The 72,089-nt window shown below is 31.9% G+C and overlaps 2 protein-coding genes and 1 long non-coding RNA gene across 5 annotated transcripts; 1 reads left to right on the top strand and 2 right to left on the bottom strand.

Annotated features, from left to right (window-relative positions):
- Nucleotides 1-17,063: 17,063 nt before the first annotated feature.
- Nucleotides 17,064-38,481, bottom strand: LOC143076616 (uncharacterized). The gene is made up of 5 exons (XR_012978725.1): nucleotides 38,432-38,481; nucleotides 29,568-29,784; nucleotides 28,359-28,591; nucleotides 27,672-27,888; nucleotides 17,064-18,947 (listed from the first exon to the last, which is right to left on the bottom strand). It is a non-coding gene; the product is annotated as an uncharacterized LOC143076616 (long non-coding RNA).
- Nucleotides 38,482-47,170: 8,689 nt separating this feature from the next.
- Nucleotides 47,171-53,884, bottom strand: LOC143076615 (derlin-2-like). The gene is made up of 6 exons (XM_076252436.1): nucleotides 53,735-53,884; nucleotides 51,890-51,955; nucleotides 51,219-51,386; nucleotides 50,043-50,238; nucleotides 49,040-49,130; nucleotides 47,171-47,495 (listed from the first exon to the last, which is right to left on the bottom strand). Exons 1-6 carry the CDS (start codon nucleotides 53,822-53,824, stop codon nucleotides 47,387-47,389), a joined length of 720 nt encoding a protein of 239 aa, XP_076108551.1. The 5' UTR covers nucleotides 53,825-53,884; the 3' UTR covers nucleotides 47,171-47,386.
- A 146-nt stretch (nucleotides 53,885-54,030) lies between these two features.
- On the top strand, nucleotides 54,031-70,502 carry LOC143076614 (sin3 histone deacetylase corepressor complex component SDS3-like). 3 transcript variants are annotated; one of them, XM_076252434.1, is made up of 9 exons: nucleotides 54,031-54,187; nucleotides 61,072-61,138; nucleotides 62,257-62,404; nucleotides 63,348-63,407; nucleotides 64,439-64,532; nucleotides 65,520-65,630; nucleotides 66,943-67,114; nucleotides 68,312-68,396; nucleotides 70,337-70,502. In XM_076252434.1, the coding sequence occupies exons 1-9, from the start codon at nucleotides 54,088-54,090 to the stop codon at nucleotides 70,430-70,432; spliced, it is 933 nt and encodes a 310-aa protein (XP_076108549.1). In that variant the 5' UTR covers nucleotides 54,031-54,087; the 3' UTR covers nucleotides 70,433-70,502. The 3 variants fall into 3 exon arrangements, with proteins under 3 accessions (XP_076108549.1, XP_076108548.1, XP_076108550.1); XM_076252433.1 differs by having other exon boundaries at nucleotides 54,032-54,187; nucleotides 64,439-64,538; XM_076252435.1 differs by lacking the exon at nucleotides 54,031-54,187 and adding an exon at nucleotides 59,936-59,985 and having other exon boundaries at nucleotides 64,439-64,538.
- The last annotated feature ends 1,587 nt before the right edge of the window (nucleotides 70,503-72,089 follow it).

The following is a 72,089-nucleotide window of genomic DNA, read 5'->3' as shown; positions in this document are numbered from 1 at the left end:
GAGTCAAGTTGTTGTCTCTTTGACAAATTCCCCATTTCAATTCTCAGCTTTAATCAACTGTTTAAACCGTGTTGACGTATTTCAATGTATTTGTAAATCTTGTCTTGCTTATTCAATTTTCTATCAATATTATATATTACAGTTTTTAGACATAAGACAAAAACATAAAAAATGGCGAAATTTCATCCTGTTTCATTCTTTTTCCTGTGTTTTAAACTAAGAAATTGTCTCGGGTGATTTAAGATGGAATAGCGCACATGAATTATCATTGATATGGTTACATTTTATAATTAACTGATTACAAAATTTTGAATTTTTTAAATACTAAGGCTTTTCTACCTCAGGCATAGATTACCTTAGCTTTATTTGACAAAACTTTTAGAAATTTGGGTCCTCAATGCTCTTCAACTTCGTACTTTATTTGACAATTTTTACTTTTTTGGATTCGAGCGTCACTGATGAGTCTTTTTTAGACGAAACGCGCGTCTGGCGTATATACTAAATTTAGTCCTGGTATCTATGATGAGTTTATTCACTACAAGAGACTCGTCTAAACTCATCAGAGCTACCAGGATTACCATTGTTAACACAAGACGCACGTTTAGTCGGAATAAAACTCATCGGTGCTTGTGCTCAAATTAAAACAGATGGATAGCTCAATAAAAACCGTAAGGATTCAAAAACAGGAAAATTTGAAAAGTTTTGCCAAAAGCGCGTAACAAAATCTATATATGTACAAAAGGGGAGGGGGGAACTATCAAATTAATAGAACAATGAAGTCATATATAGTTTTATACCATGCAAAGACAGTTTGTAAACACATAACTATCAACAGACGCTTTTGTTTTAGATTGAATTCAACTATACATTAATAAAATTGAGAATGGAAATGGGGAATGTGTCAAAGAGACAACAACCCGACCAAATAAAAAACAACAGCAGAGGGTCACCAACAGGTCTTCAATGTAGCGAGAAATTCCCGCACCCGGAGGCGTCCTTCAGCTGGCCCCTAAACAAATATATACTAGTCCAGTGATAATGAACGCCATACTAATTTCCAAATTGTACAAAAGAAACTAAAATTAAAATAATACAAGACTAACAAAGGCCAGAGGCTCCTGACTTGGGACAGGCGCAAAAATGCGGCGGGGTTAAACATGTTTGTGAGATTTCAACCCTCCCCCTATACCTCTAACCATTGTAGTAAAGTAAACGCATAACAATACGCACATTAAAATTCAGTTCAAGAGAAATCCGAGTCTGATGTCAGAAGATGTAATCAAAGAAAATAAACAAAATGACAATAATACATAAATAACAACAGACTACTAGCAGTTAACTGACATGCCAGCTCCAGACTTCAATCAAACTGACTGAAAGATTATGATTTCATCATATGAACATCAGGCACAATCCGTCCCGTTAGGGGTTTAGTATCATACCATCATAACATATATGAGAAGAACATAACCCGTGTCATGCCAACAACTGTTTTTAGAATAAATGTGTTTAGTTCCGATGCAAAGACCTTATCAGTGACTCAATATTAACGCCAAAATATGCAATCTTTAATGACTTGACAACAGTATCGTAATTATATCCCTTCTTAATAAGTCTATTCAAAGGTTTTGTAAGTTTCTGAGGTGAATACTGACACCTTTGTGCTTTATAAAGAATATTACCATAAAAAATTGGATGTGAAATACCTGAACGTATTAGAAGTCTGCATGTTGAGCTATATTTACGAATGATGTCTTTATACCGATGATAAAATTTAGTAAATGTTTTGACTAGTTTGTGATATCGAAAACCCTGGTGTAATAATTTTTCAGTAATACATACATTTCTCTCGTTAAAATCTAAAACATTGTTACATACACGAGCGAATCGTACAAGTTGAGATATATAAACACCATAAGATGGTGACAAGGGAACGTCACCATCTAAAAACGGATAATTAACGATAGGAAATGAAAAATCATCCCTTTTATCATAAATTTTAGTATTCAGCTTTCCATTAGTGATATAGATATCAAGATCGAGAAAAGGGCAGTGGTCATTGTTAGTATTAGCTTTATTTAAAGTAAGTTCAACAGGATAAATTTCATTAATATACATACTGAAGTCGTCATTATTGAGAGCCAAAATGTCATCCAAATATCTAAAAGTATTATTAAATTTGTTTATCAGATGTTGTTTCGATTGGTCTTTGCTTATTTTTGTCATAAATTAAACCTGTTCTAATGTAAGACAATTCCAATAAAAATCAACAGCCAGTTTTAATTGAATGCCTATTGTGCAGCTCCTTAGTTAGAAATACATGTTATACCTAGAATATGTTTCTCGTGGCCACATGGTACTTTGAATCTTATTCGTTAAGATGATCATGAAACAAGTTTATTACAGATTTTAGTCGTTCTATGCCATCTCCTTAATAAAACAGTTTTCCGTAATGTATGCGAACATTTATTCTATAACGCATTAATTTTTTTTTTTAAAATGAAGCGCGCCCGATACGTGGATGTGTATAATATTAAATCACAACCGAATATAGAATTATTATATCTGTGAGTTAAATAATAAAAGAGCAATGCATGAGGTTGTTAAATTTGATATATGCCTTTTCATGCTTCGTTGTTCCATATTGTTTTCATAGTGATAAAGATTATAACACAAAGTTGACTGTAGCCCTATTTTTGATTTTTGTTTACCAATTATGTCTGTTTGTTTTGTTCACGCATCGTTGTCATTATAATGGAATTTGATGCGACTGCCATGCACGTGATTGGTTTAGCTAGCTTTAAAACCAGGTTCAATCCACCATTTTCTACATAAGAAAATGCCTGTTCCAAGTTAGAAATATACCAGTTTTATCCATTCGTTTGATGTAATTGAGCTTTCGATTTTGCCATTTGATTTGAGACATTCCGTTTAGAATTTTCCTCGGATTTCTGTATTTTTTGTGATTTTCCTTTTTTAAACAGAAACTTACCTGCAATACATGATAAGAGAACCAAAATTGAGAGAACTTTCACAGTTCCCGTCATCTGTGTCAGGTTATTGTACACCAGAATGTATCACTATGCAGTCTAATTTATACGGACATATGTAGATATGGATATATAACTGTTCTGATTGAGGATGATACATGTATATCCTAAATTAATGGAGCCAGCTTGTATTTAATTTTTGATAGTAATTTTGCATTTATAAATTTTTAAATGACGCGTTGGTTCATAATTTTGCAATACGAAAGAAATATTTAATGTGTAAAAGACAAAACAGTGAAAATGGGATTGATAAATCATTGTTAGTTTAATACATGGGATGTGATAGATTTTGCATCAATTTTGAAAAAGAGAAATATGAAGGAAAAAAAAGAGTATTTGCATGGCATCTCGACTAAAACGAACAGCAGGTAAATAAAGCCAAAAGTAGTATATCGCTGTTCAAGAGTAAAAAACAAATCTTGGTTACAAACTAAAACCGAGGGAAACAATCGAACTATAAGAGGAAAACAAAAGAAAAAAGAAACACTGAAGTTCCAAAAAACACCACCTAAAACGCAAATGCAACATGCATAGAAACGAATTTAGATAACAACTGCTATATTCCTGACTTGGTACAGGACTTTTAAGGGAAAAAAAGGGTTGTGTGGTTAGCCAAATCTCGCTTTTAATTCCGACGTCCACTGGATATGCACAAATGTTTTTAATATCCGTCACACTTTCTTAAAAAAAAAATGGAAAACAACACGTTAAATAATGTATTGCATCCGAAGCGCTTTTCTGGATTTCCTTCATCAGGAACGCTCAAAGCCAAACATTTGAAATTCGAAGATGGTTAAGTACCGAAAATCGTTGAAGAGCTATATCTAAAAAATACCTAATAATAATAAAATACATAGCCAAATTAATCTAAAGCCAAATTTGCCTGAGGGGTTCAAACTTTGCAACAGATAGCTTTGGTAACCAAATCTACATCCCGCATACGTATCCGGTCGACTTTCATAGCACAATCGTTTAAATTTATGTTATTATGACTTTTTACCTATGTTTTATTTATCAAGTTAAATTTCCGAATTTTAGTCAGTTTCGATTATTATCATTATTGCTTTTAAAAGACTTACTTTAGACTGGTGAACATGAATTATTCATTAGTTATAATTTGGTTTGAACAAGCTTTCGTAATCGCGAGTACTATTTTACCTTTGGTTCATGTTAGTTGCTGCTGAAAATTGTGCCGATCTTTTGGCGAACTCTTCTTTTTTTCTATATAGTTATATAGTTGAGCACGCCATAAAGCCAAGTTCACTATTTGCTACATAAAGGAAATGCATGTACTAGATCAGTTGTTTGTCAATTGTTTTTCCATAAGTTAGATGTTTTAGAGCTTTTGATTTTGGCCTTTTATAAGGAACTTTCCGTTTTGAATTTCCTTTTCAGTTTGGTGTTATTTTACCCTTTTCATATGATTCGGAGTTCCTTCAAACACTTGACAAAAACAAGAAGATCTAGAAGCCATATCATTTAATTTCACATTCAGATATATTGACGATGTGCTATCCATTAACAATTCAAATTTTTCTGATTGAGTTCAATCCACTTATCTTCCAGATCTGAAAATTCAACAAGCAACAGACACGGCTTCCTCCGCCTCATTTTTAGACTGGCAAATACAGTTTGGCATTTGGTCAGCTTAGATGCAGAGTATATGATAGACCAAACAATTTTAATTTTGGAATTATCTATTTCCTCCACCTTAGTAGCAATACACCAACTTTACATGCATATAGCATATACATTTCCCGACTCATTCGGTATTCAAGAGCTAACAGCTGCTACCCAGAATGCATAAACGGCAGCAGTTTCTAAGCAAAAAGTTGGTGAACAAGGGTTATGTCAAGGAACATATCTTCCTTTTTCTAAAAAAAAAGTTCTTCAGCAGATACCAAGACCTTATCGATATCAATCCATATCAATTTCACAAATAAAAAATGTTAATCTTGTAGTACAGATTCTATGTTAGGACGTTTTGTATCATCTTGATTACGTGTTTTAGTGTTCTTTTCATTTTTCGTTGTAAATTACTACATTTACTTTTTAATCCATTTTTGATAATCTCCTCTTGGCGTTGCTCGGTACTTCTTGTCATTGTGTTATGGCTCTGTTGACTTTTTTGTATTCTTGTCTTTCATATTTATGCTTTGTCTATATGCAATTTTGTTTTTCTTTGTTGTCATATTTGTAAGTTTTGTAGTGATTACGACTATAACACAATGTTGACTGCTGTACCCTTATTTTTTTACATTTTTACCTATGATATCAGTTTGTTTTTTTAGCAATGACGTTTTCAGTTTAATTTTCGATTTATGAGTTTGAATGTCTTTCTGGTATATAACGTCCCAGTTTTGATGTGATATGTTTAGCTAGTTATCAAACAGATTCAATAAACTCTTTTCTACATACGAAAGGGCCTTTACCAAATACAATTCATGCCATTTATTACGTTTAAGCCCCGGTCACAACAGATCATACGATTTTTTGTCGTGGAAGATCTATTAAATAGTTGTCGTGGCACTGTCGTGCAAAATGTCAAAAAAATGTTTCGAGTGGTCACATCTGCTACAACATGTCCACGACAATTCCACGATGGGAGCACGACAATAGAAAAAATTGTAATTGTACTGTCGTGCAACAGTCTTACGACAGTCGTGAGTTGTTTGGGGCTTTGTTATTAGGTTTTCATGTCATTGGATGCGCGTGTTACTGTCGTGCCACTGTCGTACGACTGTCGCACAACAGTCGTGGGTCACTCGCGCGTTTGACTCCGAACTACTAGTATATTAAGAAGGTCCGATTAATTGGGTTAGTGATGTGAGGGGCCACTCTCAGCAAAAGTTCTTAAAACATGCCGGGCTCCATCCGAATGAATCAAACGAAATCACCGACAGATTCCCGCATCAATGTACTATACTGCCCAAACATCAGGGCAGTTCGCCCCATGGCCTAACTCACCAACGTCGGGCGTTTCGTTGATTCCTATGCTGTTCATGGGCTCGAATCTTCGCTAACAGGACCATATTTTGCTCTTGTTGGATTCTGGCAAAGCGTTTATTTAGTAGAGCCAAGCTTAATCGTTCTGGTAGCGTAATCGTTCTTTAAACGGCAGACTGTATGTGTTTTTCAAACATTCATTCCCACCGAATTTTATTCTTCCAAATATAACGAAAATATGTTGCACGGCGAAAGTACCTCTGTCGTACGACAAACAATCAATGTTGTGCGAGCATCGTACGACATTTGGTATTTGTGCGACTGTATCACGAGGGTCTTGCGACTGTCGTGAGATTGTCTTACGATGATCGTGCGACAGTCGTACGATTATTTTTTTATTAAAATGGTTTATGTTGGTACCCACGACAATGTGTTTATCGCACGACACTACCACGACTGTGGTAAGACACTCTCACGACAGCCACAAGACAGTGACACGACAAAAAATCGAAGAGCAAAATAGGTCCATGTCGTACGGCCATCACAGACGACCCGCGATTCGACAAAATATCATGTCGTGGAGCTGCATAAATGTGTCGTGGGTTCGTTGTGACCATGGCTGGAGCACGCAATTAACATGATTAACGCAATAGCGTTTTATGATGAATTTATTTTTAATTTTTCTAATGCGTTACTTGATTCGTGACGATGACCTTGTGTTGCAAATTGAAATTAAACATAAAAAAATGATACGAAACTATTACATTAGTTAAGATACTTTTTTTATATGAAGAATATATTACTATATAAATTTGCTTGTCAACATACATTTAAAACATATTGTTAAATATACAAATACATACATTTACTGAAATATACACAGTACTACCATAATTTACATAAACACAGCTGAAAATGACATAAAACACTCAGGAAATTAAATCGTAAAGGTAAACAAATCAATTATAACTTCTTATCACAACTAATGCTATACATTGTTTTAATAAATATTGATTACACTAAATTTTACATCACGTTCCTCAGTCTATCCTGACAAAATAGCGTCTGAACTTGAATGGGGGCTGATGAATGCATAGTATATGATGTTTCTTATGTTTCCCTGGGAGTCAACAGTTTTAGTATTTCACCTTGATTGTTATGTTCTTATTGGATGTTTTAACATCATTTAACATCAGTTAACCACAATTGTCTGTTGATCTAATATATTGAAAAAATCTTATGAAGCAAAAATCATGAGACGACATATGTTAATGACCTTAGTGTATATAACAACTTACCACAGCTAAATATTTTACACCAGAATCTAAAATTTGGCTAAAATTGGTGAAAATATGAAAAAAACACCAATAGAAACGGTGTGAAATGCAAGAGGAATATATGTTTGAAGACAACGAATCATGTTGCGTCGAATTTTTATGTTGAATAATGCTTCTTCATAATATAAGTACACAAATGACAAACAGGAAAAAAGATGAACTAGACTTACAGGTATACCCCGTTAATTCCCCTGTTTACACAGCAATGTTTAACATCGTAAATTTCATAAAACTCTTCTTGAAAGGGTAAATAATATTAAAATATTAGCTTCATCTCGCTCTAATTTTTTTTTCGAAAACAAAGGCCTGCAATGCTATATCTTAACTGTAGAACTATCATATTAAATGACTAAAATGTTCCACATTATGAATATGTTCAAGTGTTTTCAAATAATCATGAAATCTGAGAAACTATTTTCATTAAAACATGATATCCTGTAGGGCTTCCATGTTAAATGAGGTTATTTCGTAGAGGGTGACATAATTATCAAATGTATTTTTTAATTATATATTGTAATTTTATTTTAATTTGCCAGTCAGATAAAAGGATTGAATTGGAACTCCATGTTTTCGTTCAAGTGAACAAAATGAGGTGTTTCTCAGGCATTTAATAATGATGAGACAACGGGAGATAAACCATGATTTTCATTGATGATCACAGCACACGAAAATGACATTCATATTACAAAGGAGTAGGCTATGGAGGTTTAAATTTGGCCTTAAAGTATATCTTTGTAATATCATATTTGAAAATAAAACACTGTCATCCTAAATCTGCAAAATTAAATAAACTAGATCTGTATGATGTCTGCTGTACATTTTAACCATTTGACAAGCGTCGGAAGTATGATATTTAACAGGATTATATAAAAATTGCCTGTTTAAATACATTTGCAAGTATTATTCTCTTCTAAAGAGCATTAGGAATTTCCATCTAATTGGTTTATATGGATCAGATACTTAACGTTGTACAAAATGATGGTGTTCCCTCCATGTGATAAATGTTGTTTGAATCAGAACATCCAAAAATTTAGCCTAATAATTAGTTAAAATGATAATATTCTTCATTTTAGTACGCAATGATGTAGTGGAAGATATTAGCAGGCAAAATCGAGGGAATTGTGCAATTGATGATACAAGCATGAAAATTAGCACAAAGCATCATTATTAAATACTTTTTAAGAAAAAACTGCTGGCCATTAAATTTTTCTGGAAAACTTATCTTTTATCTTCTTTAAGAAAAAAAAAAATTATCAAGTTTGGTGGCTACTTTCCTTTACTTCTGACGTATTTACTAGAAATAAATATTTGACATATCCCGGGTTTGCGCATGCGCAAAAATGTAACAATATTCATTCAAAAACATTTGATGACGTCTAATGACGTTTTAGATGTTCGAATGTGTCAGTATTTTGTTTAAGATATTTTTAAAATCATTTTGTCAAAAGATGTTACTGTTATTAGTGAATTTGAATTTCACAGAACTATAAGGCCAATTTGACCCTTCATGAACCTACTACTTTATATTATATCCTCTTTTATTATCCTCCATATATAAACAGATATTAATTTTAACACTTGCATTCATATAATTTTTCATTAATATATTAAAACGAATATCAGATAAAACAATAATAAGAATTTTGAATATTGATTTGAAAGCAATACATAGCAAAACTTAAAACACTTCATAAGTATGTTAATTTTGTTGAATATTATATATTCCTATTCCAATGAATCGATCATCTTTTGATTTTTTGTTAGATAATCATGTTCTTGGTTCAATTAGTTGTCTGTTGATTTTGTTGCATAATCATGTCCTTGGTTCAATTAGTTGTCTCTTGATTTTGTTGCATAATCATGTCCTTGGTTCAATTAGTTGTCTGTTGGTTTTGTTGCATAATATGTTCTTGCTCCAATGAGTTGTCTACTTATTTTGTGACATGTTCATGTTCTTGGTTCAATGACTCGTCTGTTGATTTTGTAGCATTTTCATGTTCTTGTTTCAATGTATCATCCTATTCTTGGTCTAATGAGTCGTTTGTTTTATTTTGTTGCGTTTTCATGTTTTTGGTTCAATAATTCGTCTTTTGATTTTGTTGCGTACTCATGTTCTTGGTACAATGAGTGGTCTCTTGATTTTGTTTGGTATTCTTTTTGTTGGTCTAATGAGTCTCCTGCCGAATTAATAGCATATTCATGTCCTTCGTGCAATGAGTTGTCTACTGATTGTGTGGCATTTCATTTTTTGGGGGCAATGATTCCTCTGTTGAATTTGTGGCATATTTATTTTCTTAATGCAATGCTTCATCATATTCTTGGTCTTATGAGTCGTTTTTGAATTTGTTCCATATTCATGTTCTTGGTTCGATTAGTCGTCTATTGATTTTGTGTCACATTCATGTTCTTGGTACAATGAGTCGCCTGTTGATTTTGTGGCATATTCATGTTCTTTGTCCAATGAGTCGTCTGTTAATTTTGTGACATATTCATGTTCTTGATGCAAAGAGTCGTCCGTTGATTTTGTTGCATATTCATGTTCTTGGTTCAATGAGTCGTCTGCTGATTTTGTGAGATATGCATGTTCTCGGTTCAATGAGTCGTCTGTAAATTTTGTGGCATGTAATTAGTTTTGGTCCAACGAGTCGTCTGTTAATTTTGTTGCATATTCATGTTCTTGATGCAATGAGTGGTCTGTTGATTTTGTTGGGTAAACAATTTGTTTGTTCAATTAGTCGTCTGGTGATTTTGTAGCATATTCATGTTGTTGAACCAATGAGTCGTTTGTTGTAGTTGTTGAAGATCTATCTTCGTGTTACTCTCAATCAATTTCGGAGTTTGTTGAACATTTATAACTATTTCCCAAAAGAATTTTCTGTTGATTATGTTGAACTTTTATCGTCCTGGTCTAGCGAGTTGTCCTCGATGTTGGTTGATAGATGAGACGTGAGAGTCATCTTTAGGATTCGTTCTTTTCATGAAAACTATATCCTTTAAAATCGGTAAACAATGTTATACAGAGACAAAACTATTAATCGGTTAATCTTCATAACAGCGGTGGACTTACTGTTATACATCTTTCGGAAGAGGTACATAAAAAATACCATCAAGAACTTGTTTTTGTCAATTTTTGTTGGTTTTTCTAGTAACGTACTCAGTATTTCATTATGTCCATGAAATAAGGCTAAATGCCATGGCTGGAGACTAGCAAAACTGGTTTCAACACTGGTATCAGCACCATGATCTAATAAGACTTTACACTGTTCTATATTTCCGTTTTCTGTGCATATGTGTAATGGATACTTATAAACATTATAATTGTACGAGACAAATAGTTCAACAGATGTTTCTTTGTCTTCGTAAATGATCGCATATGACACAGCTAAACTTGCAACTTCCCTAATCACTGCTCCTCTTTTCAACAACGACTTCAAAATAAACACATCTGCGCATAAGCAGGCCACGTGAAGAGGTGAAAGCATACACACACTGTTTCTGTGACCAGTTGAAAGACACAACCTGTCTACATGGCTAGTCAAATTTACGAAAAAACAAATATGCCACACCGATAGTTGACACATTTCATTTATTGTTTTAACTTGTGATGAAATCATTCGGGTTACAGCTACGTTTTTCGTTAGACAAGCTAAGTGTAATGAACTAAGTTCTGAATGTGTTGAAATTACTATTTCTTCCAATTGCTTTAATTCTAAGCGTAATATTGCAGGAACGTACAGATTGGCCCTTCGTCTTATCAATAACTATGCAATTTCGTCATTTCCTAAAAGGCAAGCGATATGAAAAGCTGTTAGCTTGAATGAAGAATTTGACGTTATTAACTGCGCAATATTTTCATTGTACCTGAATTTAATATGGAGAGGGAACAGTCTACAAATAATGTCAGTTTTATCTGTTTTTCGTAATAGTGATTGTATAACTGCTTCATTCTCAAGTAAGCTAGCTATATGCAATGGTGTTAAATCCGATTTAGTGCCGAAGAGTTTCTCGTTTTCCTCACCACACAGATGGTGATCGGTTAGGAATTTCATGTGCAAAAAAGTGATATTTGTAGCAATGCTGTTAAAATCGCACTGGATATTTGATAAGACTTTTAATCCAGCGTTATTTTGTCTTAAGCATAGAATATGAACTGCAGCCATTTGTCCCAATTTTTCAAAGTTTTCATTGATAGCAAATTCTTTTAAGCTTTGTGTGTTTCCGGTTAACAAAATAATATGTAGTGAGGATAGACTAGCAAACGATTTTACACAACATTTCATTGCTAATGACCGCAAAAAACACGAGTTTGCATCTTTAAGGCAAGCAACATGCAAAGTTCTAATCTCTGCATTCAAGTTGGAATGCAACAACATTTGGATTTTTTTTAGCGATATTTCTTTTTCATCCAAGAAACACAGTAGATGCAAATACGGTATTTCATAGCTAATGTTCATGTCATCTTTTTCGTTCATTAAACATTGTAAGTTAGTTTCATTGTTATGTAAACAAGCCGCAATTACAGCAGTTATCAAAACTTTATTTTCTTTAGCTTCGGTCATCGCAAAATATTTATCAGAAATACTCCCACGAGTAAAAAACTCTAATTCTACAGCTGATAACATAACTCCTTGAGATGATTTGCAACCGTTAAAGCTTTTCATGTCAATATTACGCAAACAAACGAGATCAACAATTTTCAAATGTATGAAATTACTTAATATACTGGTTGAATTAAACATTTGGAGTACGTTATTCCACTTTTTATTGAAGCATGCATGTAATGCTATACTAAAATTAAAAGGCTTCCCTTTTCCTAAAAGAGCGCAGACGAAGTCACTGTTAATCTTTTCGAACTCCAAAGGTATGAAACATAGCAAAAGATCCCTATCTTCTATTACATGTACATCAGTGACAACAAAATCTGGCATTTTGTCGCCTCTTTCATCAGTATGCACATGGCAGTACAATAACCACACTAAGAAATTGATAGAACACATGCTTCTGAGATTATGCTGTTCAAGCATGTTCACAGTCATTAAACTACGACTAAGAGAATAATTACCAACAAAAAAGGATAATAATAATGGTGTTACCGTCACACACGTCTGCATTTTAGAAGGATGTCGCGATAAACTTTCTAAGAAATAGGGCTTAGAAATTAAACAGCATACTTCAAAATAGGTAATGTTTAAGACATACAGGTTCATGTTCCGTAATAGAAAATAATCCAGTAAATCATCAACATCATCATCATCATCACCTTCTATTTTTTCTATCCAGTTATTAGAATTGCAGATTAAATGAATAACTGGCATTGTAAATATTTTGATTCCCTTTATGTTACCTTCCAAAATTATCTTTAAGTGATCACTGTATCCTCTGAAGCAGAGAAAATGGATTATAGTTACATCAATGCTCTCAGTAAAATCAAAACATTTGAATAATGGAGTTGCTAATATATCTTTGCTGTTTTTTAGCAAAGCAACACACGGGGCATTCACACGGCATCTAGAAACAAGTGGAAAAGTAGCTTGGCTGTTTAAAATCAAAGATGTAATTTCTGAGTTGATTGAAATAATGTCTAGAAGACTAATGTTTGCTGTATCCTTAGCTATTGCATGGTTCTCTAATAAAATATTAATAAGTCCACAATTGTTTGTTAAAGTTGTATACAGAAGAGGCGTTACTTCGGTCAGACAATCATCATCTGGTATGTTATAATTTTTTACAACTTCAATAAAAGTTGAATGAGTTCCAGATACTGCAGATAAAACTGAAGAAGTTACTTTAAATTTATCATTAACGTCAGCAAGACCGTAATATAAAAATGTTTTGACTAGTTTAGTGAAGCCTAAAATCAATGCCACTTGAAATGGAGTTAAATTGAGTTTGATTTGATATTTTGTATTGTCATCATATGCAAAATGATTCTTTTCTATCAACGTGTTACAAAATACAGACACTTCTCTAAAACACACAGGATGCAATGAATTTTTAAGCAACATAGTAAGCATCGAGTTGTTGTTTGACAATACGGATATGTATACTGGAGAAAGTTCCTCGCATTGTAATTCAGGTTTAGAAGAATAATGGTAAATCTTAAATCTGAAAGTACAATCAGCATTTCTATTTAGTAAAACACTAACGATTTCTTCATTATTGCGTAAACAAGCCAAATGAACCGGTACTACATTTTTCATTCTTTCTATGGAAGTTTTTCCAAACAGATTTTTAACACCTTGTCCATAAACAGTACTTGAAAGGTTTATAGATGCATGTGCATCTAGCAGTTTGTGGATTATATTTACATTCTGTTTTGAAACAGAAATTAGAAGAGGCGTTTCGCCGTATGCATTGGTAACATCTATGTTTGTTCCGATTGTAATTAGTTTGTCTAGGAGTTCCATATCCTCCATTCTGCAAGCAAAGTGCATTACACTATCTACGCTATTAACTGCATAGCTAGCTTGTAAGTGACAAAGCATGTCTGTCAATACTGATCTCATAGGTTTGTAAAAATAATTTAAAATGCAATATTTTATCTCTTCGAACTGCTCTAAAATGTCAAAGGTTTTCAGTTCAAATAAAACCGATAAAACATTTTCATGGAAATAGAAACAAGCTAAGAATAATGCATTTTCACCACGCGCAGTTAAAGAATTAACATTTGCATTGTTCTCAATAAGCAGTCTCACAATTTCACCATCGCCATTTGTTATTGCCATATGAAGCGGTGTAAGCATATTGAACAATGTTTGACTTTCTAAATTGATATTTTCACATCTCAGTAAGTATGTGACCACGTCGTTATTGCCGGCACTACATGCAATGTGCAATGCCGTATGGCCGTCGTCGCTTCGTTTTTCATTTACATTTAGACCAAACTCAAATAATAAATGCATACAATCTGCAGTACTCATTTCGGCAGATAGAAACCATCCTTTATATAAAGCACATATTCTGATTGGTGTGTCTTTAAAACAAGAATTGATTAACAATCTCAAAAGAGAGATTTTAGATTCCCCGCAAGCCCAAATGAATTCGTTTTCAATAACACTTTGTTCTAGAGTTGTAACATCTAAAATATCAACTACATCACTAAGGTGACAATTTAAACACACCTGGTGAAATGACGAATTTACATTTATATCCGCGCCACGCTGTAACAATAGTTTTCCAATTTCTAAATGATAATTTTTGAAACTTGTATGCAAGAGCGTCTCGTCGTTAAATATAACTTTATTAATATCAATTCCAGTATTATATTCTAATATTATGTTCATAATGTCATATTGTCCTTTTACGCAGGCACGATGCAAGAAGAAATCACGTTCATGACTACAGACATTCCAATGGGCATGACAGTTCAGAAGATTTCGCATAATATCGATGTTACCAATTTCAAATGCAAAATATAGTGCTGTTTCGCCCGCATAATGACAATAATTTACATCGGCATTGTGTTGCAATAAAAGATCTAACATTTCGACATGCTTTTGTTTGCAGGACATTATTAGCAAACTCTCACCAGTTTGATTTATCACATTCGGATTTGCATCTTTTTTCAATAACATTTCTGCCTCTGCAATATTATTATGAATGCAAGAAAAATAGAGCGGACTATAACCTTCATACGAGGCTAAATTCACGTTTGCATTCTTTTCAAGAAGTAAACACGTAATTTCGTCATACCCTAAAAAGCAGCTTATATAAAGCGGTGTTTTGCGATCAATATTGAAGACATTCGTTCGTGCTTTGTTTTCAAGTAGAATCAACAATATATCGTTTTCTCGATCTTTGCATGCTTTAAACACCAATGTTTCCTTCTGTGGTCCATACCTTTTATCAATATCAGCACCTTTCAAGATCAATAGTTTAAGCATTTCCTTGTTTCTGTTATCATAAGCAATTGAAAGTGGTGTCATTCCTGAGCTACTTTTGATATCCATATATTCTTGAATAAGACCACCAACAAAGAGACTCTCGTCAAATTGCATGAGCAGATGTAAACATGCCATATTATTTGTCTTGCATGCAATGTGAAATGCATTTTCTCCGTCTCTATTTGTAAGAAATGGATCTCCACCATTTTTTATCAAACGTTCAAGTATATGCGTGCACTCATTTCTCGTCGCTATATGGATAGGAGTATCAAAATCTACAGCACGACAATTTACGCTTGCATTGTTTGACACTAACAATTCAACAACCTCTGCTTGGTTAGACTCACAAGCATAGTGAATTGGGGCTTTGTTTTGATGAATAATCGACGTGTCTTGAATAATCACTAAAAGATCTCTGATCGTTTGTATATCACCTATTATACAACTTTTGACAAATGTTTCAAACAAAAACATCTCAACTGATGTTTTAAAAACTGTTCCGTCAATTTCACTGTTTTGTAACTCCTTCATGTTTTTAGAAAAACCTGCCAGTATAGTATTTGATATACGACAACTTTCGAATATAGAAGCCCCGTGTTTTAGAAGCGTTTTCAAGATTGTCCAATGAGCACTGAAACATGCGATTTGTATTGGGGATACCATAAATGTCTGCTCTTCTCCGGAAACCAAGTCAAAATCTACGAGTAAACCATGAATGCATATAACCTGTTCTGTGTTTATTAGAATTGGACTGTCTATATAATTAGGAAGGTTAGCAATGTTGCTTCGTAATAACATTTCGACGATGTTATCATTTCCCATTAAACAAGCTATGTGGAGAGGAAGAATATCGTGAATAATACTGCAATCAAAATATTTGTTGAATGCTATTTCAGGCCTATAAGTGCTCTGACAATTATTGGCTAAAATTTGAAGCATCACTGGATTAACAGAACATTTTAGATTTATTCTTGCTTTGCTATCTAAAAGCATCTTAACAATATTCTCATTACTACAGATGCTTGCTATATGTAATGCTGATATTGGAAATTCCGGAGTATTAAGATAATTAAACCGTTTATATGCAATTATTTCTATAATATCAACTGCATCTTCACATTGTAATATCGTGAGACATATATCGTCAATACATGTAGCAGTGTTAACGTTTGAATGGTTGTTCAATAAAACTTCTACCATATTTTCATTTTTAAAAATACAGGCAACAGATAGTGGAAAACTTTCTGTTCCAAAACAACTGTTTGGTTCAGCTCCACTGTTTAATAGAAGCTCCATTATATTCAAGTTTTGTTCAAAGCATGCTATTTCTAAGGGAGTTACACATGTATCATGCCACTGACCAACTTTTGTCAATAAAGAATTGATATATTCAGGAGATCGAATCGAATAAGCGGCATGTAATGTTAGTTTTTCACTTGCATTAACATCAATGCAAATATCCTTTTGAAGAAATATTGAGCACATCTCATAATTATTCAAAAGACATCCTATATGAAGGGAAGACGGTAAAACTGTAGACTGTTTATAATCGACTATATTAGCCCCTTTAGTTATCAACAATTTCACTAAGTCACAATTTTCACTTAGACAAGAAAGCTGCATCGCTGTTTCGCCTTGTTTTGTACAAATATTCACATTAGCATTATTTTCTATTAATACATTTGCAATTTCTAAATCGCCATTTTGACAAGCGATATGAAGTGCAGATTTTCCGGATTTTAAGTACCTGTTTATTTTTAAATCAATTTCCATTATAATTTCCAAAAGATCTTGATCATTTTCTTCTAATGCATATAGAAATATCGGGTTTATATCGTCATTGAGAGTAGCTGTCTGTAAAAGAATGATTAAACTATCTCTTTGATCTCGATAAAGAAGTCTAAGAGGCGATAAACCACTCTTACGTGATAAAGCTAATAAGTTAGCCCTCTTTGCAACAAGCAACTGTCTTACGTTATTAGAAGATGAAGTACAAGCGAAATGTAACGGTGTTTCACCATCATTGGAACTTTTGTCAACATTTGCTCCGTTTTCTAATAAAAGTTCGACTATTTTTTCATGTCCTTTAATGCAAGCGTGATGAAGAGCTGTAAAACCCATAATATCTTGTTGATTTATGTCTGCCCCGAATTGTATTAAAAGTTTTGCTATTTCAAAATAGCCTTTTTCACTGACAAGCAATAATGGTATCAATCGCCTGCCACTGCACAAATCCGGGTCTGCTTGATTCTCCAAAAGATGTTTTACAACATGTATTTTTCCAGACATGCATGCCCCAAATAATGCAGTAAATCCTCTTGATTTGTATGAATTTACACTTACGCCTGCTTTCAACAAAAAATTGACTAAATTTACATTTTCATACTTGCACGCCGTATGTAATGGTGTCATTCCTATGTCATCATGTTTATTTATATCAACGCCTTTCCCTAAACAGAATGAAGCAAAATCGATGTACCCACGTTTCGATATGAGATGAAGGAGGTTAATACCAAAGTAAGATAATTTCATTATCCTATTTATTTCTTCAGAATCAAATGTTTTACAAAATGCAAGGAATTGTGCTCTGTATTTTGTATCAGTCATTTGTTTGCAATCGAAAATATCAAGGAAATTATAAGTATCTGCTTCCTTAAATAATCGTTCAAAGAAGTAGTTCTCAAAATCACTAGGCACGAAAAAATGGTAATGCTGCCGACCTTCATCTAAACACTGAAGACCAAATTTATCACAAAGCATTGATACCACACAGTGCTTGATCATGAATTTCAAAAATATTTTAGCCATAAAGGTAAATGTCATTTCAAATAATCTTTCATTTGCAAATCGGTACGCATTTTCTTCGAACATTAAATAAACTCCAATCAATGCGTCTAAATGATCTTTAATTAAAATTCTTGAGGTACCTCGTGTTTCCCCGCATTCTTCTAGTATATCATCTAATGTTTTACGATCGTTTATATCTATGTCATCAGTGAGCAATCCATTATCAAAATTGTTGTTAAAAATAGTCACAAGAAGTAAAGCACAAAAACTTAGTTTCTCTCTACTTTTAATCTGTTCTAATTCATTTTCAAATACACTTAATGGGTTTAAAAAAAAAGTTAACGCTTGACTCGCCTCCCATGTTTTGGACATTCTACATAATAAAGGAAAGCAATCATAAGCTTGGATGCATTCATCAGATAATTCATTTAAAACCTCTTCGGATACATATTTTGATGCAATCAAACGTTTTTCAGAAAGTGTAAATTCACTGGTCAGAAGATTAATTTGGCACTTTCTCAACAGTTGCAATGATTCGAATTCTTTACTCTGAAATATTTGTAACCTACAATTACACAATATTTTTACATCTTTTCCAAGTATACAATTTGCAATTTCGTCAGAATATCTTTCCCAATCTTCCATCTCGTTGTGTAATAAATGGGTCTTTCCGCATACATCGTCAAAAACAAACACAATTTTCGCATTTTGCGAGACAAACTTTAAAATATCGAATGGTTTTCTAACAGGCAAAACATCATATCCGTTTGATAGCATATGTAATGCTACATGCTTTGTTGTAAACGATTTTCCAACTCCAGAATTACCCGTGATGGTCAAAAACACTTCAGTGTCAAAATAATTCAATATTTGTTTTGATTGGTTTGTTGAAACAAATTTAGAATCCTCCTGCTTCCACTTTGAAATTTCGTTGTTGTAAAGAGCTAATGAAAAATTGAAGAAGAAAAAGAAGTAAGTGAATTGGTCTATCTGAAACATATTGAAAAGTACACTACCAATAATTTACTCTCATGTTTCTTGCACTCTCCTACCCTTTTTTAAATCAGTACTGAACGGCTTCATAGTGATATTTTTATGTTGTGCGTGTTGTAAAATCAGTACTGCTGAATTTCATACTTATATCAGTACTGATTTTTTCAGTACTGTTACAGTGCTGATAGTTTTCAGAGTGTGTTATGGACTTATGTATTGCCCTACCGAATCAGTATTTACTTTTTAGTCACCCTCTTTTCATTATCAATATTTCTCTTCTGTTTAAGTAAATTGTACATACAGTCAGTCTTTTCTCAAAGTATTTTGGAATGATGTTAGTTCTCATTATATTATTGTTTATATTTGAATGAACATTTATATTAAGTACGCTTTGGTGTAGGATTTTGATATTTCAATTGATTAGGTGTGGGGCCTGTATTTAAAGCGGATATACATATAAAATGTCCGAACAATAGCCAACGATGAATCCTTAATCGGTAAAATCTCACCAAAAAAATAAAACCATGAACAAATGTTAAATATTTCGGATTCTAAAAACTAATATCCTTCATCAGTAAGTAGTTATCAAAGGTACCAGGATAATAATTTAGTACGACAGACGCGCGTTTCGTCTACATAAGACTCATCAGGTCAAACTCAAAATATAATCTTGTCATTATGCAAATAATCACAATCAATACGCTGGTATTTTTTTCAATTCTGATGTCTGGGAGGAGAAATGAATTCCTTAAAAATTTTGCCAACCGCTGAAAATTTGAAAATAAAAGTTTCGCAGTAAATGATGAATTATGAAAAAATGTTTCAGAAAAAAACTGTCATTTTTTGGACTGAATAGAACTTATCACCCAGTTAGTAAAAGTGTATAAGATACCGCGATACAAAAACATAACAAGTGTTATTTGTGGTATGTCTTATAAGTTACGGATTTCCGTGTTAGATACACATTTTCCCATGACGTCAATAAAGGCAACAGTAGTATACCGCTGTTCAAAACTCATAAATCTATGGAGAAAAAACAAAATCGGGGTAACAAACTAAATATGAGGGAAACGCATTAAATATTAGAGGAGAACAACGACACAATATTAAAATGTAACACACACAGCAACGGACTAAGCATTAGACAAAATCCGATGAGAATAACCAATATAACATCAAAACCAAATACATGATTTTGAGATAGAAAAGTACCGTGACACGTCTTATAGTACACTCAAATATAGGAGAAAACAAACGACACAACGGAAACACAACGTAAAAAAATGTTACACACACAGAAACGAACTATGATATAACAATGGCCATTTTCCTGACTTAAATTGGTACAGGACATTTTTAAAGAAAAAAATGGTGGGTTGAACCTGGTTTTGTGGCATGCCAAACCTCGCACTTTGGTGGCATTGTTAAATATAACATTAAAATGACAACATAACAATACAGGACTACAATACAAATAAATAGGAGAACGTATTAGGCAAAGAAACACATGAATAATAGATAACAAAAGGCATCAGGTTTAAAATTAATTACGTAAAAAACGCGCCTCGTCCAAACAAGAATAACCAGTGACGCCCAGATATAAAAGTTCGAAAGTCAAAAAAAGGGGTTGGGGTACAAATTTGTACAGCTCTGAGGATCAAAAGGTGAAAAAGGCTGTGCCAAATACGGCTAGGGTTTTCTGCTTGTGATAAGAACATCCTTATTATATAGAACAATTTATGCTATTGCAAACAGTAAATTTAATCAAATGAATATAAAAGATTTACATGATAAAACTGACGTCTTAACTAATTACAGAAAACAAAACCCGAATACATAATACATAGAAGATCAACACAGAAAATAGACACGCCAGACTCAGTGACAAACCAGGCCTAAACGCAAAAAGTTATAACCATGACGTCACATACGAACGAAATGGTGAAAAGGCACAATAATACGTCATGTAGACATTTGAATTTCTGAAACAGCACAAATATGACGTCATATTTGAAAAATTATGTCTAAAAAATAAGATAGAAATTGGATTGATATAAGAGTATAATAGAACTAAATACTGATATTACAATGTCATTTAGACTCTCTCTTGACTTTACTTATGAAAATGAAACAAGATCAGATAACTCCGAGAATCATTTAGACTTTCCCATTAAATTTAACAATCGGAAACCGAGATATATAAGGAGACGTTATACACCATTGTAAAGATAAATCAATTTAGATTTACGATATAACAAGTTTTAGTGGGGTTGTTAGCATAGAAAGCGGCATGTAACGAAATTTCGTCACCGCCTGACATTTTTCTGAAATGCAAGTTAAGTAATTTGTGTTATTTTAAGGTATATAGGGGGGAAATTGTGAGACAAGTGCCTGTGGACAATAACTGTCATACTCCTGATTTAGTACAATTATATACACATTTTATTTATAAACTATTCGTTACCTACAATTTTACATTACTATTACTAAGCCCACGGTGTATTTCATAAAATACTACGTATTTAAAAAAATAATATCGTGGAGTCAATTCCGTTTTGATTTCGATTTGGTACGAAGATCTAAGAATAGAAGCATTTTCCATATTTATTTATTAATTTGGTGAAAGCTTTATTGTGAGGGAGCATTTGAGGAGGGGGGATTGGATGAAATTTGAAAAAAGGTAGGACAGGAGTTTTGATTAAAAAATGCAGGATGAGCAACTTTGCAAAAATAAAAGCAGTATGTACAAAATGGCAGGATAAACTAATATAAAAAGGCAGGTCAAAATTTGTAATCCTATACTCCCCCTCCCCCTATAAATCAATCGGTACATGTAACTTCCTTAGACTGTTTATACTTTATTTTATGCAAGGCCTAGGTCAAAAAACGAAAACAATTATGTTCCTTCCTGTTTCCCTTTCTTTTCTAATCTCCAGGTTTTCTTTTGTAAATTTATTTCACTTTGAAATTTTCCTAGTATTAGGTGCACCCTGAACAGCAAATTGGAGGATTTATCTTGTGTGTATAGGATACCTAAGCTTTAGCAAAAATCAGTTATATCAGAACTTTTGATTTTTCAACCCTGTATACCACCATTCCCCATGTGAAATTGAAAAATCAACTTATAAAAAATCAATTCACACTGACTTTTAACATTGGTAGAATACGGTAAAAACTCATTACTTTAAGATACCATACGGCGTATTTTGTTCACAGGAAAAAAGGTAAAAATGCATCAAGGAAAAACAAGTGATCAGTATGCTGGAGTGTCTAATTGTCAACATATTTGTTGATTTTGGAGGTAGATTTTTTCAACAAATTGTCGGCACTCCTATAAGAACGAGCCTTGGAAACCTCTTCTCATTATAAAACGAGTCGGAGTTTCTTCAGACATTTGTGATGTAGCTCTTTTCCGACTTTTCAAACCAGTAAGATCGGAACCTTTACATGAGGAAAAGAGGAAATTCCTTCCTGTTGATTTTGCCAATAGAGGAATTGATGCAATCAATCTCGGCAACGTTCTACATCACAAGGAGGTAACATCTAAAATTCCTATTTATTTTCAAAATCAATCTGTTCCTATTGTATCCTACAGTTACACCAAAACCATTGCACCTAAAATATTTAACTATAAACAAGCATTGCAGGACCTTGACTTAGAACAATACTTAAAAAGCCCTCCGACATGTGACTGTTCCCACTCGCCTTATAATTACAGCCCCTCTGGTCATGTTATAACTGGAGATCTAAACATAATTCAACATGAAAATCTCCGAAAGGTGATTTCTCATGGTCCTAAGTTTAGAGAACCCCAACACATCAATTGGAACCATAACTTCAAAATAATTATGGATTCCATTGAGGACTACGCCAGAGCATGGGCTAAACGAGAAGAAGTTGAACTGGACACTTTGTCAGAATGGGTTAAAACTATCAGGTCTCTGATAAAACGTCGCATTCACAAGTTGAAAAACTGTGTTAACGATCGACCAAAGTCCATTTTCAGAGACAAAGAGGCCATGAAATGTCTATCATCTCTTCATGATACGTATGTTGTTGTTCCTGCGGACAAAGCTTCAAATAATATTGTCTTTGTATGTAAATCGTATTACTACGAATGTCTTGTAAAAGAATTGAGTATAAAGGAGCACTCAGGTAATCCCACATACAAAGACATATCATTTGACAAGGATGAGATTTTAGCAAATCATAAGTCCTTCATGGCTTCCATAAACATTACATTGAACACCAAATCGGAGGACTTACCTTGTTTGTATTGGATACCAAAGCTTCATAAAATTCCGTACAAACAACGGTATATTGCTGGCTCATCTTCATGTTCCACTAAAGAATTGTCCATTAGATTGACTAAAATTTTATCCGCAGTGAAAGAGGGTCTTCAGAAATACTGTGAAACTGTTTACTCGCGTAGTGGTATTAACCATATGTGGATTCTTAAAAATTCTAAAGAACTTCTAGACAATTTTAAATCTCGGTCTATTTCTGAAATTAGTTCTATCAAAACTTTTGATTTTTCAACCCTGTATACCACCATTCCCCATGTGAAATTGAAAAATCGCCTAAAAGAAATAATCCACAATGCCTTTCAACATAAAAATGGTAGCATACGCTATAAATTTATTACTTTGGGATTTCATAAGGCATATTTCGTTAATAGTGACAAACAAAAAGGTAAAACCTGCTACACAAAAGAACAAGTGGTCAGTATGCTGGAGTTTCTTATCGACAACATATTTGTTGAGTTTGGAGGTAGACTTTTTCAACAATCTGTCGGCATTCCTATGGGAACGAACTGCGCGCCTCTCCTTGCTGACCTCTTCTTGTTTTCATATGAATCGGAGTTCCTTCAGACACTTGTCAAAAACAAGAAGATCAAAGAAGCCAGGTTATTTAATTTCACTTTCAGATATATTGATGATGTTCTTTCCATTAACAATCCAAACTTTTCTGATTGGGTTCCATTAATATATCCACCAGAACTAGAAATTAAAGAGACAACAGACACGGCTTCATCCGCCTCATTTTTAGACTTATACCTCGAATTTGACATACACAGTCATCTTAGTACCAGAATCTATGACAAACGAGACGATTTTGATTTTGAAATTATCAATTTCCCCCACCTTAGTAGCAACATACCAACTTCACCTGCATATGGAATATACATTTCCCAACTTATTCGGTATTCAAGAGCTTGCAGCTCCTACTCAGACTTTGTAAAACGTCACCAGTGTCTGAGCAGAAAGTTGATGAACCAGGGGTATGTCAAAGAACGTCTCGTCCTTTTTCTAAAAAAGTTCATCGGAAGGTACCCAGAACTTGTTGATAAATATTCCGTATCAACTTCACAAATAATACACGATGGTCTTGAAGTATAGATTTTGCGTACTGACGTTGTTTATCATCTTAATTACGTGTTATATTATTCTTTTATTTGTCTTTATCAATATTACTTTTACTGTTGTCTGTTTTTAGAGATATCCTTTTGACGTAACTCTGTGCTCATGTATCCCATCATACTTTGAACGACAAAATTATTTTATGATGTGACTCTGTACCTATGTATCTTGTCATACTTTGAATGACAAAATTATTTTATGATGTGACTCTGTACCTATGTATCTTGTCATACTTTGAATGACAAAATTATTTTATTCATTAATATTACTTTTACTGTTAACCAACTTTTTTTGTGATATACATTTTACGTGACTCTGTACTTATGTATCACGTCATACTTTGAACCACACTATTATTTTATTTATTATTATTACTTTAACTGCTAAGTCAGTGTTTGTTATATCTATTTTGCGTGACTTTATTTATGCATCCCGTCATACTTTGAACGACAAAATTATTTCATGTCTACCTGTGCGAATTTCAAACGCGCAATTTTACACCAGTACCCATACCCTCCTTCCTTGATGGGTGCATTTTACATAGACAAATATAATCGTATAATATAATCAAAATGAGGATGTTAATTTGATGTATGCCTTTTTTGTGCTTCTTCGTTACATTTGTTGTTTTTATAGTGATTAAGATGATAACACAATGTTGACTGCTGTACCCCTATTTTTGACATTTTTACCTATTATGTCTGTTTGTTTTGTTCACGCATCGGTGACTATATAATGGAATTTGATGCGACTGTCATACAAGTGAGAGGTTTAGCTAGCTATAAAACCAGGTTCAATCCACCATTTTCTACATTTGAAAATGCCTGTACCAAGTCAGGAATATGACAGTTCTTGTCCATTCGTTTTTGATGCGTTTTGTTATTTGATTTGCCATGTGATTATGGACTTTCCGAATTGATTTTCCTCTGAGTTCAGTATTTTTGTGATTTTACTTTTTGTTACCCATTCGTTTGGTGTGCTTCAGCTTATGATTTTTTTAATTGATTAGGGACTTTCCATTTTGAGTTCGGTATTTTGTTTTCATTTTAATTTTTTTCAGTTCTGTTTGAGTACTTCAAAAATCAGAACTTAAACAGTACAAATAAAAAAAGCACAGGTACACTTCCAATAAAATCAGCACTACAAAACCAGGTTCAACCCACCATTTTTTTCTTAAAATGTCCTATACCAAGTCAGGAAAATGGCCTTTGTTATATTATAGTTTCTTTGTGTGTTACATTTTAATGTTGTGTTTCTGTTGTGTCGTAGTTCTCCTCGTATAATTGATGCGTTTCCCTCAGTTTTTGATTGTAACCCGGATTTGTTTTTTTTTTTTCTCAATCGACTTTTGAATTTTGAACAGCGGTATACTACTGTTGTCTTTATCTTAATTGAAGAAAAAAATCTCGGTACTGTAAAAAGTTATTAAAAGGTGACAGACTTATAATTTAATACAATACTAAAAAAAGGTATTGTCACAGTGCTGATAAATCATTACTGAATATAAAAAAAAGATAAGTTACAAGACTAAAATAAGAATTAAATTCAGTATTACTAAGTTTACCAAAACTAAAACATTAAAATTGTATCATGAAGCAGTACAGTACTGATTTACAAGAGGTTATAAATGAACAAGAAATATATTTATTAATTATTGATAGTGTAATTACTTGTGTATCAGGAGGTGAGTATACAAACATTATCAAGACAAGGTGATTGGCGAAATCCGATCTGAATAAATATACATTCCTGAACCCCAATAATGCATTTAGGCAAATATTTACTAGTGCTTTCTCTGAGTTTGCAATGAACCAGTCATACTTCTAAACACACCAACATTTATATATCCTGTCTATCATAGCTGAACTAGAAAATGTACTAAATTTAACTCTGGAGCCCATTAAAAATAGGGCAAATGAGTTCCCATAAGATTTTCTGCATCAGATCTATTGTAATGGCAATTATACTTTTATTATCATTTTACTTTTTTATAACTCACAGAAGTTCCATTTAGGTTCATGGGGCAAAAGCTCAGTAGCAGTAAATTAAAAACGGGGTATTCAAGAAAATTAAAACTGTAAAATGTATGCTTTTTTTTTTTTTTTTTTTTTTTTTTTTTTTTTAAATATTTGAATAATTTTCTTTATTAATTACCTACACTGTTATTGGACTTAAAATATCATGAAAACTGCCTATGCAATATAAGGTGAAAACTCGGCCAATACAGAAAAACTCGGCCAATACAGATTTTTTTCTGTATTGGCCGAGTTATTCTATATTGGCCGAGTTGACACAAATACAGGATTTCGGAACGTCACTAGTTTTTATATGGAAAGTCACGATAAACACAAACTAAAAGTAAACAGTTGTTTGGAAGACGCAGTTTTAATTTAGTCGTCATAAACATGCTGTAAAGTTCATGGCATATATTTCAGACTAAAGACGATCACATTAATCTAAAAAATCATTTCGAAAGCAGACGATGGAATTATTTCAGGTTTGGGGCACGAGTAAATTATCACAAAGTTCATTTCTTGACGACCTCATAATTTCACGATGGTACAAATACTACGAAGTACAAATCGATTAACTGTTTACTTTCGCTTTTTTTTAGGTAAACTGTCATTTATTTTTAAACCCGAACCAGGCATATGCATTCTGTAATTATGCAAATCTTTGTTCTTTGGTCATTTGGCTAATGGATAGTTATATTATTTTAAACTCCTACATTATTTTTTTTTAATATATTCAATTAGTTTCTGCATAACACATGCAATGGCAGTACCTTTCCAATAACTATTTATGTGTTGCGTCTAAATTAAAATTGTAACACTTTATAGTGACTGGAAAGGGTAGAAAAATTCATCAGATGAAAAAATGCTGAAGACACCTGGAAACAGCACCAGATCATTATATATTGCATCTAATAAAAAGAAACTGAGATTAGGATAGTTCCACTTCAAGGTAAAAATATTTAATCTCTTGTGAAATGAAATAAAAAAAAAATATTTTAACACTGTAGTTAATTAATCAAGATACTATTACGTGTATTTATGTATTGGCCATGTTATTGGTCCTCGGCCAGCTTCGCCTCAGGCCAATACAGCAAGCCACGGACCAATAGCAAGGCCAATACAGAAATACTTACGTAATAATATCATAATATAAGTATAGAGTAAACCATCTCTAGCTAAATTCGGCTGGTTCATCTGGTTCATTCAATTATAAGTTTATTGAGTTGTACGTATTCTTTACCTCTAATGTTTTGAGGAACTGTGTCTTGCAATATGTTTTCCATGTCAGTTGTCTTTTTTGTCAAGGCTTCAACCATATTTGCCATGGTATGTGATACTTCATCTTGGGAATGGCGAATATTCAACAGTATGTCTTTATAACATTCACCGTCTAAATTGGAACTTTTTAAAGAAAAGCATTCTTGCTGAAAAACAATACCACCTAGTCTTCCTATTGCCTGAAATATGCAAGAAAAGGTCTGGTAAAGGAAATAGTATAACAAGGCCATTTTTGACAGATTTAAAGTACTATTCACATTCCCCTACAAATAATAATCAAACATTAGCAGTTCAGGTATTTCGAATAATGTAATTAAATTTTGTTCTACGCATTTGTGTTAAAATCTCTTTCATAAAGAAAGCAAACTAACATAGTACTCAAAAAGTGTTACACATTCAATAAATAACATCCTGCACATGTTCATAAGACATTAGCTAGTAAATTCCAGCGATTACCTACATAAGGAACGCTCTAATCAAAATAATTGAGAATGAATGATTTATTTATATAGAAAAACGTAAGGATATATATGACCAGGACATCAGTATTTATATAGTTGAGTTCTGGCATACATATTAGCGTTAGAGCTACATGTTACATGGCTGATATATTTAAAAAGAAAAAAAAACTTTGAATGATATTTCTTACCGTGCTAACATCATTCCACGCATCGTCAAATTCTTGGGTCAACATTTTTGAGTCTGTTGAATGCGCTATTTCATTTCTGTAATGTTTGATGCGAGCTAAATCAGCTCCTTTGCTTATATCAGTTGGTGATGGAAGGGTATCATATCCTGTGACGGGAGGAGCTATTCCACTTATATTCCTCAGAAGGCATATCATTAATGTAATGTCGAAGTTCTTAGATGTAACTGCAGATCCTGTATGAAGATAATAGTGCAAGTGAAATACATTAATGATAAATTTGTAAGCAATAAGAAATATGAGTGTATCAATTTCGAAAAGAACACTTTATTAATTTCCTAAGCGCTTTCCTGGATTGACCTTCATATAGAATGCTCAAACCCATACATGGCACTTAAATACGTTCAATTTTTATTTTCCTGAAAGGGGTTGATAATGCACAATGTATAGAATTAAGGACAGGAATGCCACAATTGTTACATTATTCTTAATACTTGATCTGATGGCGTATCTAAGATTTCTATTGCTTCAATATTTATATGTTTTATTACGTCCTTTTCAAAATCAACCGTCGATAATTTGTGAAACTAGATTTTCTATTTATACACCATCAGTCAAATTTGGCCCTTTATAAATTTGGCTATTTTGTTCAAATCCCTTTTTTAGTCATATAACTCCTCGTGTATTCAGGTAATTATACAGGCTTTCAATGGTTTTGGTTGGAGATTATCTGATCAGAGAAAATCCAAAAGAACACTTCGGAATTATGAACTTTATAAAGTGTTTTTTTTTTTCATTTCACTGAATTTCTGTAATTAAGAATGGTTCGATAGTATTGAAGTGCAGATTTGCATTAACATCTCGTTCATTCATTTTGTTTGTTAAAGTTCTGATGAATTTGTAAATATTTTAACACTTCTTTAACTAACTGAAAAATAAATGGAGTGTTTTCTTAGTAATACTGCGATATTAGAGTTCTTGCATAAGATGTTCATTTGCAAGATATTTGGTTGTCTAAATTTGTACATACATTACAGTTCACAATACTGCTAAAAAGAGTCAACCTATTTCTTAATATGTTGTTGTTGTGGAATTTGACGCTGATAGAAAAAAAAATGAACAGCGGTATATGGTATCAAAGATGAGGATAATTTGTGTTAATTGGACCGCGTTAAAAACTAATCAAATTACACTTTCATATATTAAACCTACCCGAATGAAACAATGTGTTGTACTGAACTGATGTTAGAACTTTTTTGCGATATCTTAAATTATCTATTGTCTTTTGTTGATTCAGTAGTGTAGTTTGAAGATTGTTTGGATGGAAGACTCCGTCAAAATAGCAACGAACAGCTCTTGGGGCAACACCAATGGTCAATGCAACCAAGCGAAGGAAGTTTGTTTCTTCTACCGTAAGTGAGAGAGCCATCTGAAATAAAACGTTCTATAACTTAAAAAAAAATACAACTGATTTAAAATACTTTTTAGAGTAAGATACAAAGAATATTGTGAGAGAGTAAACGACACAGTTGGGAGAAAGTGGAGGAATAAAGAGTACAAGCAAGAAGGGATTGGAAAATGAACAGCAAGTAGTACAAGAACAGACGAAAGTTTTATATAGAAAATGAAGCAGAAATGATAGGAAGAAGACAAGTAAGAATATGTACCCAATAAAGGAGGAAATTGCTCTTGGGACTAATTGCAAGAAAATCACTAAGTGAAATAAAAATGACACTTCCTGTTTCAAATTGTAAAAGTCAAATGAGAACGAGTAAAAAAGAAAGAAACAATATCAGATAGAAATAGAGATTCATACGTATTTCTGTATTGTGGTTTATCTTACAACTCTTCAAAATCACAGACATGTGCAATTGCCCACTAGGGATTAAATGGGAAAAAATCAGAATGTTCCAGATCAACGCCATTTTGTAATGGCAGCTCTTCATATAAGTAGTCTAATTTGTCGTTTTAACATCGTTTATAGCGTATGCTTATGATTAAAAAAATGTTTAGAATTCTATTGAAGAAATATCAGAAAATTTCTCCTTTTTGTCCTTGTGGTTGAAATATTGATATTTTTAGGTCTGACCTTTGACCCCAATTTCACAAAAATGTGATCACTCTTGATTTTTACGACCAATTTTTTTCTAATTGTACACGTTTTCCTCTTTCCATCTGTATATAATTTAGGTATGTGTTCTTCCGGAACATTAAAGTTTTAAAAAAAAATGAACTCTGGTTGCAGTACTATTCCAGCAGCACATGAATACGGAGTTGATATCTTCCAATTGAAACGATATTTCCAGGCTTGTATTTCTTATTTACATTTCTTGATAGAGGGTTGCTGCTCACAAGGAAACTATTTAACCAAGAGTTCCAAATTGTGAAGTTGAAATTATCCCATCGTAAAATTACGGAAGTCATCGCGCGTTGTGGATATCGAATATGTTTCATGTATCGTAACTACAATCCACTTCCCTTTTTACCACGAATGTGACCGACCAAATTAGACTATTTACCGGGTTTATAATAACATGAGCAACACCTTGGGTGTTCATGTGGAGCAAGATCTGCTTACCCTTCCGGAGCACCTGATATCACACCCAGTTATCGGTCGGGTTCGTGTTGCTTAGTCTTAATCTTTAGTTTTCTATGTTGTGTATTGTGTACTAAAATTTGTTGTTTGTCTTTTTTCTTTTCTAGCCATGGCGTTGTCAGTTTATTTTCGATCTATAAGTTTGACTGCTCCTCTGGTATATTTCGCCCCTCTTTTGTAGATAATAAGACATACCAAGTGCATATCGATAGGACTCATGAATCTTTTTTTTTACTAAGAATTATGCCCCTTTGAATTTTATTGGCATCAATATACTAATGGACCAGTTTATCAGTGCAACTCCTATGAAATCACACAACAGAATTTCATAGAACTTTGTAGATGATAAGGACATACTAAATAGATGTGCATGCTGTGCTTATCGACAGAAAATTACGATTCCATTTTTTAAGAGTTATGCCCCTTTGAACTTATTGGTCTCAGTATACTACTGCAACGGTTTTTCATCGCATCTCCTCTTAAAACAATAGAATTTCTTAAAACTTTGTAGATATCGAGAGAAAATTATGATTCAATTATTTTTCTATGATTTATGCCCCTTTGAACGTTTTGGTCAATCGACTAAGTAAGCAGTGTGTCATCGCAACTCCTCTGAAACCACACAATAGAATTTCTTGAAACTTTATAGATAATAAGGAAATACTATGTAGATGTACATATCGACAGGAAAATATGATTCAATTTTTTTCTAGGAGTTATGTCCCTTTGAAATTTTGTTTGTCCACTGACAATGTATGGGCGTCGGGTATGTGAGCGAGCTCACAAAGGTTTTTTTTATATTTCGTGAGAACCAATTTTCACGGACTTCATAGGTCAACCTGTCACATGAATGTAAATTTTCAACGACGTATACATTTTTATAAGATTGTAGGCAGACTTCAGAGAGAAATAAAACATCCATGTGAATGAAAATCTCTACGAATCCCCGAAAATTGCTATCTTTAAAAATTAATGAATCCACTATATAGAGTACGTACCCTTGAACAATAAACAAAACCCATTCGTATATAAACGGCCCAAGGGTAACAAACTGCTTCTTTGTAACACAGTCTATAGTCTGTATTTAGTGTAAAAGTAACGAGATGTTTGTCAAACTTCATCTTAATACTGCATTAGTTAATAGTTATTTGCTAGTGTAGGTTAAAACGTAGTCTAAAACTACATTTATTGCAACGTCCTGAGCATTGATAAACTGTAAAATGCTAAGCTAAGTCAAACGTTAGTCTCATACCTCTAAGCTGGATAGATAAAGTGCGGAAGAAAAGATAGAAAGATGGCAAGTAAGTAGATTTACATGATGATGTAAGAAATTGTGTTCTCGCTGGACCGATTGTTATTGAAAAGCATTTCTCAGTGAAAAAAAGGGCAGTTTCGGAATCAGATTTCAAAAATAAAACGAGACCTAGCAAAAAGTGAAACTTAATCAAATAGAGATAGGGATCTCTACGTCTTCATAATGAATTATTTTAATTGTGTATAATATTATTATAATGTACGGTTTTGAACAATGATTTCAACTCATTAAGTAAATAAAACTTTTAACGGCCCTGTCAATACAAAATGTAAACCAATTCTAGAGAAAAAAACAATTATTTAGTACGTTATAACAACTAGCATTAAGGAAAAAATGGCACAAGTGACAATATATATATGACTCATTGATACAAAGCATTTTTCTTCATATCTAATCTTATTTAACTTTATCCTCACTCTTCAGTACAAGAATAAGGAAATAATGACAATCTGTAAAAGGATAAATTGTTTCCGTATAGCGTTTACTAACTCGATAAAGCTTGCAAACTATTTTGTAAATAAATTAAATTCACAGTGGTTGGTATTTGATTTTAGTGGGTATTGTGAAAATGTTTTTGCATTTCTTTGTTATACTAATATATACAAAGGGCATACATTTATCTTTTCATTTGAGGTATTAAATTTCTCCTGAACAGGGCATGGTTTAATGTATTTGAACAACTCAGAGTATTGTTAAAGGTATAAAAAGATATTTATGCAGGAAGTTTTCCTTGTTTGTCCTTGTTTGTTTATTTGATTTAACTTTCAAACAATTGTTTTGATTCGAGTGTCACTGATACATCTAATGTAGACGAAACGCGTACCTGAATAATATCAAACATATATAATTCTGGTGTATTTATCAGATTTTGCATTTATGTCTACTTTAAAACTATTCTAAAAATACCGCGATATTTAAAACTTCCAATCTGCAGTTAAATTTTTTGTACTAAAACTACTGTTGACAATAAATAGGAATATTGATCATATAGACTAGCATTTAAGTGATGTTTGCCAGATTTGCATTTCGTCTACAATAGTCTCATCAATGACGCTCTTAAATGCCCTTAATACTGTATGTTTATGACGTCTTCAGTGTGAATTAAGTGTAAAATGGAAAAGTTAGTCAAATCAAAGTCTATACTGCATATTTTTATATCGTCGTGATCATTGATTAAGGTGATACCTAACACTACAGGGAGATAACTCTGTAAAGTCAGCTAAACGTTTTAATGACGTTGTGTTGTAAAGGGAATATAAAGCTTCTCAATGATCAAAATTGGTGTTTGTCAAATTGCTATATAACCAGTGTAATTCTTCTGACAAAACGGTTGGTTCAAATTGTTTTTTAATTTTTAAACTTTTGTTAAAGTGCCAAAGTAAATACTTTGACAAAATTTATACGAGCCAAATTAATTTTAACTGTAAAATTATAATTGTCGGTGAAACTTTATTCTTATTAGAATATAATTTAATACGTCAGACGCACGTTTCGTCTATATAAGACTCATCAGTGACGCTTATACTGCACATTTATTGCAACGTCATGCACATTGGGTAACTGTAAAATGTTTATGTAAGGCAAATTAAAGTTTTCATAATACTTAGATATATATAGAAAGTATTAAAGAAAAGATACGACGAGGCCAAGTAAGAAGACGTGTACGATGAAGCAATCGTTATTCCAAGTTCGAACAGCAAAAATGAAATCAAAATGACCATTCCACAATCAGTTTTTAAAACCAAACTAGCACGAGCAAAATGTAGAAACTAAATTCAAATAGAAATAGAGATCCCTACGGATATTTTTACAGTTAATTATTTTATTTGAGTATTTACATTTATATACTGTACGGCCCTGAAAAATGAACACAACCCATTAAGTATAGTAAACTATTTAAGACCCCCGTCAGTAAAAAATGTTAACTAGTTCAAGTGAGAAAAACAACACAGGGAATAGTAAGCTAGAACAACTAACGAAAAACAAATTAGGCAGACAGCAAATAACGGCAACCTCTGAATTAAAAGCTTTTGGCTCTGCATCATGTTACAATACATTAAAGGATGTGGGGTTGAGGGAAAGCGATAACATTGTAGAATTATTAATAATCTTACTATATTAAATCACTCATTGATGCTAGACATTTTTTTCCTATATCAAGCCGTATATATTTTTTCGAACTTTTCAGTACAAAAATAAGGAAATAATGACAACCCGTAAAAAGGTAAAATGTTTCCTTATAGTGTTAAAAAACTAGCCCATTAATGCAAACTTTAAACAATAATGTTTAGGGTTAGATTAACAACTTTTGTTATTTGATTTTCTGTTTGTATAAATAACATTTTTTTTATATTTCTTTGTTTTGGTATATATTCAAAACTGAGATTTAAAAACATATGCTACTGAAATACATTTATCTCTTTAGCAGAAATTAAAAAAATTCCACAACAGGACGTATTTTTTCTCAATTTGAAATTACAATTTCTTTAGTAATGCTTAAAGTCATATGAAACGAGTGACTGGTGAAAAATAATGTTTATTCAATTCTTGAATCAATGCACGTATATATCATAAACTTCGTCTTCTGTGCATTATTGTACTATTTTTTACGCACATTTCATTTAAAACAGCATCGTATAACATTATGGAGATGGAAGTAGATTCTTACTGAAGTCATAAAAAATTGGTTTTTACTCGCTCATAAATCTTTGACTTGAAAATCCAAACAAGTGTTAAATCCTGAATAACCGTAAAAACTTAGGCCAAATCCAATACTTCCGACATGATAATACATTTGTCGAACCAATCTACAATATATATATTGTTAACATGATGTGTTTCAAATAATGCATAAAATATTTGGCACTGGACGTTATGTCTCTTGATCGTGTGCCTTTAGGGATGCTGGAAACCTAGAATTTATTTAAAAAAATTGATAACCCGTATATGATGTGAATAGCTTTTACAGTATAAGAACTGTTGAAAAAAGGGAAGTTAATTCTGCTGAAAGACCGCCGAGCAAAATTCGGATAAATATAAAAGGCACCATCGAAGTTTATTAGTACAAACTAATTTAGATAGTAAACGATTATTTACCTATAGAATTATATGTTTTTATATGTTTTTAACTCTAGAATTATAGTGATTTTGTACTCTAAATGAGTATGAAACACTTGCAACTTAACAATCATCAATTTCAGTCAAAGGTTATTTTATATGTTACAGATTAATTTGCAATTATGATAATCATTATAAACTAGCATTGAACTAACTAATGCTAAAAAAACTTCATCACCTTTGTCCCCCATTATAAAATTGCCGTAAACGTTACCGATTTAGGACATGCATGTATAAGCTCAAAAAAGACGTGAGACGTTCTGGCGAATAACAATTATCGGGCACGTTTAGGTGTAATGAAATCAGACACGTTTGGATAATATTTAATATGACTGACATGTTTGGGGAGAATAGAAACGTTTGAGGAGAATATACACGTTTTGGGGAATCGGACACATTTGAGGGGATGGACACATTTGGGAATGTTACATATATAGTATACAATCAATAAAGAAGTATGGGTATTGAACACGTGTATAACATGTACAATAAGATAATAGTTTATTTCGATGACAAATCCATGCGTATTGCAATCGCCGGTCTTTTACGAGAAAGGTCATGCTAAGTTCACTGCTAACGGTAAACATATCGGCGAATTGTTTATCGGAAGCAGACAATTAAAAAGGGAAAGTTCTTCTAAATTTGGACAATATAAAAAATGTTCTTGAGAACAAAGTATGTGTGCATAAGTTTTATAATAAAAACTAGCCATCTAGTCATAAAAAACATATGCATCTTTTTTTTTTTATTTTGAAGTTTCGTATGACTTTAAGATAATAAAAAAAAAATTTGGTTTTTTTTTAGTAGGAAGTTTATCTCGTTGGTCTGCTTGTTCCCTTGTTTATTTATGTATTTTGTATAATCTTTCAACCAATGTTTTCATTCTAGCGCTACTGATGACTTTGGTGTAAATGAAGCGGGTGCTTGGAGTATAAAACATATAAAATCTGGTATATTTCATCAGATTTTACATTAAAGTGTAAAGTACTGTTATACGGGATATATTACAACTTCCGATAAAAGATAGGTCAAGGTCTTTTGTAGTTAAATTTATTATATTAAACTACAGCGGACATTAAATAGCAGTAGTATATATCATTGAAGAAATGAATCACAATCTATTCCACTGATCGAAACAAGAAGGGGTAAGGTTGAGAATAACCTTCTCATATATACAAGTATTAACTTTTGTGTACGCCAGACGCGCGTCTCGACTATTAAACTTCAACAGTGACGCTCGTGAATGAATACATACTAGCAACTACATGTAGCTCTACCCTGCAATATGTTTATGTGCCTTAACAAAATCAACATCGATAGACAAAGGAAGATGGTTTATAAATTTTATAAATAAAGAGTTTGCCTTTTAAATGTTATACATATTACGAAATTTTTGTAATAATTTTTGGAAAGTTTCTTTTTACATAGCATTTACATTTGCTTCTGGAAATTGTCATTTTTCCCATTATGGTAACACTGGGAAAATTGGATTTACAGTCGACCAAGGATATCAGTCTAGGTCTTCTGCAGCAAAGCATAGCATTAGTTTTTTTTATATAAACTATCAAAACCACTTATTCCTTCAAGGAAGGTTTTTCTTCCCTTATCGTATTTATGTTTGGACTTATTTTACATTATAGAAAGGACATTGTGATCCTCATCATTTCTCGATGAAATATGGGTGAACAATGTCCAAAGAAGGAATTTTGCAAGTCCATGCATAACATAAAACAATTTGTTTCAATAGAATGGCACTTTTATCTCACAGGAAGGTCTTCAACATGGTGCAAGTCTCTCAACTCACTGCAATTAAAAACCGGATCCCGAAAAGCAAAGTAAAACGTAAATCTCTACTTTATATTAATAATTCTACATCGATGCATTGTAGACAATAGTTGCGAGTTCAAATTATAAATCAAAGAAAATAAGCCACCGCTGTACTGTATTACCCAACAATATCACTTTAAGTTAGAGGGTTAGCGCTATAGAACCAGGTTTAATCCACCATTTTCTACATTTGAAAATGCCTGTACCAAGTCAGGAATATGACAGTTCTTGTCCATTCGTTTTTGATTCGTTTTTTTTTTTTTATTTTGCCATGTGATTATGGACTTTCCAAATTGATTTTCCTCTGAGTTCAGTATTTTTTACTAAAGCAACATGTCAATAACCACAGGGCACATACATATATATATATATATAAATAAAGATATTATTACGCTAACAAAACAAATATATATATTAGATAATTAGGAGAAATAACGTTTGAATTGGATGATGAATTGCAAGCCATTTTTTATAATGAAAAACTTTCGAAAAGCGAGCATGTGCCAGTAGTCAACACATGAAACATTATCTCAAGTACGATATAACTATAATTATGTATGATATATGTAAACATTTGTACAAACACATAAGGAGGAAGCAAACGAGTAATCAATTAATCGGGTGCCACATGTGGAGTAGGATCCGCTTACCCTATCGTAGACCATAGATCACCGACAGTTGTTGGTGGGTTTCGTGTTGCTAAGTCTTTAGTTTTCTCTGGTGTGTCTAGTGTACTATTATTTGTCTGTTTGTCTTTTTGTTTGTTGACCATGACGTTGTCAGTTTGTTTTCGATATATGAGTTTGACTGTTCCTCTTGTATCTTTCGCCCCTCATTTAAACACAATGAAATTACAGTTTTGAAACATATGTTCAATGTAAAATGCTGTCTATTCTTGGTGTACTCTTTAACTTTTTTGAACTGATGTTGAATAAATTTAAAACAACAGAAATTCCAAACTCCAATGAAAATTCAAAACGAATAGTCTCTTATCATACATGTCATATACCGCATTCCATGCATTTTGAATTGAACAAGGATTCATAGCTACATCTCGGACATGTATAACAGTAGCATAAAATGAAAACAATCGTCGCTCTATGTAAGCAAGACATTAAAATCAAAATTAAAAAAAAATCTTAAGTAATCACTGCATTATTCTTTAAGACTCATATCACAGGTATGAATCTAAATATGTAATCATTTTGTGTTATAACATACCTCGTCAGTTCTGTAAATTGGTTACATGATTGTACATTCACTGTCCAAATTAAATAATATACTGGCCAATTGTGTTAAATACTCCTTTAAATCTTCATCGCAATTTTATAAGGAAATTAGAATAGGAATCTAAGGAGGAAATATTTACAGTGCAACAAAGCGTAAACAAGGAACAAAAGAAAAGTATTATGACCCATTTTAATAATTTCCTGGCGAAAGAATGCTTAATACGTTAAATTTTCATAAAATTAACAAAAAACTGTTTGTTCGTATTATATCATTAGCTAAATAAAGGCAACAGTAGTATACCGCTGTTCAAAACTCATAAATCCATGGACAAAAAACAAAATCGGGGCAACAAACCAAAACCGAGGGAAACGCATTAAATATAAGAGAACAACGACACAACACCGAAACGCAACAGCACACAGAAACGGACCAAGCAACAGACAATACACCACGAGAATAACAAATATAACATCAAAACCAAATACATGAATATGGGATAGACAAGTACCGTGCCACGTCTTATCTCAAAAATAAGAGAAAACAGAAACGACTCAACGTTAAAATGCAACACACACACAGAAACGAACAATATTATAACAATGGCCATCTGTTCTAAGCTAAGTCTGATGATTATTTGTAACCGCCCAATTATCGTCAACTTTATTTTTGTCGTCGTTGAAAGCATGTATCGACAAACACTGCAAAAGACATTTTCAGATTATAATTCACGAAAGAATATGTTCAAGGTATACAAATAATACGACTCTAAAAGCTATCGTGTTACATCTCGAATTGATGAGTTGCACGGTTTTCCAATACATTTAGAGGTCACGGTACGCCTATAAGATCAAACAAAGTTTTTTTTTAATCTTGAAAGGTTCAGTAGATAGATAATGCACTAACAAACGCCTTTGTCCATAACTCTCAAGAGGGATTCCTTTTTTTTCGCGATAAACCAATTTTGCTACAAAAACAAACTCCAACATACATGGAAATGAACTATATCTGCTATCCACCATGTAGTCACTAAAACTTCATACTTTAATCGGGCTTTTTAATTCTTTTATTCAATCTTCACTGTAGAGTATTTTGTAAAAGACATGTGTGTTGTACAAAATTAGAGGGCAATATAGAAGTATTCAGACTTTAAGTTGGCCTAAATTATTAACATCAAACTCCAATAACGGTACATCAACCAAAACAATGGCACATTTCCTCAGTGAATTAAGTGAAGAATTAATCAAACAAGTATATGAATTGTAGACAAAATAAAAGATTGGTAGAAGACTGGATATATTCGATATGCCACTATATGCCGCTATATGACAGTCTTATGAAAAGTATTTCGTTCATATAACGATTTAAATACTTTAAAAAACTTGCAATAAGGTAGCATGAGTCTAGTCTGTTTTATATTTCAATAGCTTGTTATTCAGGAAGTAGTATTTATTTGTTTGTCACATTTTTAGTCTCGGTTGACAGGACGCAATACAAATATAGCTGTGCTTTATATCAAATTTGATTTAAAAAGTGGGTTAAGAATATCTTTTACATTTAATTTAAATATCATTATTTTTACACAAAGTCGTTTACAAACGTTGGTAAGTCGATTAATTGTGAGGCAAAATACAATGTTGGTAATTTTATTAATCGTATTTCTTGTTTCGAGTGTAAGCGCACAGTGTTCTAAATATTCAGGACCTAGTGGAACTATAGAGTGTATACAACTTTCTAGGTACAACAACGAATACCAATGGGGAACTTGTTTGACAGATACATACATCAAAGCTAAATCTGGAGCAGAACACCAGTGCATAGATCGAACTGCCACCTACTGCCATTACCAATGCATGCTCGAACTGTACGATGTTGGTTCTGGTCCAGTTGAAGGTTGTTGTAAATGTCAACAAGGACAGGAATACACGTCAACAGATCTAACTCTTCCTTCGTCGTGTTATAGTCCTTCTGGAACAGACTGTGGGTGGTATGAAAATTGTCTTGAAAAGAAATACAAATGTAAAGGGACAGAAGATGACTATGCACTTGAATTCGCTACCAAATTTTGTAACCTCTACAATGAACATGTCAGTTCTTTCTCGACTGGAGGACAGATATGGGTTAACTCTGTTCGGAAATGCCTACAAGTGTCTCTTGTTCCGATATTACGACCATGGTGTTCAAAGTCGTGCAAGGAAATTAAACAAATTGCCTTCGATTCGCATATCCCGTGTTATGTACGACCAAACAGACAAGATCTATCTATTTCCTTTTGCAATCTAAGCTTAAAAGATCGCGCAAGTGTATTTTGGACAATAAAATCCAGTCTTGTAATGAAAGGAGCAGTTATTGAAACACTAAATGGAGTTATGATGACTATGAAAGAATGTACCGTACAATCATTAGACAGCTTACTAACTGATAGCAACAGCTTGTTAACAGATGTTAAAGCCTTTACAATCGAAATTTTCACAAAAATACAAAGTTTATTACGTCGGCGTCGACGTGCGTGTCCGATTTCACAGATGCACTAACATTGGCTAATAAAATTGCAGATAGTATTGCAAACAAACTTCGTTGGAGTGAACAGGGAATTCTTTGGTTTTCGAGTGTCGATTCTAACATTAGTTTGCCTTTGTCGAACGAACTTCTAATGCTCGTACACCTTGCAGACAAGAAGACCTACGATTTGAATACAAATTATACCGAGTCTGCAGATATCCATTTGATAGTTCGCGAATTTCAGAATAAACTTGAAAAAGGCGAATTGAAGGCAAATTTAGAGGATTATTCATTCCAACCTATCTCTGCAAAAGGTTGTCTGGATGCACAATGCAACATCACGCTATTTGACGTTAATGCTTCCTTGGACAGTAAGTACTTTCAAATTGTTATTTCATATGATATCATTAATAACGTAAATCAAAATTGGTCGGAATAGTCTTGCTTTTCTACTACAATGTCACGATAGTATCGCCATTTTAAAAATCAGAGATAAACATCATTAGCAATTAATATTGCCTTTCCTTTTTACGGTATTATCATTATGTTTAACAGTAGTGCTGTATCATTCCCTTGTATCTGGATTTTTGAGGGGGAAAAATCGCCATTTTGATTATGAACCAGAACAGCAGGTCATAACGTCATGAATATTTACAAGAATGAAGGAACGATTTTGTTTACTAAAATGACTGAGAAATAATATAAATTAAACCTAAATTTTACAAATATTTGATATTTTGTTCTTCTCAACAAATGTTTTTAATGGTGTTCAAAAGTGTAAAATAAAACTAATGCAAAATTAACACGAATTTAAGATAATATGTCAGTTTAAAAGAATCATAATACCCTATTTATTTAAAAACCTTGAATGACGCTACACAATTACAAAACTGATTAATCAATCTGAATTAATGCAACTTAATCAGGAGTAAAGTGACACCGTGGTAATTTTCTTTATAAGACAAACAATTGATATTTATATGATTACTAAGAATGTTTTTAATAGGTACAACTTTTAAGGAAAGTCAACTGTTTAAATCCTTTCTATACATGACCAAATCAACGTAAAATAATAAGTTTCCCCACAAATTGCACCGATTATATATTTGATTTTACTTTTTCTGGTTGCTCGTAATTGACATAGTGCTATTTAGATAACCTGTTGAATAATTGTAGAACAGTCAAAAGTCGGTGCTATGAAAATTGTCTATTGTATGATGTATATACCTTACACCTCTTTTTTATTGGTATGTATTTGCACTGTACATTCTATAACTATAAGGATAGAACTTTAGTATGCGACAAACTTCAAATTTGATATTTAGGTTGAAATGTAGTGAATTATGGTATAATGCAAATTTAAAACTCAATCCTTAACACTGTACTTTATTATTTCAGACTCTTCATCTGGTTTAAAAAGCTACGTTATCGTTGGGATTTGTACAATGGCGTTGTTTGTAGTACTTTCATGAGGATTTGCCGTCTTCTTCTGGAAAGGGAACTGAAATTCAAAACAATGAACAAAAAAACAAAGTGAGCAGTTGCATATAAATGTTATGCGATTTATATACTAGTACTAGTACCAGTATGATGTAAATGTGGTCAAACGAATAGACAAAAGCTTCCTATTTACTTGTAGTATATATCCTTCAGAATACATTTTGAAAAATGTTTATTTTCAGTTAAATGTGCTTAGATAATAATATATTTTGAACTTTATGAGGTTTAATTTCTGTAGTATTTTATAGAAGTAGATCACGAACAATAATTTGTTGAGGCGATGATCTTTTTAGCTGTTTTTTTTTTTTGTAAAAAAAATTTAAATGTTGCTCAGTTACTAATGCGTGTAACTATTTAGGGAGTTGAGAAATTTCATTCATTCCAAATCAAAACTTAAAAAGTTCTAGAAGGTGTAATAATGTTAAATAAACGCAATATAGATGGATTAGATTTGTTTATGCCAGACTCTAGTTTCGTTAACAAAGACCCATTAGCGACGCTCGAAACAAACATTCTAATAGGTCAAATAAAATACGAAGTTGAAGATCTTAAAGGACAAAAAAATATTTTGTCACACTACTACAATATAAATTCCTGTCTAGACTTAAAACATATGTCAATGTCTGGACTAACTGTGTTTTCTATTCATATTTGAACATTTCAAAATTACTGAGAAACCCCGACTTGTTAATTGTAATGTTAACGAAACCTTTTCTTTATTGATACAGTTTAACAAAATATTGCTATTTGATTTGTAATATCTTTACATCGTTTTAGTTATAAGATAATCAAACGCAAGAACGATTCCGGGTACAATATAACATCGGTAAAACGTTACATGCATAATGATTTGCTTCCCATCATCAGTGATATAGTCGCGACGGAAATAGACACTCTTTTAAGATTAGAAATATTATCCTTGAAAACTTGTAAATTCGATTTTTATTTTTTGTTACATTTTTTCAAATTTCTTAATTGGTTTTGGAAGCAAAACTAATCACTTAAGGGTTTTATAAACAATATCGAAATTAAATAGCTGTGGACCAAAACTATTGTTAACATATATACAGAACATCTATTAAATTTCTTAATGAACGCATCGAAACAATACATTTCCGAATCAATGCATCCTAACATTATATTTGATAAAATCATATTGACGTGGCTCGCTACTTATAATCCCGTCATAGTGTTATTGTTCTGCATTTTGTATTTTTGTATTTCATTTTTGCTAATGTACGTTTTCTGGCATATTTGATTGTTTTAAAAGAGGGACTAAATATACCCAAAGGGACAGTCAAACTCATAAATCCAAAATAAACTGACAACGTGATGAAGATTATAACAAAATGTTGACTGATGTACCCTGTTTGTTTTGTTCACACATTGTTGTCAATATAATGAATATTAATTAAAAGTTAATAGTTGTGCCTAGCCATGATATATATAGTAACGAAATATACTCAAGACTGAAATTAAATACCGTTCAGTTTAATTTATTAACTACCAATTAAATTAGAAATAACATTTTCATTGACAGAGAAATATTGTGTGGACGGGTTTTTTTTTTAACACTGTAACATATTCTTTTATAATTAAAATAAAAGATATTTATAAAATTACCGTAACGGTTATAGTTTTTTCATAGTTAATTTATTTATCTTTAACTCGGTAGAAAAATCAGTATGTAATCATTTCAGACGTACTACTTGGTGTGCTACATTAGAGAGATATGTCTCCGACTACATGCATGCTTTGTCTGTAACCTCGTCATAGATATATACCAGGATAAAAAAAAATGTATTTTGGCCACGAGCATCACTGTATTGTCGAAATGCGCATCTGGTATTGTTAATTTTATTACACAAAGTGATTCGAAAAGATAATCACACTGATTTTTTTGTCAGTTGTGCAAATTATTCAAAAATATTGTAGCGATAATAACAGGTTACTAATATTCAGATTAGAGTAGACACCAATTTCCCTTGTTAACACATTTCTGTTTAAGGCCAGATTGGAATTTGATTAGCACTTTTAAGTGAATGAAAGTATGAAAAACATATATATATAGCATCATCTTATCAAAATAGTATTTGAAAATCTTTCAAGAAAGTAGCTTTTAACAAAGTAGTTTTATTCGAATTCACGGAAAGACCAGTTGAAGGTTAAGTTTTTTAGTTTGGTCCTCTCTACATACTGTAAATGCAGAAATGTTGCATAAAATTGAAAAAAGGAAATGAGGAATGTGTCAAAGCGACAACATTCCGACCATAGAGCAGACAACATCCGAAGGCTACCAATGGGTCTTCAATGTAGCGAGAATTCCCGCACCCGTAGCATGCATTTTTCATTGCGACTTATGAACAATGCACAAAAATGCAAGATTAATTATGATTTCAGTTAATTTGACATATAAGTAAATTTCAGAATTTCAAATGCAGATGGTCCAATTCCTCGCAATCATTGAAAACCAATATCATTTTGGATATAGTCTTGTTTCAGTGTGTTGCGTTTCGGTGTTGTGTCGTTGTTCTCCTCTTATATTTAATGCGTTTTCCTCGGTTTTAGTTTGTTACCCCGATTTTGTTTTTTATCCATGGATTTATGAGTTTGGAACAGCGGTATACTACTGTTGCCTTTATTTATTCAGCCCTATTAATATATAGTTCCAAACATTTATGTTGTTCACCATCTGAACATGTGAGAACTTCCATCTAAGGCCTAGCTAAGGTTAATGTCATTAACTGAGAGCAAGACAAGAACCATTTATGCTATATTAACTGGCATAGCTACTCTAATTCAGTTGTGAAAAGTAAAATTACAAAAATACTGATCCTCTTGGAAAAACTTCAAAACGGAAAGTCCTCATTAGTAATCAAATGATACAACACATAAAACAAGTGACAACAAAGGTCATATTCCTGTTATTTCTTGACTTGGTACTAGTATTTTCAAATGTAGATAATAGTGGAAAGAACCTGGTTTTGCAGCGCGAAACCTCTCACTTTTATGGCTGTCTTGTCTAATCTCCTTTACATTGAAAACGATGCATGAGCAAAACCGACTCAATAGGTGCAAATGTCACAAATAGGGGTACAACAACAACATGAACCCCACTAAAAACTCGGGGTGATGTTAGGTACTACAAGGGATACAAAGGGAATGTATCGTATGGACTGACTTTTCAGTAATCAGCATTCATCACATTGACATTTTATTGGTATTGATATTGAATTCATTATCAGTACATTAAAATCAAACAAATAATCATTTTAATATACATATGCATATTCATGACTACAATCTCTCAATAACTGTATTTTGTGCATTTTGGCATTGCACAATGTCATGTTTTTTTCTGACTTTTTTTTACGTCTTTAACCTAAATCCATTATATAAGTTTTTATTGGCTTACAAGTTTAACTATCTGTCAGATCTGTACTAAGTTCCTTTTTGGCGAGGAATGTATTTATGTATCCTGTCACCTTCACTCTTGTGATTTTGTTAATTGTCTTATCTTTGTATCTATCTAATGAATTAAGCCCTTTTGAAATTATTTGTATAGCTTGTTCATTTGTTGTACTGATACACCACTGTCCCAGGTAAGGGGAGGGTTGGACGTTAACATACATTTTAATCTCACATCATTCTGTATGTGCCTGTCCTAAGTGAGGAGCCCATAATTCACTGACTTTTGTTTGTTGCTGTTTATCATATTTGTTATCGTTTCATTTTTTTTAACATTAATCAGGTCGTTAGTTTTCATGTTTGAATAGTTTTACGTTTGTCCTTTAGTGGCCTTTTATAGCGCCTTTTATAGCTAACTATGTGGTATGTGCTTTACTAATTGTTGAAGGCTGTATGGTAACAGATAATTGTTAATTCTGTGTCATTTGTTCTCTTGTCTCATTGGTAATCATACCACATTTTCATATTTTTATATATACAAAGCAACTCTTCTATCTTTCACAATGCAAATTTTTTTAATTAACAATGAAAGTTGAAGTTTTCTTTAAAAAATTAAAAGTATGATTAAACTCCCTTTTGCAAAGCTGACCATAGACATTTTTATATTCTTCCTTTTTTTAAAACAATTTGAGTAATCATGCTCCAAAATATTTTATAATTTTTTTTCCCACACTTCTTTTTTATCATGAGAAACAGAATGTAGATTGCTTTAGAAACAGGTGCAGACACCATACCAGTTTGTGTTTAGGTTTGATCACCTTGAAGTTTCTTTCTATTTTATACTATTGTCCATTTTTTTAGACTGACGCTTTATTATGATATAGAACACAAGTTACAAGTTTAACCTGAAAGACTCAGCTACATATAATAAGTAAAAACACAAAAATACTGAACTCCGAGGAAAATTCAAAGGGGAAAGTCCAAAATCAAAAGGCAAAATCAAGAGTCCTAACACATCAAACGAATGGATAACGACTGTCATATTCCTGACTTGGTACAGGCATTTTCTAATGTAGAAAATGGTGGATTGAACCTGGTTTTATAGCTAGCTAAACCTCTCACTTGTATGACAGATTATCATGTGACATATCTTAATGACTCTCCACTAGTATTACAATTAAATTGTTTGTTTTGTGTACTGCATAACAGTATCATAAATCATAATTATCATTATGAAATTAAGAAAGATATGCAAGTGTGTTCAAAAATCAGTTTAATTTCTTGATTCATTTTTTTTTATTCTCCATTTGATTAGGTTAAATAAATGTTTTTTTGTTTATTTAAATTCAATATAAATTCTATAATGTGTTTGCAATTGCAGTCACCAATATTCATAAGATAAGCATAAAGCAAGCACCACAACACCCTTTCAAACGTTTTAATGTCATTTTTCCCCCCACACATGTTCATTCATACATCACTCAAATGAAGATAATTGCTTCCTCCCTATATGTAAAATGAAATTATTTATTTAAAACGTCACTGTTCATCCCCTTCTGGTCCCTCTCCCCAATTGAATCCTCCTGGTCTCTCTTCTGGAAGTGGGTTATAGTTGGGGTCCTCAGTGGGTCCTTCTAATAAGTATGTTCTACAAAAGTAAGAAGAAAAAATAAAATCATAATAAATGTTAATTTATAAATGCACTGTTAAAAAAATACTGTAATAATCAAAGTTTTCTTAATGGGTTTTAATTACACTTATTTCAATATCACCATCTAGTAAAGTGTGTGAATGGCAAACTGATTGTTATTAATGCACCAAAAATGTGTATGGGTTGTTATTGCGAAAAAATATAAACTCTGACTTACAGTATGCTTAACCAAATATTTTCCTTTTACTCATGTTTTTCTAAATCATCAAAAAGTAACTACAATTGGTCGAAAAATAACATTCATCATTACTGTTGATTCATTTATTTTTGTGGGTATCAATTTTGGTGGATTGAGGAAAATTTGATTTTTGGGTGTATTTGATTTCGTTGTTTTACCAATCTCTGCTAACAGAGTCTATTTAGAAAATTGTCAATCATTAAACATTTGAATTCGTGGTTCACCAGTTCCCACGAAAACTATGAAAATTGGTATCCAAAGAATAAAAAGAATCCACAGTAGTATAGACAAGGAATCAATTCCAAATGCATTTAATTTTAACTTCCTGACAAATAACAAATGAACAAGTCAAGTCTGATGCAATTTAACAGTAGTGATTTCATTATGCATCATAATGTTGCACTGTTATGATGAATATCACAATATTTTCTTTTCTTTTTTTTAAATTATATGTTTTTTGCCGTAGACAAAATTGGCCAAATGAATAGACCTCAATAACTTGTGTTTTTACATCTTTTTATTACACATTCATTTTATTTGAAAGGTGTAAGACCTTGTTTTTAGGAGGAAAAAAGATCTTGTAGAAATTTTAACAGTACTTTCCAGAAAAATGGTAAAACATCATACTCTAGTAGCTGTCAACATTGTCTTTTTAAAGTATAAATTTTCATAATTTTCATAAAGTTCCAATAAGGTTTCAAAAGTTATTGACGTCCAAAAAATTTAAATCCAGGATTTATCTAAATGCATATATGAACTGCAAAAAAAATATGTCCATTTTTCTTAAAAATACGAAATAATACAGGCAAATAGTTAAAAGGCTTATAATTTGATACAACAGACGCTCGTTTTGTCTACACAAGACTCATCAATGATTCTCAGATAAAAATAGTTAGAAAGCCATAGCATATATTATAGTTTTCTGTAATTTACAATACTTTATTTTGTAAATTTGAAAATCTTTTATCTTTAGACATGTTAGATACTGGCCAGTAAGGTTAATATCTGATCTGTAATTTTACTGATGTTGTCCTATTCATGATTGTGACTTTGACTGAGTGTTAATTTGCATGCTGGGTAATGAGTGCATCGCAGGAAACACTTACCCTGTCTATGCACCCAGTTGTGCTACTTTTGGAGTTGATGAGATTCCCTGAGTTTTGGTTTGTTACTTTGCTTTATTTTTTTCCAATCGATTTGAATATTGGTAGACTACTGTTGCCTTTATTCACAATGCTAGGTTTATGCATTAAAAGAAAGTCTTTAATTATTTATTTTAAACAATAACCATAAGATAACTTACAAAAATCTTGGTGTTTTTAAGATTCTAAAACCTCCTTGTTGTTCTGGGAAAACATCTTCTAAGAAGTAATAAATATGGCCAACTGCTATACCTAGAAAATATGATATTCATAATCAATATACCGGGTTCTGGTAATAACATATAAACATGAAATTGTAGAGTAAGCCAAACAGTAATTTGTAAATTGAACAATGCTCCAATTATCCTATCAATATATTTTAAACCAATTTAGGTAAATAATAATGCCATTTAAAGTTTACAAATATATTTAGCAGATTAATTATTGTATGTACCGGTATATGTACCATTTACAAAAATATATATAATTCAGTACTTTCCACTCCAAAGTGTTTTCTAATGTGACTGTAAGGGTGGAAATTGTTTATCAAATTTATAAAACAAGTCTTGGCATTCAAGGTGAACAGTTGGTTACCATAAAAAATATCCCCTCACAAAAGTTTTATGCATGCTATCCAGAAAGTAACAACCACGTTCATATCCATGTTCACATTTTATTCTTTAAATTTTGTGTTTCATACATTGGCAATTTTTTTAAAATGCCTGGAATGCCTCGATTACCTCATTTTAACTTCACTTTTAGATGGTTTTATTTGTGAACTCTCATTGTAAAGTTGTTGTTTTATTGATATTTTTTCTATATTCATCTCATAAATCTTACCAAAAATTCTGAACAAAACAAATTTTCCTATTAATACTTAAAACACTGAAAACCCTTATAATATATGAGCTATAGAGAAATCTGATAAAACCCATTGAAATGGTAACAAATAATAAATTTTAATGCAACAAATATTTCAGAAATAAAACATTCTGAAACATGCAATATTTCTACTAATGCAAAAAAAAAAGCTAAAATTTCAGGATGGCAATTATAATGAAACAACAAACGTGCATTATTAATTTCTATAGAGATTTATTTCTGAATTTACTGCATGAGAATCATAACAAAACCCACTTTTCTAAATATTTATGATTTACTTACCCATCAAATCAATAACAACTGAATTTCCTAATAATACTGAAAACCCTAACAACACCCACGGCAAGTAAGGTGCATGAAATGTCATAAGTCCAAAAAAATTTAATCTCACATAAGGATTTCTTCTGCTCCATAAATACACTAACATAATTGTAAAAGCACTACCAAGGAAAACAATATTTACAATTAATCCTAAAATCTTAGTATGTTAAGGAAAGTAAAATCATAAGTGTCAAATAATGGTTCTTATGTTATGTATCTGTATTGTATGGTCGTATGTGTTTTGTAGTTAAATCGTGAGAGTTATGTCCCTTTGTATGATGATGATGCATATTTGTCATGTGATGTTATCTGTCTCTTTGAAATAAACGTGCTATGGAAGAAGATGTGTTTTTGTTGCTTTTAAGCAAATATACAACTTTCGCGGCATGGGGAGGCAAGTATATGTCCCGCCATGTATGTAATACTTAAAAATAATATGTTAAATCTTTCGGCAATCGCTTCAAGTTCAAATTACATTGCCTACAAAAAATGGAATTTTGTTCTCTGAAAAGATATCAATTACTGCCTCATTTTAAGCTGCAGACTCTGACATTTGATTTTATAAGTTATATGTATAAGCTAGTTAACATTGTGCCTATAACATAAAGTTAACTATTTCTATTGCAGATTAATTTTACCCCTGAACAGTGTTGTGTAGATATATATAGCAGATTAATTAAACTATTTTTAGAAAGATTTTAAAACCATGTTAAATAAGTATAGCATTTTTTCAAGTTAAATTTTGTACCTACAGGAATATCTCCCATTTAAACTATAAAATATGCACCAAGGGAGATAACCTAAACATTCAAAATATTTCTTTTCTTTTCCATTTATTTCATCTAATTTTCTTCAAGCTGCAAAAATAAAAATAGCTTCTTTTTATCTTTTTGCATAGATTACCTTCTCAAATCAATGATCAATTCAAAATTTCAAAGTTTGGAAAAAATAATAATTGGAAATCTTTTATTTGATATGCATCATATATCAGTGTTATGATAGATTTTGAGATGTACAAATAAGCTACATACTTAATAGGGCTCTAAAAATATAAATTGCATTTTTAATTTTGCAAAATCTTCCTTAATTTGGAAAACTTTGTTAGGTATATATTATATAAGCACAATAAAAGGATACAGTCATTATTGAACAACCGAACAAAATCATGAAGAAAAAATCTGCTGTCTTGTTTCGAAAGGATCCTTCTTCCAACATCCGACAATATCGGTAGGCAAAAATCATGTTGAATAAAAAGTTGAATCCTATTGGTCCAAAATACATAAAATTTGTTATTAATCTCCATACCTAAAAATAAACAAAGTTTGTTGACAAATAAATTGTAGGATAATATAAATTTTACAATTCAAAACCAAGAAACATGACTTATTTTGTATATACACTGTGTTCATTATACAAGAAATATGTTTTCTGAGAAAGCATTGTTTCAAATAGTTTGTATTATTTATAATTAATTCTGTGAAACAAATTCTTTCTTCTTCTTTTTTTTTGCTGTAAATTTATGATTTTTTTTGTGTGTAAACGGTAAACTAGAACAGTATTTATTCTCTTTCTTATCTCAAGTGTTCTTTGTTTATCATGCATGCATATTTCTGAAGAAGATCTAGATTTTTCTATTGCTATGAAATATTTCACATTTGAATCAACTTTTGACACATCAATATGATATTAAATGAAATGTAAACATATATCGTTTTGATTTTGAAGGACATTATCCTCTAATTTCAACTTTACTTTAATTTATTAATAATCTTGACTCATCAATGTAGATAGATCTATCATGTACTCACCTGAAACTTTCTAAAAATTAAATCTGGATTAAAATAAATTTGAAATGGTGTGATGATGTCTAGTTGCTGGAAAAAAAGATAAATTAGGATTAGGATTAGGACAATAATGAGTACTACATGTATGTGAATTTGCTGTGTATTTAATTCTAATGCGACAGTTCTCCACTTATAAAGATATTTTTCGCTCGTATAAATTTACTGTAATATATTAATGATTATGTCAAAGTTATGTGATTTGCTACAGTGGAGTTGACAAGTACGTCGTATAAAAAATCCGTCACTCATGCAGTCATTTTGAAATTCAGATTACAGTAACACATGTTTAACCTAAGGATGATGCCTTCAAAATATTGAGCAAGGATGTATTGACTTCTTTATCACAATTCCACCCAACAGAAAATCATACTCTTTTACACTCTAAAAAAAACGGGCGTATTTTTTTTTTGTGGGGGGGGGGTGGGATTGCATGCTGGGTGTGGCCTATATGACTCCATGTGTCGAACGTTATTCACAACCTCGTTTTCGTTTCCGATTCATTCGTAGCCTTTTTGTTGATTTGTACTCCTCGCTTCCATTCTTGGGAGAAACATTTCAACCAAGCATTTGAAATTTTCAATGGATAAACATTTCTTGATTGTTTTTCTTCGTGTCGGTCGTATTGTAAATTTCATTGAATAGCTGTATATCTTGTTCACAACAAGAAATCTGTAAAGTTATGCTAACTAACCATACAACAAACAGGAATTTCCCATGTCCATTTTTTACTGACAAATTCCAATTCAAATACAATAAATAGTACATAGCTTTGGATCCATTCAATCATTTTATAATAGACAATCAATGTAGAGAATACAGCACCAAAAATATCCAGCCCCTACACTTTAACTAAAATGCATTTAACACTTATTTTATGTTTTTTTATTAATTTAGCAAAAAAAAAGGTCCCCAAAAATTTTTCTCCTAGCTCCGCTCGGCGAAATTTAAAACTTCGCCACCCCTTTCCAAAATCCTGAATCCGCCCCTGTAGGCAGCCATCTCAGTTTGCTTGAGATACTACCATTTAGTTTGATTACTATTGCACTTAACAACGACTGCTTTCAGGGCCAGGTTGGTCAGCTTGGCAGCCCACTAACCACAATGATGAAGTACTGGTCAATGGGTCTCAGACAAAGTCATAATGATGACAGGAATCTTTATCAGGACCAAAGTGGTAAGACAGTGCAATGGTGGTCCATTATCCAACACCTATGATACAGACCCGTAGACGTCAGTCAGCATAATATGTCCCCTGTAATGTGAGTTTCAGGACCAAATGCTAATGCGATATTTATGCAAAACAACAAGTTTAAGATCATACTGTACAGCATTGAATTGGTGTCTGTCATCGAAAGTAGTGTGACATTGATCCATCAATCAATAAACCCTGGAGTAAACCATTAATGTAAACCAACATCATGGATAGGGGTAGTCCAAATAATTATGACATATTGGAAGGCTTTTTTAAATTTTTGCTTTGATGCTTTCCTGTGACAAAGTACATGTAAGGCATCAAGAAAAAAAATATAATAGCCTTTAAAGACGTTGTAATTATTTGAACTAGGATAGCAGGTAAAGAGGAGCTGACCCAGCTCTGCTGTTCAGTTGTAATGACTGAGGCGCAACTGAATGCTGAATTGATAGCGATGTGGATCGACCTGATAGCTGTACATATACATGATTATGATTTGACATACAATCCAGCCTTTTTTTTATCAGAGATACAAAATTTTGTAAGTGGCTGTGTTACAGTCCTACATTATATTGCTTGTATTTAACATTTATTTAAAACTGAAATAAGAATAATACCACTGCTATCGTTGTGATAACACATGCTGTAGTGTAAGCCCGAGTAACGGGCGGCATTTGCATGTATTCTTGCTGAAATGTTTGTGCCATGGCTGTGTAGTGCAATGTTTACACCGGATGTTGAAGAATCCACGTAGAATAAGATAAAAGTAAAAAGTAAAAGATATCAACACAAATTTTAAAATATTCCTCTTGTAATTTCTTCCGAAACTATATCATTTTTGTTTTCTATTTAGTTAAGTATACAAATTTTATATCTGATTCGTTGATTTTACGATAGGATCTTTTTTCAAAAAATAAAATTGTTATCTGCAGATTTTACTTACACCGGAAGTGAAATAAATCAACAAACCATGGCCTCGTACGCTTCTTCACGGGACGAAAACAATTCAGATTTTGAAGAGGTTGACAGCTTTGACTGTGATGAACTGGATGCACAAGCAACTGACGAAGGTAAATATTCAATCTGCTTAATATTTTATTATTCTTTGTGTGGATGCAAAAGATGTTTAGTTGTAAAACTCCAACACTCAACCCTGCACCTGAGACACAGGCACTTGTTTCTATCCATACTAAGCTTCTATTTATATGGATAGTCGACCTTCGTATGGATAGAAACAAGTGCCTGTGACCTGAGAAAGGTACTTTTATAAGCATTGTGGCTTTGTGCTGTTATAGTTTATGCTGTGACTTTTATCTCGTTATTGCAATGCATTTTAGAAGTCATATACCAACTAAACTCAGTGGCAATATTAGTTTTCTTTTTGGTTTGCATTCTACAGTTCTAGACGTTTCGGCCACAGGCACTTGTTACTATCCATAGGAAGGTCGACTATCCATCTTCTATTTATATGGATAGTCGACCTTCCTCTGGATAGAAACAAGTGCCTGTTGTTTCGGCCATGAATCACTTAGGTATATATGTAATTCAAGGAATTGTGTTAAAATATTTAATAATTTAGGTCACCCTTATAATAAGAAGATAAGTGTATTATATTTTAAGCTCCGACAGCATCAATCGTTGATTAGATGGTCACACAGTGTTCTCCCCAGGATTTTTGGATAGCGCTGTGGTAAGCGCGTAATTTTCGACAATTCTCAGTAACTTTATTGCGGCGTGCGTTTTGTTTGTAATTGATTTGATGTGTTTTTATTATTTTATGCTATTGATGTTTTCTTTTGTAATGATGTCCTCATCATGCTCATGATAGTTACAAAATGTACAATGTAACCCTTTGTTTGTTAATGTTTTTGTCTGGATACACATGATATAGAAGAAGAGTCTTTTTTTCCTCCATTGTAAATTCATATATTAAATCCTCATACTATCAGTGTATAAAACTGAAGGATAAGTCTTTACCATGATGGGTCTACACCAGACTACCGTGACTACCTATGTGAAGATTTCTTAGCACTAACAGGTAATGTTGCAGAACATGTAGGACCAACAATAAAGTCAATGTCAGCTTCTGTTTGGTTTTGTAACCCACTGTAGCAGTGTACAGTTTACCTTACGACGTTTGACAGGAATTGACATTTTTTTAGCATAAAGATTTCTCATTTGTCTGACCTTAAAGTTTTATAATATTTAAATGGCCTCATCCAAGCTGAACATCGAGAAAGTGAAATTTCTCAAGTCGTATCAGCTTGGGGTTTGTTTTTCTAATCATATCCTCTCAATTGTTTTCAAATGGTAGAATTTCTGACTAAACAATTATAAGTTTGAATAGGTGATAATTAATACTTCAAAGACTTGCTCATTTTCGGGGTTCGTATGGATAGTAAACCCGGCAAATAATTTGTAACAAACCCCGGTGTTTGATCGTTTTTAAAATCATCGTTTGTTCAAAGTTCGTAAAACAAGTTTGTGAGTGTCGTCGGGAAATGCGATCAATTCATTTCATCTCATTTCATTCATATATGCCTCTATCATGTGTCTATATATTCTTTTAATTGAAAACATAGATGTCAATGTCGAAATCTTTGTTTATTTTGATCTTTCAAAGACGCCATTTTTATTAGACTGGTCCCGCGGAGTTACTTTAATACAACAGAAATAATTCATTCAAAAATCGTAAACCAGTCAATCACGTGATCCGAAGAGTAAAATAAGCGGGAAATTTGAAAAAATGCGAAAAAAAATATAGCGAGGCGGTTGAGTGGGATAGCGCTGCGGTAAGTGCAATAGGACAGCGGGAAATTGAAATAGCGCTGAAAATCACAGCGCTAAAACGGCCTGGGGAGAACACTGTCACAAATTAAGTTTACTGGCGACACATTAGCGGAGACAGTAAACAGGTAAACGGGTATTTTCGACCATCAAATCACCAATTGATGCTGTCAGAAATTAAAATGCAATATTGTTATCTCCATTTTAATAAAACTGACATAAACAACGTTAAAACATGTATTTAAAATCTGTTATATTGCATGTATATCGTCTGCACATGCGTGTATGTTCCATAGCATCAATTGTCAATTGATCATTTTGATGCCATGAAAATAAGTTACGTTATCCAATCTAAATGGACTTTACATGGGTTGTTGCATTAGATTTTGAATTTCATTCACTTCGGTATACATCTCAGGTCAGGTCATTCATTACCTGGTATAGGTTGGCACCAAGGGTCCGGAAACGGTCATATATGCCAGACATGACCGATTCGGACACTCAAAAGTCCTAAATCATTTATTGGGATTTAGGTCAAATTTTATTTTTCAACAGGAATAATTTCGGTCATTTCATTGAGATTGAGTTTCAAATCGCCATTTTAAACATATTTTTGTTTTGTTATCGATTTTATGTAATTAAACTGCCACTCCAGTAAAGTGTTATAATCCTGAGGGCCCTCCTAATAACTATATTAATGCCTCGGGGAGCTATTGGCTAATGATCGCTAATCTCTTTACCTGTGTTTTCAGTTCACACCTGGCTATTTTAATCACAAGCTCCGAACTAATATTATAAAGAAATTAAAATTCTATACCAACTGTCTTCATTATTTAATTACTTTTCAGCTAAGACAATTGTCAATAATGATTTGAAATTAAATTAAAACTTGATTTAATTTACGGATTTTTTTCACTACTAACACGTGCTTTGTTTACTATGATACGCATGCCTGAAATTCTCTTCCGCAGATTTGACACTAAATTGTAAATTTAAAATGATTTCTTGCTAAATAAAGCAAGTGCAACTATTTTCATTAATATTCTTACACTATTAAAGGTAAATATTAAAAAAACGATGTTTTCCTGTGAATTTGATAAACAAAACTAATCCCGGAAATAAGTCCGGAATTGTTCGTTTTAGTATTGTCGTATTACATCCGGTTTGAATTTCGACTTCAGAATCGAAAGAAAGGTAAGCGATGACTGAGAAAATTACGATTTTGAGTCATTAAAATCATTTTATTCTTAAACTGTTGCCTTGCCTTAATTGCTTTTGATCGATTTTAGGAAAATGGTAGGATAAATCATGAAGTAAACGCGATGCAACAGTGAAACAAGTTCGTTGATGCTACGAGTATGAGCATACTCGTGCAGTAATGAGATTTTGACAATCTGTTTTTGAAAAGGGGCACGAACTTTTATGTTATATGAAAATGACCGAAATTATGTGAAAAAATTTCCGGATCCTTGGTTGGCACCTACTCAAATTGGGACTTGGTTAATTCAGGATTAAGGCTGGCACCAGAGGTAGTTATTAAGGCACCTATGTCTACATGGTCTATCATTAACATTATGTTTTGTTAGTCAACTTTTGAAGTCTCCACTATTTGTATATTCTTGGTTTAATATTTTCACAAATTAATCAACATATATTTGGTAGGAATCATAGAAGTTCCAACAAAAACTTTGTTCTAAACAATGTGTACAGCAATTCCTACTTTATTTCAACTGCACATAACATGCATAAGTCATTGCTAGTAAACATGTTGCTAGCTGTCATTATACAGAAACGACAGTGGTTAAGCAGAAAAAACAATTTAAATAACAATGATTTGTTTTCATCCTTATCTGTGGATTAAAAAAAAACTTGTATAATGACTTCTTAGTTTTTTTTTTATTATAAACATCAAAAACTACCTGTGGGTTACATTAAATACAAGTTTATAATTAATATAAAAATAACTAATGCCACTGAAATTAACAACTATAGGTCCAGTCTGCATGGTTAGCCACTAGTCTGATGCCCCATACTAGTAAAATTTTATTCAGACTAGTAAGTTTTTGCAAAACTTTGTTTGGACTAATAAGAAAAATGTCAAAATATTGGTCTTCGGACTAGTAGTTGAAAAAGTTTTGGTGCAGACTGTAGGTCATTGTACGACACTCAACCATTTTTAATCAAAACCAATCAAAACATTATTAGAATACTATACTTGAAACTTTTAACAGCAATTCTGAAATCAAACTCAATATTTTTCTAACTGGTTACATTTGTAATTGTTTGTGCAGATTTTTAATGATGTATCTTAAATTTAATAAATTTTTGAAGGAAAAAAATCATTAAATAAAAAGAAAAAAAGTATTCTCCCCATACCTCAACTCAGAAGGAAAGAAATAAGTAAAAATAAAATTAGGTTGTGAATCGACAATATAGGTGTTGATAAGACCAGGTGCTAAACATGCTAAATTGACCCGGTTTCGATTTTGACTTGTACTGGATAATTTGTTTTTTTATAGATTGATCATGTCTATCAACTGACCTGAGCTTTGCAGGTTACACCAGGGAATTTAATAGTTCAACAGATATCATTTCAGGATGTTATTCAAACCCCATTGGGACCAGTCAGACCATCAAATTACTTGTTTTCACCTACCTTCTAGAACTTTGCATGATGAGCCTTCCAAAACAGGGGCCTATTAAATGAGTCATCTTGGACAAGAAATTCAATTATTTGCTCTCAATTGAATCATTTACAGATTTAATTTCCAATCATAATTTAAACACTCCATGCACTCTTCATTCCAGGTTATAGCATTTGCAATTTGTTAATTATCGTAATTTCAATATTTTCATTTGATAAATAAGTATTTTTTGACAAAGGTAATTGGATGTAAGAATGAAAACATAAAATTGAAATTTGAGTTTATTTTCAGCAAATATTTCACAATTATGAATTTCGAAATTCTGAATATTTGAAGGAAACTTTGAAGGAAACAGTTAACCATGCATAATTAACTGTGCATTGGAATTCAATGAACTTGTTCTCAAAGTTAAAAACATCTGCAACACTCATCCCTCCATCAACTTGGAATGGTTGCCATTCTAGACTCACTTATTTCGCACTGCTTTTAAGGATTTTTTTTTTGACAGATAAATTAAATGACCCAGTGGTTAAAAAAATACCCAGTTGGGCTAGGGGAAACCATCAATTATTTTTCTATGGCCTAATTTATAATTATGAACATATCAATGTGAGACTACCATCATGTTTGTGTCCACATGTGTTATTGAAATTGCAGATTTTTCAACTTTTTGGGACGGGGCCATTCGTTTCACTTTGACACATCTAGTTTTCAAATATAGTTGTGCAGAACTTAATATTTATCATGTTTTTTATATACATGTACATGTATACTGGAATTAATCAAATTAGGAAAACACTGAGGAAGTTTTAAACTTCATGAGTCAATAACACCTTTTTGGTTTAACCTGCGCTTCATCAGATCACTACAAACAGGAATGCTGAAGCGTTACATGTATATGATAGAAAAGGGTCTAATTTAAAAAGATATAAAAATGTGTGTATTAAATGGTAAAATGTCAAAATCAGTTATAGAAATCTCTAATTAGGTAGAGAGGGAAAAATATCTATAAGATTGATGAACCATGTATACAAGTACAAAATATTTTGGCAAGGCAAAAAAGTAATGAGGCCAAATAAAATATTTTGTGTAGTTCCAGTTACATGTATCTAACAAAAAATGATAGGGTAGGTAGGTAGGGAATAATGGGATTTTTTTTTTTTTTAATTTTATGTTGTTTTTTTTTACATTGATATATATTTGAGTCAAAGTGTGACTTTAACAGTACTCAATGAAAAATGACAAAAAATATTGTTATGGTAGGCTATTATAAAGACTAAAAAGTAGTGTAGGTTGCTATAGGGTAACTGGAACCACTCATTTATATTTATTTGGCCTGACAAAGCTAATTTCAGAGATAATCATCATTTTATAATTTGAGTTATCTCCCTTAGGCTGCAGGGAATTTCCCAGTCTTGTGATGAGTGACTTCACAGGTACTTTACATTTTAACAATGTCAGCAATTTATTATATTTCTTTGACAGATTGGTTTAATAACTTTAGGTTTTAAATTGAATATTTTAAGGATGATATTTATCCTTTTTATCTTTATTTGTTTACTTAAATGAGCAGATATAAAGCTTTATGTTTCACACGTACGTTTCATATTTTTAAAAGAGCCTTGAACTTAAAAATAAGTATCAATTATCAATCAAAATCAGCTTAGAACTTAAATGTGCAACATGCAGGGAATTTAATAGAAAGGAAGAGATATATTAATTCATGAAATTTGTTTTGCTATTTAAGTGTACTATATATATTCATATAATTTTTTTATGACAAATCTGCAATGGTCTATAAATAACTTATTTAAAGGAATCATCCAGAATGTAAACAAAGGTACATATAAATGTTTCAATAATGATTGAGATACAAACTGATAAAATAGCTTTATGACTATTTAAATAACCATTACTCATACAGGTATTATAGATATACTAGTTAAATACAGTTTGAATTTTTAATAAAGATTTGTTTCCTCTTCCATACTAGTACTGCCATTGATAAAAAAAAATAAAAATTGGTAACTACTGTTTGTATATCCCTAACTTTTTGAAGTGGCCAGTATGGTGATTGGAGTCTGTCAGTTTTTTCCCCTGTAATTAATTTTGTATGAACCCCTATTTCTTTTGTCATTGTTTTAGTTGGGGGGGCCAGGGGGGGGGGGGGGGGAGGGGCATTTAATTTTGTTTCTATCTTCATGCAAATCCTAACCCCCTAGCTTATTTCAATTTATTCAATCAGATATATTTTTGGGGTTTTCTTTAGCCAAGCATGGACTTTATTTTATTTTATTTTATCTGGGTTAATATTACCCATGTTACCGGTGCAATATTGTCTTTTTTAAATCATTAACACAACATCAAAATCTTCCAAATATAATTCATGGTATATATGTAGATCATTTGTTTTGGGAATCTGAAGTCATTTATTTCTTAAATGAGATTAGACATACAATCTGAGGCCAGATTAAAAAATTGGAAATATGCAATTTCATTTAATTAATTTTTTTTACTTTCAGATACCGAAGATGCCAGTGAAACAGACCAGGCCAAACAAGAAACGGAATACACAGAAATCAAAGAACAGTAGGTTTAATTTTGTACTGTGGGATAGGACTAGAGTTGTGATCAGCCCTTTCGTCTAGACATAAATTTTCATTGATGTAAACTTTTTCTGTAAATGAAGGTTCATAAAATGTTAAAACACAATTGGAAACACAGGGTTTTCTGTCTGCTATCTTTGATGGATATTTTAACATAATTATTTTTTACCAAATTTGCCTTAAAGATCCAAATTTAAAGTAAAATATAAAAAAAAAATTAGCTCGTAAAGAAATTTTACAAATGAATCAGCAAATAACTTTTCATAATTTTTTATGCATTTTCTTATTAAACCATTTCTATATAATTGATGACAAATTTCCCAGATTATTTTTTCCAAAACATCTGTCTAAAACAAGACTCCAAGATATGAATGTTTGTATCTATAAAAGGTATAAGAAATTGTCAAATTTTCTTCCAAAATTCAAACAGACAAACAGGTTTGACTTAGACTGAAATATATATTTATCTGACTCTGCAAACTACATTTAATGGAAGAATTTTCATGATTTGAAATTACTCTGTTCAACATGTACAGTCTTTCTATTGTTGTGTAATTCAAGTGCAGCTTTTCCTAAATCATGTATTAATAGCTAGATGTTTATGAACAATGTACAGTGTATATGGGCGAAGGAATTTTATCTTGATCCTACATTTCATCTTTCATGTCTATGATGATAAAGGGGAGACAATCCAATTAATTTACTGTAAATTCAGAAATTATTTCAATGTTTTTATTGTTGTGAAAAATGTGGCAGGGTTATAATTACAATATTTAAAACTTTATGAATTTATTTATATGAATTAAAAATGATTTTCCCTCATATCGCAAAAATTGAAATTGTATTTTAGTATTAAATGAGAAAATCCTATAAGAAATTAAATGCATGCAAAAATTTCTGAATTTACAGTACTTTAAAACTTTATTAAAACTCAATGGCAAGTAAAGTGTCCAACCACATCACATTTTTATGATAATATGAATGTCTGTTGACTGTCGGCTTTTAGTTCAACACTGAGAGATTTATTCTTATCACAAGAAATAGATTTTTGAGGAAATCAAGTTGTGTCCCATTAAAATGTGTTTTATTCTATCGTTGTAGAATGTACCAAGATAAGTTAGCACATTTAAAGAAACAGCTGCAACAACTACAAGATGGAACCTTGCCAGAATATATCAAGAAAAGACGGAAAATTGAGCAACAATATAAAGAAAGAATAAGAATAAATGAAATTTGGAGAGATTTTGAGGTGAGAATTATGCCAATATAATATGTAACCTGGTTGTTGTAAGATTTGAAAAGTGCATGTGTTACATTGTACATACAATGCTAAAATAAGATCAGAAGTAATTTACTGTAGATTCATATATATTCATGGGTACCAATTTTCGTGGTTTGAGGAACTTGCTATTGTTTCATGAATAATTGAATTCTTGGTTTTGCCAAAGTCTGCATAACCTTATGGAGAAGTAGTAATTTGTTGAACACTAAACTATACCCACGAAATCCACGAAATTTGTATCCACTGAATAATAATGAATCACCAGTAGAAGACAGTATGAAACATGTGTTGGTTTGTCTGCAGTTTTGGGTAACATGATCTAATTTCTAGCTGGAACTGGCTATACATGTATGTATGGGCTTTGCTCATTGTTGAAGGCCATACAGTGACCTATAGTTGTTTTAAATGTCTGTGTCATTTTGGTCTTTTGTGGATAGTTGTCTCATTGGAAATTATACCACATCATCTTTTTTATATGTATGGTCAGTGGGAAAATAGAAAATAACCTCAAATTGCAAGCTGTCAATGAAATTCTTGTTTCTCACTTGTAAATCATAATTAGCAATTTGAAACTGCATAATTATATATTGGGGAAGTACTACTGAATATATTTATGAACGATTTCTTTTCTATACTTGTGATAAAATCATCATCAAAGTTAATAGCTAAAAGGTGATAACTTATTATAGCCCAATAGATCTATATAAACTAGAAATGTAGATTTCCCTATAACTTGTTAAATAGAGCTATAACCAGATTTGAAAATTTAAGAATTGAAGATTTAAACCAAAAAAGTCAGTGCAAGTGGAATACAGTTTTAAGCCTATTTTACAAATTATACATGTTGTGTCAGTATACAAACTAAAGGTTATGAAAAGTTATTTATTTAATGTTCTTGATTTTATTTCAGTTGGAAGTAGTTGAAAGAGAATATATAAAGGAGAAGAAAGCTACAGCTAAAGACTTTGAGGTATTCTTATTGTAGAAATTTTAGAATTTAGAATATATACATATATTCAAAAATCTAAATCACCAAAAAAAACCTTAAAATACACTTTTAGTCATTTAGTCATGTAAGAAATAAAAAAACTTTCAAAAGAAAAAGCAACAAAATGGATTTAATAAGATATCATTAAGTTTTTCAGAATTGATTTTTTTTTTAGAGTAAAATAGCCAAAGAAAAAAGTATGATTATAGGCCATAGCAAATAAAAAGAGATGTGAGGAATATATAATATTACATTATTAAAAAGCCTTTAGTAACATACATTTTTTGTACAATTGTTAATTATTTGTCAAGATATAAAAAAATAGAGATATAGGTTATACCTCAATGAGACAGCAACCTCGCACAAAAAATAAGCCGTCTGGAGAGAATAATATTGTCTTCAACAATGAAAGGTGCATCTACATGATCTATATTAAAGTTGATAAGATGTTAATCATTAACTCTATGTTGTATGTTGCTTGGTAAATTGAAATTAGCATTTGAATATTGACTAAAATTCATATTATATTAAACATTTCAAAGAGAAGCTGATGGAAATCAAATCAACAGTCAACTCAATTTCATCCTTCAAATATGACATATATATATATAATGATACAGACTAAAATTGAGAAGGAAATGGAGACAACAACCCGACCAATGGGTAGAAAACAGTATGGTCAATGAGCAAGAAAATACCTCACCCAGAGGCAGGCTTCAGCTAGCCCATTAACCAAAATGTGTACTAGTTTAGTGAAAATTTAATGTATATAAACACTAAACTCTAAAACATAAATGTACTAAAATTGAAAAACATACAAAACTAACAAACTCCTGAGGCTCCTGACGTGGGAGTCGGTACAGGCACAAAAATATGGGTATAATATATTTTGTGATATCTCAAACCTGATTATACATTGTAGGTCTGCGCTTATTTCAGTTTCCATGTCCAAGTAAATTACTTCATGGTGTGTGAAAGACACTCGTATGATTTTTTGTTTTTCTCCATTTCAGGAAAAGAAGATCGACTTAAAAGAAAGTTTGATACTTGAATATGAGGACAAATCAAAGTTGATAGAAAGTGAAAGAAACTCATTGGATCTCACAGGAAGTAGTATGTTTAAAATCTACAGCGAAAACTGGGTTTACTGAAGATTATGTTTACATAAAACTGTTAAAATCTACAGTGAAAACTTTGTTTTACTGAAGATTATGTTTATATAAAACTGTTAAAATCTACAGTGAAAAATTGGTTTTACTAAAGATTATGTTAACATAAGACTGTTAAAATCTACAGTGAAAACTTGGTTTTACTGATGATTATGTTTACATTAAACTGTTAAAATCTACAGTGAAAACTTGGTTTTACTGAAGATTAGGTTTTCATAAGACTGTTAAAATCTACAGTGAAAACTTGGTTTTACTGAAGATTGTGTTTACATTAAACTGTTAAAATCTACAGTGAAAACTTGGTTTTACTGAAGATTAGGTTTGCATAAGACTGTTAAAATCTACAGTGAAAACTGGGTTTTACTGAAGATTTTAAAACATAAAACTGTTATTAAATTACTGAAAATTTTCACTGTTACTGTATGTCCTTATCAAACAGCCAAGTTTCAGGTAATTTCAGGTGTCGGTCAAGGCAAGCTTTTTTGAACTGTGTAGTGTGAAATTATTTTTTTTTAGTTTGTGCATCTCCATTTTTTGTATTGTTGAAGATGAAAAAAATCAATAATTTCACATCTTTTGTCAAAGAACAGGATGTTTTCAAACATTTTCAGTAGATTTATACTCAATTCGTAACCAACTCTCAGTTTAATGCCAATTTTTTTTAGATAAGACTTTACAAAATTTTATTAGATTTATATCTTCCTAATGACAGTTCATACATGACATAACTAGCATAAATAATATTATATTTAATACACATAAATAATGAAAGCTTTTCAAAAGGAAAAAATGGGAAGGGCTATTGATGAAGTAAAGCAAGCTGTATAAGCGCTACACAAGTTGCTGTCTCTTGCCATCAAGCAAGTGGTTTGAGAATCTTATTTCTAGTCCTGTTGTTTAATTGAATATATTTTTTCCATTTCAGATTTCATGTTATCCGATACTTTAGAAACCAAAGCACCATCAACCCGTAGACTGAGGAGACGACCTAATGACCCCATGCCACTTCCCGAAAAAAGAAGGAAAGCCTCACCAGATATCCTTTTAGTTCTAAAATCATGTGCCAGAAATCTTATTCTTAAAAATTATATTTGAAATACTGTAATTGGGAATTGCTATATACTGTAAAAGCAGAAATTTTCGTAGAGGATTTAATTTCGTTTCGTGGAAATAATACATCCATGAAATTAATACCCAACGAAAATATAACCTCCATATAATACCACTTACATTTAAGGAAACCACGAAATTAAATCCCCATGAAATCTTATAGAGAGACAAAACCATGAAATGTTAAACCCATGAAAATTTATGCTTCTACAGTATATATATATATATATATACAGTCCTTTATATTTTAAAACATTAATTTTAAAAAAGTGATATTTCATAAATTTACGATGCTTTGTGAATATTTTCTAATTTAGGGCCTCTTTTAACTCATTCGCCCCCAAGAGATTTCTTGCAAATCAGGCATTTTTGAAAATTTGCAATCATATGCTAATTATATGCAAATTAGCAGGCTCTTAATGCTGTAACTAATGCTCATCTATTAAACTATATATTGAGATTTTGGGGCGAATGGCATGGGTGGGGGGTGGCGTGGGTGGTGGAATTTTTTTCTCGTGGGTTTGAACCCACCCCCACTGAAAAATGGTCATTTTCCGTCTATTTTCCGATTTTAAAACAACCTTGAGAGGTGAACATTGACCAGACTGTGTTCCTTTGTCATTCCAGTCTTACCCTATAGTTACTGCAGTCCAAGTCAGGACTGCCTAAATGTCTGTTTTTATGGATTTTTGACAAAACAGTGACCTAGCTTTTACAGACTAGTTTCCTATTGGCCATATTATACCTCTTTGTGTTCCTATACCACCTATGCATGCATTTACGATAATAGTTTATACCTACAATGACTACAAGTTGCGAAGTGGCCATTAAAAGATGCCCACCCCCACCTGATTTTGGCTACGTTTCATGTTTTTCCGATTTTGAACTCTTAAACAGCTTTCAAAGTGCCATATTTTCATAAAAAGACATCTGAGAAGAGTTTATGGACCATGAACTGATTGATTGAAGTCACTGCTATCATGACAGTTCAGGTTGGGCAGTTCAAAAAAGGTATGGAGGGTCATACGGGCCATCAAAGAATGGTTGTCGTCATCACACCTACAGACGGGATTGGGGGTTAGGGTTAAAGTCAAAAAGGTTTCAATAATTCATTTGGTACAAATTTCATAATGTATCAACCTCACAAGATCATGGGAATATTAAAATTACTGTGGTACCACCATTAGATCATTCTTCAATTCAGTAATCTGTGTGATTTTTTTCTTAACTGATCTTACTGCAGATAGACTTTTATTTGGATGATGCTGATATCATAGACGATTTACGAATTATCAACAAAGTCAGTGGTAAACCATTTACCAAGAAAATTACATCATCCCCGCCAAGTCCTATAGAAAATAATTCAGAGCTGAAAATTGAAGATGGAAGGTTGTTTTATGACAAAAGATGGTAAGAAAATTAAAAATTATAAATGCTAGAGAAAGCAGCTTTGTTATGACAGAGTATTGAAAATGCCAGGGTGAAACTAGAAAAAGAGAGAAAGAAAAAAATTGTATTGTTTTTGATTGTTTCATTTGTAGAGGTGGGATTTAAATAGATCTACATTGTATTCATGTATACAAGATTATTTCTAGATTATAGAATAAAACAAACATTCTAATATGATGTTCTTTTTAAGCTTTGGGTACAAAGCCATGTTCTAATTCAAATAGAACATGGGCTGCACGTGATTGAAGTCACAATTGAAATTGCAACGTCAGATGAATTTTGAACAATGCCAGATATCAAAATGGACAATTTTGTTGGTGTTGCTCGCTAGGAAATTAAATAAAAACATTCTAAAAGTAAGTTTAAATGTTTCTGTTCTTTTTTTTTACTGATAAACTGCTGATTTTCTATAACGTTTTTGGTTCATGAAATCAAAATGGTGACATTCCGAGCTTCTACTATAGGTCTGCTTCGAAGTGAAAAAGTTCAAATATTCCTATTAGAATCGAAATAATTCGCTAACGCTCAGTATTAAGATATTAACAAATATAATGCCTACCCATGTTAGAATGAGCATAGAGCATGGCAGGATAGAATTATTTCTTAATTAAACTTTCAAGATAAAGCCCTCATCAATCACTCACTCCAACTTATTAATAAATATGTAGTTTAACATGCTGAATGTAAATATTACCCATCAAAACTTAAAAGAAAGAAGCTTTTAAAGTTTTCACCTTCATCGAGAAGAGATTCATGTATGGTTTATGTGATGTCAAGGATTCTTTGATTGTTGGATTGTGATGTAAAGGATTCATTGATTGTTGGATTGTGATGTTAAATGCCACTTTCAGCACACTTTGCTGTTTCATTTTTGCCAGTTTTTTTTAAGCTGATGAAGCTGGAGTTGCCTCATAGAAACATACACTTTGATGGAAAATTAGCATTTCAAATTATTGTTCTAATGGGTATTGATTGACCTGATTGAATAATTTGAGGATGAGGAGTGATAACATTTTTACAAATTATCATTTAGAACATTCTAAGTGAAACTTGACAAAAAAGGGGCACAACATTATGAATTCCATGTAACATACCAATGTGTTATTATATTTTCAGATGATACTGATATAAAATGTTTGTTTTTTATTTCTTTTCTAGGTTTCACAGAAATCAACCTGTTTTTATTGAAGGGAAAGATATTGGTAAACTTAATGGTGTGATCACCGCTATAGGGACACAGGAGGTAGGTGTAAAACAATTGTTGATTTGGGAATTCATACATTGAATCAAAGTTCAGAATTTTGCAAAGGGAATTAACTCTTTGGAAGGACCTTGCCAATACAATTGTCCCCCCAAAAGAAAATAAAAAATTGAAGACAGTATTTGTTAAAACTATTCATTATTGCCAATCTTAAATACTGAGGTTGACAAAATCTTTTATTTTCAAAGTTTAGCCAAATTCAGTACAAAAACCTCTATAAATTATAAATTTCCTTGATTGAATTTCTAAATTCATAGTTTACTTTTACCTTCAAAATCCATCAAAATTGTTATCCCACGAAAATAAATGAATAAACAGTAGATTTTATATAACTATCTTTATTGATTTGTATGCATGTTGACTGTTAACCATTTCATTTATTTATTATGCCCCACCTACGATAGTAGAGGGGCATTATGTTTTCTGGTCTGTGCGTCCGTTCGTTCGTTCGTCCGTTCGTTCGTTCGTCCGTCTGTCCCGCTTCAGGTTAAAGTTTTTGGTCAAGGTAGTTTTTGATGAAGTTGAAGTCCAATCGACTTCAAACTTGGTACACATGTTCCTTATGCTATGATCTTTCTAATTTTAATGCCAAATTAGAGATTTTACCCCAATTTCACAGTCCACTGAACATAGAAAATGATAGTGCGAGTGGGGCATTCGTGTACTGAGGACACGTTCTTGTTTTTTTATGGATATATGGGTATAAAATGGAGAGGATATGATGATGAGGCTACATATTCAAAAGGAAGGGGAAAAAACAAAAATTAACAAATCATAATTTGCAAACAATACAAGGACTAAGTCTTGGTCACACAGAATTATTATGTGAACATGTTTAGAAGGAACTCAAATTAATTTTGACTATAATTTGAACAAATAACACATATTTTTACCATTTTGCTTCATGAATGACTGTTTGCAATAGCTGAAATTCATCTTATTTTTCTTCTCTTTAAAGAATTGATTTTTACAAAATTAAATGGACCTCTTACTTTTGAATTGTTGCATTTTTGTTGAGCCTTCAACTTAAGTCGAAAAAGCGAGACACAAATATTCACTCTGTGGTTAAAGTTTTTGAAATTTTAATAACTTTTTAAACTATCCTGGATTTCTACCAAAATTTGGACATAAGCTTGTTTATGATCATAAGATAGTATCCAGAGGTAAATTTTGTAAAAATAAAATTCCATTTTTTCCGTATTTTACTTATAAATGGACTTAGTTTTTCTGCCGGGAAATATTACATTCACTCTGTGGTTAAAGTTTTTAAAATTTTAATAACTTTCTTAAACTATCCTGGGTTTGTACCAAACTTGGACAGAAGCTTGTTTGTGATCATAAGATAGTATTCAGAAGTAAATTTTGTAAAAAAATAAATCTATTTTTTCCTTATTTTACTTTTAAATGGACTTAGATTTTATGCCAGGAAACAACACATTCATTCTGTGGTTAAACTGTTAAAATATTAATAACTTTCTTGTACTATTTTGGATTTGTACCAAACTTGGACAAAATGTGGTTAAACTGTTAAAATATTAATAACTTTCTTGTACTATTTTGGATTTGTATCAAACTTGGACAGAAGCTTGTTTATGATCAAATGCTAGTATCTAGAAGGAGATTTTGTTTTCTTCCAGTTAACATTACATTCAGTCTGCAGTTAAAGTTTTTAACCATTTATTAGATTCATAAACTATCCTGGATTTTTACCAAACTTGGACAGAAGCTTCTTACAATCAAAAGATAGTATCAAGAGGAATATTTTTATTGATTTATTTCCTCATATTTGTTGAGCCTGCGATTAACAGAAAAAGTAGGCGAGACACTGGGTTCCGCGGAACCCTTACAAATTTTTCTGATTTTATCATTGAAATTAAGGTGATTGAATGATTTTTTATATATTTTCTTCTTCAAATTTTCAGATTTATGTACGAAAGTTATCAGACAGTTCCAAGATAAAGATATATCTATCACAACTACAGAAAGGACGATATATTTTACGGAGAAGACAGACATGACCTAGTTTTATATAGAACTGTAGAATCTCATTGTAATCATAATCATTTCATACTAAATTCATATCAATTATTTCACTCTTGTTTTCTTTCCATCAGCATAGATAGATGGATGTATACTCATGATACTTGAAATTCACTAAAGTGTAGGTGCATTTATCATAAAAATGGTTAAGCAATTAACAAAAAATTCAAACTTAAAAAGAAATGAAAGATACCAAAGGGACATTCAAGTCCAAAACAGACTTACACGTTGTCATGGTAAATAAAGAAAAGAATGTTATGAAACTTATAATCAATGCTCATTGCCAGAATACACAGATCAAGTTTGAATTTTGGTGGCATCATTTTTACCATTCTAGTTTTTATCTAAGTAAAAAAAACTGACAACACCATGGCACAAAAAAAATAAGACAACAATTTTACTTAACAACATGTATATAAAAAACTTAATATTAAGACACACAATCTCTGTCAAAAACTTTGATACCTTTATACCTTTATACCTAGACCTTTATCTTTGGTTCGTTACATAAGCCAAAGGCTTTTAAACTTATCAAAAAACACTTATTTAAGTGTGCGCAGCTGAAACACTTAACACGAACATATGAATTTATATAGGTTCCAATTTTCGCCATTTAATGCAGACTTAAAATTATTCAGAGTCTTTGCCGTCACCGTTAAATCTTACAGGTTATTCCACTGATCCACTACTCCAATTGAAAAAGTATTTAGTCTATGTGCGGTCTTACACTCTTTTTTTAAAAGTTTTAATGAGTGACCTCTAGTATTATTAGATGGTGCTAAAGTAAATAGGCTCATCCAGTCGATGTCATCTATACCATGCAACGCTTTGTAGACTTGTATCATATCATTCCTATCCCTACCGTACAATATTCCAAGGTTGGCAAACCCAATGAACGTAGCCTGTCTTCATAATTAAGATGACAAATATTTTTTACCAGTTTTGTGACCCTTCTTTGTACAGATTCGATTTTGTGGATGTCTTTTTTAAGATATGGTGACCAGACACATGTCGCATATTCTAGCAGCGGACGCACTATTGATTTATAAATAGTAAGAAACATATCTTGATCCATGTAATCAAAAGAATGATGAATAAGAGACAACACTCTCTGCGCTTATATGTTTTTCAAATTTCAAATTAGACTCGAAAGTTACTCCCAGATCCTTTTCTTCGTACACTGTAGATAATGCAATAAAATTTCCAGATTCATCCCACATGGTATAACGATATTGCAGGTCATTGTCAGGATTAATATGCAATATCAGTTGGTCTGTAAAAGTAACCTGATTCAGTCTCACTACTGCACCAGTAGATACTTTACTACTTTATTTCTATGTAAGATCCTGCCTTACACACATCAAAAAATAAATCCACTGACACAAAAAATATCTGAATAAACATTATTATATTACAAATTTCATCATGATAAAGGGATACTTTCTATATAGTACCCTATGCCATATTTCATGATTAATGAATGTTTCTCCCCAAAAGAGGACTGAATTAAAGCATTTTCCCCTATTTCAAGAATACCATGTTTTTTAGCACAAGAATTCTCACACTGTCTCTGTTAACACAACTTTCTGTGGTCAACAAATCATCATCCTTTTATTTTAAAATTGTTTAAAATAC

This window comes from Mytilus galloprovincialis, chromosome 5 (genome assembly GCF_965363235.1).
Source record: "Mytilus galloprovincialis chromosome 5, xbMytGall1.hap1.1, whole genome shotgun sequence".
In the NCBI taxonomy this organism is placed as follows: domain Eukaryota; kingdom Metazoa; phylum Mollusca; class Bivalvia; order Mytilida; family Mytilidae; genus Mytilus; species Mytilus galloprovincialis.
Note: the sequence above shows the minus strand (reverse complement) of the source record. Positions and strands in the feature narration are given on the sequence as shown.

Coding starts and splice junctions, on each gene's coding strand:
- LOC143076614 (XM_076252433.1), top strand. CDS start 54,088: ATGGCCTCGTACGCTTCTTCACGGGACGAAAACAATTCAGATTTTGAA. Junction 62,405..63,347: donor AAATTTGGAGAGATTTTGAG/GTGAGAATTATG, acceptor ATTTTATTTCAG/TTGGAAGTAGTTGAAAGAGA. Junction 63,408..64,438: donor CTACAGCTAAAGACTTTGAG/GTATTCTTATTG, acceptor TCTCCATTTCAG/GAAAAGAAGATCGACTTAAA.
- LOC143076615 (XM_076252436.1), bottom strand. CDS start 53,824: ATGGCACAAACATTTCAGCAAGAATACATGCAAATGCCGCCCGTTACT. Junction 51,387..51,889: donor TAATTTTTAGAAAGTTTCAG/GTGAGTACATGA, acceptor GTTTATTTTTAG/GTATGGAGATTAATAACAAA. Junction 49,131..50,042: donor AGTTGTTATTGATTTGATGG/GTAAGTAAATCA, acceptor CATATTTTCTAG/GTATAGCAGTTGGCCATATT.